This window comes from Salmo trutta, chromosome 12 (genome assembly GCF_901001165.1).
Source record: "Salmo trutta chromosome 12, fSalTru1.1, whole genome shotgun sequence".
Classification (NCBI taxonomy): Eukaryota; Metazoa; Chordata; class Actinopteri; order Salmoniformes; family Salmonidae; genus Salmo; species Salmo trutta.
The window spans coordinates 88,164,815-88,221,607 of record NC_042968.1 but is presented as its reverse complement, the minus strand read 5'-3'; the positions used below and the strand labels follow the sequence as shown (position 1 = coordinate 88,221,607).

At 44.2% G+C, this 56,793-nt stretch overlaps 3 protein-coding genes, 2 long non-coding RNA genes and 2 other non-coding genes across 11 annotated transcripts; 3 read left to right on the top strand and 4 right to left on the bottom strand.

Moving 5' to 3' along the window:
* Positions 1-17,657: 17,657 nt before the first annotated feature.
* LOC115204610 (mesenteric estrogen-dependent adipogenesis protein-like) lies at positions 17,658-20,955 on the top strand. Its single transcript, XM_029770278.1, has 5 exons — positions 17,658-17,958; positions 18,071-18,207; positions 18,783-18,898; positions 19,028-19,198; positions 19,955-20,955. The coding sequence occupies exons 1-5, from the start codon at positions 17,792-17,794 to the stop codon at positions 19,973-19,975; spliced, it is 612 nt and encodes a 203-aa protein (XP_029626138.1). The 5' UTR covers positions 17,658-17,791; the 3' UTR covers positions 19,976-20,955.
* Positions 20,956-23,053: 2,098 nt separating this feature from the next.
* Positions 23,054-29,080, bottom strand: LOC115204605 (arachidonate 5-lipoxygenase-activating protein). Its single transcript, XM_029770274.1, has 5 exons — positions 28,903-29,080; positions 27,988-28,066; positions 23,697-23,767; positions 23,523-23,604; positions 23,054-23,422 (listed from the first exon to the last, which is right to left on the bottom strand). The coding sequence occupies exons 1-5, from the start codon at positions 28,970-28,972 to the stop codon at positions 23,260-23,262; spliced, it is 465 nt and encodes a 154-aa protein (XP_029626134.1). The 5' UTR covers positions 28,973-29,080; the 3' UTR covers positions 23,054-23,259.
* LOC115204606 (uncharacterized) lies at positions 25,310-26,107 on the bottom strand. Its single transcript, XR_003880405.1, has 2 exons — positions 25,575-26,107; positions 25,310-25,526 (listed from the first exon to the last, which is right to left on the bottom strand). It is a non-coding gene; the product is annotated as an uncharacterized LOC115204606 (long non-coding RNA).
* A 206-nt stretch (positions 29,081-29,286) lies between the features above and the next one.
* On the top strand, positions 29,287-29,358 carry trnae-uuc (transfer RNA glutamic acid (anticodon UUC)). Its single transcript has one exon. It is a non-coding gene; the product is annotated as a tRNA-Glu (tRNA).
* A 4,075-nt stretch (positions 29,359-33,433) lies between these two features.
* Positions 33,434-56,515, bottom strand: LOC115204603 (SUMO-specific isopeptidase USPL1). Of its 5 annotated transcripts, XM_029770272.1 has the most exons (10): positions 56,372-56,515; positions 55,195-55,373; positions 54,320-54,442; positions 52,764-53,786; positions 51,881-52,721; positions 49,473-49,583; positions 47,516-47,651; positions 45,517-45,642; positions 38,380-38,540; positions 33,434-35,703 (listed from the first exon to the last, which is right to left on the bottom strand). In XM_029770272.1, exons 2-10 carry the CDS (start codon positions 55,252-55,254, stop codon positions 33,479-33,481), a joined length of 4,806 nt encoding a protein of 1,601 aa, XP_029626132.1. In that variant the 5' UTR covers positions 55,255-55,373; positions 56,372-56,515; the 3' UTR covers positions 33,434-33,478. The 5 variants fall into 5 exon arrangements, with proteins under 5 accessions (XP_029626132.1, XP_029626128.1, XP_029626133.1 ...); XM_029770268.1 differs by having other exon boundaries at positions 51,881-53,786; XM_029770273.1 differs by having other exon boundaries at positions 51,881-53,786; positions 55,330-55,373.
* Positions 36,169-37,791, bottom strand: LOC115204604 (uncharacterized). Its single transcript, XR_003880404.1, has 3 exons — positions 37,570-37,791; positions 37,126-37,128; positions 36,169-36,927 (listed from the first exon to the last, which is right to left on the bottom strand). It is a non-coding gene; the product is annotated as an uncharacterized LOC115204604 (long non-coding RNA).
* On the top strand, positions 45,838-45,909 carry trnae-uuc (transfer RNA glutamic acid (anticodon UUC)). The gene has a single exon. It is a non-coding gene; the product is annotated as a tRNA-Glu (tRNA).
* Positions 56,516-56,793: the final 278 nt, after the last annotated feature.

Genomic DNA, 56,793 nt, shown 5'->3' with positions numbered 1-56,793 from the left:
TATATCAAAAACCAGCTTTTTACATTAGCATGTGACGTTCAGAACTAGTATACCCCCCGCAAACTTCCGGCGAATTTACTAACAATTTACTAAATTACTCACGATAAACGTTCACAAAAAGCATAACAATTATTTTAAGAATTATAGATACAGAACACTTTTTGGTGAAAGCACATTTTGCAATATTCTAAGTAGATAGCCCGGCATCACAGGGCTAGCTATTTAGACACCCAGCAAGTTTAGCCTTCACCAAACTCCGATTTACTATTAGAAAAGTTTGATTACCTTTCCTGTTCTTCGTCAGAATGCACTCCCAGGACTTCTACTTCAATAACAAATGTTGGTTTGGTCCAAAATAATCCATAGTTATGTTCCAACAGCGGCGTTTTGTTCGTGCGTTCAAGACACTATCCGAAAGGTAAATAAGGGTCACGCTCACGGCGCATTTCGTGACAAAAGATTTCTAAATATTTCATTACCGTACTTCGAAGCATGTCAACCGCTGTTTAAAATCAATTTTTATGCCATTATTCTTGTAAAAAAGCGATAATATTCCGACCGGGAATTTGCAATTAGGTAAACAGACGAAAGAAAATACAGCATGGGGTCGACGCGGGCACGCGCCTAAGCCCTTTGTCCTCTGATCGGCCACTTGGCAAAGGCGATAATGTGTTTCAGCCAGGGGCTGCCTCGATATCGTTCAGCTTTTTCCCGGGCTCTGAGAGCCTATGGGAGCCGTAGGAAGTGTCACGTTACAGCTAAGATCCTGAGTCTTCAATAAACAGAGACAAGAAGAACGACACCTTGTCAGACAGGCCACTTCCTGCATGAAATCTTCTCAGGTTTTTGCCTGCCATATGAGTTCTGTTATACTCACAGACACCATTCAAACAGTTTTAGAAACTTTAGGGTGTTTTCTATCCAAAGATAATAATTATATGCATATTCTAGTTACTGGGCAGGAGTAGTAACCAGATTAAATCGGGTACGTTTTTTATCCGGCCGTGTAAATACTGCCCCCTAGCCCTAACAGGTTAAATAAGATAGACTATGTCATGACGTTGGCCTGTGGGTAAGGTTTATGACCCCCCCATAAATACCTTCTCCTTTCCCCTCTCTCTCTGACCCTACTGAAGGACTGGAATAGCCTGTGTTAAATATAGAGAGTCTGGGAACGTCAAACAAATGGGGAAAGGAACCATCTTTTGTTAATAAAACCAGTTGGAAATATGCTTGATAACGTAATGAGTATGTATGTCAGTTCATTGTTATCTGAGACATTATGATTGATGGCAGGACAACATAAACTGTACCGGAGAAAGTATACACCCTCTAGTTATCAGAGTCACATGGAATTGTTATGCAATTGAAATGTTTGATATTGAAATTGTTTGTTAGGAGATTAAATGTAATTTTAGCTTCCAAATGAGAGAATTGGGTTTTCATAGGGAAAGTGCCCTGCCGATCAGTGGCCAACCCTGTGAAGAGACATGGGGTTATAAACGATGAAACCCCTCCTTTCCCCTCTCCACTATATAAGTCTTTGACGAAAAGACATTCCGGGTTCCAGTACGGGAGGACTGCAGCCTCTACGTTATAAGGACAGACACATATCAAGAACAGAACTAAGCCAACCTCGGCGTGAGCTATGGTATGAACTGGTATGAACTTTGAGCTTATTCACTACAGAAGTGATACTTCCTAGCCGTTGAGTTAGCCGCTGCTAACGTGGGCTAGGAAAGGACGGACGACGGATCCAGTCTAACAACCAGACGAAGATGCCACCACCATTGACATTCTTCCACTACACAACAGGAAGATCTGTTGGCCAACCACGGCCAGCATCTACGACCAATCTACCGAAGCGCAGCTCAGAGTAAATATTTATTGCATTTTCCTTTTCCAAATGGGCGGTAATTTAGAATGCATAAGATAATTTATTTACGATAGCATAGCTGCTGTTTCTGTGTTCCTAAATCTTCCCGCTCTTTCATTCAAGCCCAACCCCCTTTTCCTTTGTGTAACCAGCCATGATACAGGCTCAGTCCACTAGGACGTGTTCTGTATGACATCATATGAATTCTGTGTATTTGTAATTCTGTGTGATTAGTTAGGTATTTAGTAAATAAATAATTAAACCCAATTTTGTATTGCTGATTCAACTTGTTAGCCAGGGTTCGTGAAGATAACCAAGAATTTATAACTTTCATGATGAGATTGAAAATAAGATAAGATTGACTGCTATCGATGTAAAATATTACTAAGTATTTTAAGAGTTTATTCAGAAGATAACAGCTCTATAAACGTTCTTCTGTGGTGCCCCGACTTTCTGGTTAATTACATTTACATGATTAGCTTAATCAGGTAATATTAATTACGGAGAAATAATTTTATAAATTAGCATGTCATATCACTTAATCCGGCATAGCCAAAGACACGACATAATGGTGCCCCCGTGTGAGGACTCAAACTAAAATGCACGTTGGCTCATTTTGATAATACATAATGGAGCCCCCGTGCGAGGAATCTAAAATAGGATGAAGCTTTCATTTTGATTCAGCCTATATAAAATTGAAAAGCAGATTACATAATATACCAAGTTGATTATATACATTATGGGAATTGTAGATCGGAATTATTGGTGCGTGTGTGTTCTGGAGAATCGCCTCAGTGTTGTGCTCTGAGGTAGTCAGTGGGTAGCATACCCTATACAGTTCTGTATGAGGGCTGATAAAGCTATCTGATAAATAGCGCGTTTGGCCAAACGCTGGGCTATTTCTGCCTCGCGCGTTTCAGACGCGTGTTGGCTAGGTCATTATTAATTTCTCGAGCGAGGACAAAGACCCAGCCGATTGAAATTTAGGAGAGATTAGCTTGACCAGTTTATAAGTATCTCTCTGTCTGTCTCTCGCGTTTCGATGCGAGGAGACCACGGTGCATTTTGTTGTTTACCGCGAGTTCCGGTTAAAACATCGTCAAATATCGCCGAAAAGGGTTTGAACATAATACGTTATAAGTAAAACCTTTCCCTTGCCAAGGGAATCCTATGTGAGCATTTTTCAGGCATCAAGTAGCATTAGCTTGCTCGAGATGCTAAGCTAACAAAACGGAAAACAGCCATTTTGTTTGTGCCACATGGTAATTCATCCGACTTGCGGAACGAAAGTCCTGCCCTGGGTACTTCCGTTGATTTCAACGTGTGCCAGCAGACTCCCCTGTGAGAGTCACCAGTACTTTTTTCAAATAATTAGTCAGGTGACACTCAAGTCGTTACTCATGATATCCAGACGGATATCGATGTCTTATTCAATTGAACTAATAAGTGAAATTGCCAGATTTACGTTCTCAAGTGGATCTTTTTTCTTTTTTTTTTTAAATATCCAAATTGATGAGTTTTCTAAATGAGACATTGTAATCTTTTTTCCACATTAACCTAGATGAATAAACCTCTAAGGTTAATTCAAGTTTAAATCCCAAATAGCCTATACAGGTTTGATTTATCATTAAAATTGATCAATCAGTAAAATTTGGTTTTTGCAAAACCCATTCAGTAATCCAGTACTGACAGAAGTCCCGCCCCAGCGGGAATCCCATGTGGCTTCGGCCCAAGGAAGAAGTGTACCATAGTGGGAAGTGTGCCAACATTGGATCTACTGTTTACACTTATGATATCCAATCAATGGAGATTGTAGGGATTATCATCTCATTCAATTTAATAAGTTAAATTGTTGAACATACCTTAATGTTCTTCCAATCAAATGAGACACTTTTAAAACTTCTCATATTAACCTGGATGAAGCAACCTCTAAGGTTAATTCAAGTTTAATACCCAGATAGCCTACCCAGGTAGGATTAATCATTGGCATTGATTAATTAATTCAATTTGCTTTTGCAAATTCATTCACATCCAACTTCCACATTACTGGTACAGTCCTGATGGTTCGTCAACATCTATAAATAGATTAAACTTGTCTTTGCAGCTTCCAATGAATTCCAAACCCAAACATTGAAAAAAAAATAGGAAAATTTTTCCTCTAAATTTTTCTAATAATGTGCAAGCTACCAAAGGAGGTGGTCACCACTCCTCCACTAATTAGTGAACCTCCACCCATAAAAGGATTGATCTCTGACCTCAGCAGCGATACCAACCCTAATTATGCCATTAGTGAAAAATCAGCCGAAATTGCGAACGCTGTCCGAAATCAACCATCAAACACAGGCTTTGTGACGGTTCTCTCCACTTTAGCACTTATGTATCGCCATCAAAGGTTGGCATCGATCCAATACCACAGTGCACAGCTGAAGCACGTGCAAGACATGGCTAACATGAGGGCACAGGTGGAGAGAACTGAGCAACTATTGACAAAAGCAGGAAATGAAAACATTCTGCTAGTCAAGGAACTGCGTTTGAAATCGGAACAATTAAAAGTAATTGCAAATACTTATGACGATGAATGAGCACAAGCTCTTCAACAGAATCATATGCTACAGGAACAACTCGATTTAGCCAAAACTAAATACGATGATGTCCACGCCAAACTAGATAAATCTGAAGAGTTATCTACAAACAGGAGCGCTCAACTTGACAACATGCACGCTGTTTTGTTGAATGTTACTCAAAATAACACGGTGCTCCTCAAAGCGCTGCAGAACAAAGACGATCAGTTAATGGACACAGTGACAAAGTTGGATGATAAATCAGCAGAACTTATTGAAGTTGCTGACCAATTGAATGATGAGAGAACTCAGGTGATGAGGATGGAAATATTGATTTCTAAGCAAGCAGAGGAAATCTCATCACTGAATCTCTCGCTCCGTACTCGAGACCTCTATCTGCATAGCATGACAGATAAGTTTGAGACCGAAAGGAGCAGGTGTGACACTCACGTGTCCAAAATTGGTACTCTAAGCGCTCAAGTGGACTCTGCAATGCAGCATAAGACCACCCTTAGGTACCAGCTGGAGGAAGTCCAGAATGGGCACGCTCTACAGCATGACTACCCATCCAAGCAACCGGAGTCCGGTACTCAAAGGAGTGAAGACGATAGGTTTCAGACATTGCATCCATCATGTGTCCCTCAGTCTTCTCCTCTTGGCCATTCGGCACTGAGTAATATGGAGCCTCTTGGCCAACAAAGCCAAAGCTTGGCTTCTCCTCTTGGCCTTTCGGCCCCAATTTCTCCACAGGATGAAGCCAACCCTCTCCGCCCGCTTGGCGCGGAATACCTTGACAAACTCGTCAAGAATTTCCCCACCTTTGACCCCGTTCCAGGTCAGCCAAACGATACTGAGACGTTCCTAGCTGACATAGAGGACGCGTTGGATGGCTACCCGAACGCTACGGGTTCTGACAGGGTTTACCTGTTGAAGCGAACGTCGAATAGACACGTGACGAGGTTCATTCGCCTACAACAGCAACACGTGCTAAATGACTACGCTAAACTTGCCACAGCTTTGAAATTAGAATTCAGTGGTTCTGCGACTCGCAAACACGATAGCTCACTGGCTAACACGGTCAAACAAGCTCGAAACGAACACCCACAAGCTTTCTATCATAGGCTTCGTTCAGCTTACTTTGGCCTACTCACGGAAACAGGAATGGAAGAGCTGTTACCATTCAAACAAATGTTTCTGTCGAACATGTATCCCACCTTCATTACCTACTTGGGCCCTGCAGCCCACGTTGGCTTGCCTATCTTACAACTCAGAGAGCTTGCAAGCACAGCTTTTGAGGCATCAAAAGCTCGCAACGCTAAGAGCCCTGACCACTCGGTTTTGAAGTTTGACCAGGAGCACTCACTCCAGTTAGAGGGTGCATTATCAGGTATTGGAGCGTCGAGAGCTGACGCACAACAACAGTTTCTACCACGAAACCATGATTCCAATAACCGCCGCGGTCGAAATAACTGTAAAGTACGTCGCCTTCAAAACGACTACCGCTACAATCGACCTGTTCGCTACGTTCCTGTACCCAACCCACACAAAGTGTCAGAACACAAGGGTAACAAAGGGTTGAAGGACGATCAAAACGTAGACCAATGTTCTCCAGAAGTCCCACTACGGGAAGAACTAAAGCGAGAACAATTTGAGAAAAGGGTAAAAGATAAGTCACAAGGACTAGACGGGGAATTACCGGACACCAGGTCCGCAGGAATTAACACCCATAGCAAGGACGTTAAAGTTCAAATTTCTCCCGCTCTCATTCAAGACCCTATCCAGGGCCCGCTTGATCAAGAAACAAGCCCCCGGGCTCGGTCTATAGACTCCGATACAAAAGTTGCGAAGGTAAAGGTCAAACGCTTAGTTAAAGCCAAGCCCACTCAAAATCGGAAAAGTCAATCTGCTTCCATCTTGAACAGACATGGCACATCACGTCGTTGCGAACGACCACTCCACTTTGTGGGGAATATGTCCACTAACCACGAATCTAAACGGCCATACCTGGAAACAGTCCTGGAGGACTGCTTAGCTCGTCAGGCGCTAATTGATTCGGGTGCGACAATATCACTCATCTCTCAAACATTGTTTGATGAGCTCAAAAGGGCTTTGAAGCCAACTAAACGTTGGTTAAAAGTGGAACGATGCGACACTACACTTCGAGGGGTCACTCAGACTACCTCGCCTCTCACATTGAGAGTCATGCTGAAACTACACTTCCAGGACGTATCGCTCGTTCATCCTGTGTATGTTACCAGCCTCGAAACTGTAACCCTGCTACTTGGAGCAGACTTGATGGATCGGTTACTCCCATTGATGGATTGGAAAACCAACCAGGTATGGTCACAGGCCACAGTGCCTTCTCCACTGACCACACTGTCTTCCCCTAACGCTAGCTGCAACGCAGTCCTTCACGAGGGGTATCTGTCAAAAGCACCCCTTGGGAAAAAGACGTGTAGAAACCTCTTGGTGCAGAATCCGATCCAAGGAGATATTACGATATCTCGACACATTCCATCAGCCAATCTGATTGACCCTTCTTTTCATGATTTCGAGCCAGCTGTCTCTGTGAATGAGCAACTTCCCTCCTTCTTGCAGTCGTGCAATACGGTAGTTGAGATGAACTTCTCTGGCCCTTCGGACACTTCCGCAAGCCCTGCGGCCGTCTCAGCAAGAAAAACATTGATGCGCAGAGTACACTCTGCTTCCGATGATACACCTTCTGCTTTGTTGGGGACTGTCACCCCTTACAATGACACTAATGGCGTCAGTCCAGCAACTGACCCGATGACTCCCACTGGTGAAACACTTTGCGATATCACAGACCGATACCCTCGTCTCAGTTTGCAGGTACTGGAGAGGTTGCCACACGCGGACGCGGTGGTGACTGACAGACCTCGACAGCCACTGAGGGTGTTGAAGCACAAACACCAGGAGATTTGGTTGAAAGGTTACAGCCATTCTCATAATAACGCGGCCACTGACAACTCGTACATAGGGTCCGACCTTTTCGTTTGCGCCTCGGACACCAACACCACCCGCTGGTGGGGGGGTCCCGAGACACAAAGGGGGGGAATAGTAGCCCAGACCCATGATGAGCCTCATCGAGGCCGGTGGGGGGGTCGAGGCAACGGACAACACCGTACGAGGCCGCCAGAGCATAAATCAAATCTAGTTGTAAACTCCCCTATGAGAACAGTGAGGAGCAGACAGGCCCCTAGACGGGGATTATCTTAGAACACATCTAAGATAGTACTGAGGTGTACCACACTGGTCGTAAAGGAAGTCCAGTGGACTTGTCCACCTCCAAAACAAATGGCAACAATAATCATTCCTTGCCATGTGTAGGTTCAACTACAATACAACTAGTAATATGCTCCAATCATGTGTTCCGGTAGATAATATTTCAGAATAAATCGGTAGGACAACTGGACCCCTTGAATACCAGTACCAATACCACAGTCAGTCCAGCAACACTCAGTAAGAGGATTAGTAACCTCACAAGTTAAATTGCTATTGATAATAGCGACATAGGAGTCACTCAGAGTGCAACACGGGGAAGGGAATCTCCATTGCACTCCTCCAATGGTTAACACATGCCACTGATAAATAGAACCCTCCGTTCAGGAGAAAAGTTATTAGAAGTCATGAACCATGATCACACCACGTACGACTGGTCTAATACTTAGAGTACTTCCGTCGTGAGGTTAGCTCCTCCGTGGATAACATAGCTATGAAATAGACTTCATACCTACCGCCACTACAATAGTGGAAGACACCGTGACTTGTAGAAAACTACTACAGACTCCCTTGACACCAATTCTGACTGACCTCCAGGCATTGACCTGAAAATTACCTGACTACGTCAGACTCATTCTGAACAAGTTGTAATCTGCCAGGATACTTGGTTATCTTCCCTTGACATGCGCGATTGTGTAAGCATAAACGCACATGCACAACGGAACATCCAATTAGGATTTATGCTAGGATCACTTAAGGGTCCAAACAAAATACCAGCCTTAGTAAAGTTGAACATTTACTTCTAGGCCTTTGACTCTACAGCACTCACCAGTTTTCTAACCAGAAGTCCATAGGTCATCCTGTAGACTGCCCAAAACTAGTGCCTCACAGCTGTAGACTTATCATATAGTTGTCAACTTAGGATAGTACCCTAAGCGCCACCCCGCAAATTAGGAAAGCCCTAGATATGACATTAGACAATGCCATGATAGGGTCATTTTGCCAAGACCATGGACGTAGATAGAATACAGTCCAATTAGATGATTAAGGTGGCATAACTATTTTGTTTTGTTTATGCTTTCATTAATTTTGTTTCATTTTCTTTGGCACATAGAAAGTGATAGAGCCATAAACAACTCCCCCATACAACCATCAGTTAGTGCCACAACGCCGCTCATTTGGGAGGAAATGTAATGATATATTTCATGAGTGTGTGTGCGTTGTTAACCTCTGCCTAAGTTACTGCCTAGATATTCCAGTCTGGACGACCAGACGACGGGTCCGGAACGGCGATCCCAACCCGGACATCAGCTGCCGAGTCATGGAACGGACATCTTCATTTGCAGAGACCCTACCCGGGTCGACCACCAGAGGGGGGACTGCAATAGCAACCACCAACTGGACATCTGCTGCACAGCCTTGGAGCGGACTTCTTCATTTGCAGACACCCTACCCGGGTCGACCGCCAGATGGGGACCACAACGATGATCCACAACCAGGACAACCCACGTTCATTTTTATGTTGGTTTACAACATGCAGGTTAATCGCAAGATTGAACCCAACATGGGGGGACTGTCATGACGTTGGCCTGTGGGTAAGGTTTATGACCCCCCCATAAATACCTTCTCCTTTCCCCTCTCTCTCTGACCCTACTGAAGGACTGGAATAGCCTGTGTTAAATATAGAGAGTCTGGGAACATCAAACAAATGGGGAAAGGAACCATCTTTTGTTAATAAAACCAGTTGGAAATATGCTTGATAACGTAATGAGTATGTATGTCAGTTCATTGTTATCTGAGACATTATGATTGATGGCAGGACAACATAAACTGTACCGGAGAAAGTATACACCCTCTAGTTATCAGAGTCACATGGAATTGTTATGCAATTGAAATGTTTGATATTGAAATTGTTTGTTAGGAGATTAAATGTAATTTTAGCTTCCAAATGAGAGAATTGGGTTTTCATAGGGAAAGTGCCCTGCCGATCAGTGGCCAACCCTGTGAAGAGACATGGGGTTATAAACGATGAAACCCCTCCTTTCCCCTCTCCACTATATAAGTCTTTGACGAAAAGACATTCCGGGTTCCAGTACGGGAGGACTGCAGCCTCTACGTTATAAGGACAGACACATATCAAGAACAGAACTAAGCCAACCTCGGCGTGAGCTATGGTATGAACTGGTATGAACTTTGAGCTTATTCACTACAGAAGTGATACTTCCTAGCCGTTGAGTTAGCCGCTGCTAACGTGGGCTAGGAAAGGACGGACGACGGATCCAGTCTAACAACCAGACGAAGATGCCACCACCATTGACATTCTTCCACTACACAACAGGAAGATCTGTTGGCCAACCACGGCCAGCATCTACGACCAATCTACCGAAGCGCAGCTCAGAGTAAATATTTATTGCATTTTCCTTTTCCAAATGGGCGGTAATTTAGAATGCATAAGATAATTTATTTACGATAGCATAGCTGCTGTTTCTGTGTTCCTAAATCTTCCCGCTCTTTCATTCAAGCCCAACCCCCTTTTCCTTTGTGTAACCAGCCATGATACAGGCTCAGTCCACTAGGACGTGTTCTGTATGACATCATATGAATTCTGTGTATTTGTAATTCTGTGTGATTAGTTAGGTATTTAGTAAATAAATAATTAAACCCAATTTTGTATTGCTGATTCAACTTGTTAGCCAGGGTTCGTGAAGATAACCAAGAATTTATAACTTTCATGATGAGATTGAAAATAAGATAAGATTGACTGCTATCGATGTAAAATATTACTAAGTATTTTAAGAGTTTATTCAGAAGATAACAGCTCTATAAACGTTCTTCTGTGGTGCCCCGACTTTCTGGTTAATTACATTTACATGATTAGCTTAATCAGGTAATATTAATTACGGAGAAATAATTTTATAAATTAGCATGTCATATCACTTAATCCGGCATAGCCAAAGACACGACAACTACATCTGTTCGTTTTTTTATGACCCCAAAAAAAGATAAAGGATTTTTTTTTAAGGGTAAACAGCAAAAATGTCCCATCCAAATGATCTTCAAGTCACCACTATTGAATGCGTCAATCCGTGTCATTCATTTGTGATGTTGTGAAGAAAATACTTTCTGATTGAGACATTCTATTCCAAAGACAGTTCATCTTAGTGATGGGTCGTTCACACTTCCTCTCTCTCCAGCCGAGGAGAGAGAGGAAGGACAGCTGTGAAAACAACAGCTGGAAAATGAGTCGGAAGCACAGTAACATTTGGATGCATTTTAATAATGTAGACAATGTTAGAGCACAGTGTAGAATTTGCCAAAACAAAATCTCATATAAAGCCGGTTCTACGCACAACCTACACCGACATATGCGAACTGTGCACCCAACTGTGAAGCTAGCTGTAGCAGAGCTTCCAGAAACTAGCGGGCCTGCTAGTGATGGTGGTGGAGCCGGTATCCACTCAGTCAAGTAGGCCTACTCCGCAACCCACAGCAACACAGTCTTCTATGGACCAGTTTATGCCAAAGTCTATGTCTGTAGCAAAACAAGGCCAAATTGATATCGCATTGGCTAAAATGATTGCCACCGATTTCCAGCCATTTTCGATCTTGGAGGACAGAGGTTTTAGAAATTATAGTAATAGTCTAAATCCAATGTACACAATTCCAAGCAGGAAAACCCTTTCAAAATCACTTATTCCACAACTGTACGAGAGCACACAGGCTTCAGTGCGGGAAAGAGTCCAAAAAGCTACTCCAGTTTGACTTACCACTGACTGCTGGACATGAAGGGTAACCACTTGTTACATGTCGGTTACATGTCACTTCATTGAAGATTTTTCGATGTCTAGCTGTCTTCTGGACTGCTTTGAGTTCAGCGACAGACACACCTCAGAGAACTTGGCAGAGGAACTGTTGAGAGTGGCCAGAGAATGGCAAGTAGATGGAAAAGTGTTCTGTTGTGTTGGCGACAATGCAGCTAACATAACCAAAGCCATGAAGATTTTAAAATGGACTCATCATCCATGTCTTGCCCACACAATCAACCTGATTGTAAGATATGCTCTGAAGGTGATGAAGCCCACTGTGGACAAAGTGAAAGCAGCTGTGGAATACTTCCATAGGAGCACAGTAGGTGCTGAAAAACTAAAGTCTACACAACGCCAGATGGGGATGCCATCATCTCTACCCTGGCCATTGTCAATGCACCTGTTGATGCTCTGACCCAAGAGAAATGGGAGGAGGTGTGCAGAGTCCTGGAACCCTTTGAGCAGGTCACTGTGGAGATCAGTGGAGAGAGGTACAGTAAGCAGTTTTTACTTCATCATTATTTAACACAGTTTTATACACTGCTCAAAAAAATAAAGGGAACACTTAAACAACACAATGTAACTCCAAGTCAATCACACTTCTGTGAAATCAAACTGTCCACTTAGGAAGCAACACTGATTGAGAATAAAATTCACATGCTGTTGTGCAAATGGAATAGACAACAGGTGGAAATTATAGGCAATTAGCAAGACACCCCAATAAAGGAGCGGTTCTGCAGGTGGGGACCACAGACCACTTCTAAGTTCCTATGCTTCCTGGCTGATGTTTTGGTCACTTTTGAATGCTGGCGGTGCATTCACTCTAGTGGTAGCATGAGACGGAGTCTACACCCCACACAAGTGGCTCAGGTAGTGCAGCTCATCCAGGATGGCACATCAATGCGAGCTGTGGCAAGAAGGTTTGCTGTGTCTGTCAGTGTAACAGTGTAGGTTCCGTCCCTCTCTTCGCCCCAACCTGGGCTCGAACCAGGGACCCTTGCACACATCAACAACTGACACCCCACGAAGCATCGTTACCCATCGCGCTACAAAAGCCACGGCCCTTGCAACGCAAGGGGAAACCCTACTTCAAATCTCAGAGCGAGTGACGTCACTGATTGAAACGCTATTAGCGCGCACCACTGCTAACTAACTAGCCATTTCACATCGGTTAGATCAGCGTAGTGTCCAGAGCATGGAGGCGCTACCAGGAGACAGGCCAGTACATCAGGAGATGTGGAGGAGGCCGTAAGAGGGCAACAACCCAGCAGCAGGACCGCTACCTCCGCCTTTGTGCAAGGAGGAGCAGTAGAAGCACTGCCAGAGCCCTGCAAAATGACCTCCAGCAGGCCACAAATGTGCATGTGTCTGCTCAAACGGTCAGAAACAGACTCCATGAGGGTGGTATGAGGGCCCGACGTCCACAGGTGGGGGTTGTGCTGACAGCCCAACACCGTGCAGGACGTATGGCATTTGCCAGAGAACACCAAGATTGGCAAATTCGCCACTGGCGCCCTGTGCTCTTCACAGATTAAAGCAGGTTCACACTGAGCACGTGACAGACGTGACAGAGTCTGGAGACGCCGTGGAGAACGTTCTGCTGCCTGCAACATCCTCCAGCATGACCGGTTTGGCGGTGGGTAAGTCATGATGTGGGGTGGCATTTCTTTGGGGGGCCGCACAGCCCTCCATGTGGTCGCCAGAGGTAGCCTGACTGCCATTAGGTAGGAGATGAGATCCTCAGACCCCTTGTGAGACCATATGCTGGTGCGGTTGGCCCTGGGTTCCTCCTAATGCAAGACAATGCTAGACCTCATGTGGCTGGAGTGTGTCAGCAGTTCCTGCAAGAGGAAGGCATTGATGCTATGGACTGGCCCGCCCGTTCCCCAGACCTGAATCCAATTGAGCACATCTGGGACATCATGTCTCGCTCCATCCACCAATGCCACGTTGCACCACAGACTGTCCAGGAGTTGGCGGATGCTTTAGTCCAGGTCTGGGAGGAGATCCCTCAGGAGACCATCCGCCACCTAATCAGGAGCATGCCCAGGCATTGTAGGGAGGTCATACAGGCACGTGGAGGCCACACACACTACTGAGCCTCATTTTGACTTGTTTTAAGGACATTACATCAAAGTTGGATCAGCCTGTAGTGTGGTTTTCCACTTTAATGTTGAGTGTGACTCCAAATCCAGACCTCCATGGGTTGATAAATTGGATTTCCATTGATTATTTTTGTGTGATTTTGTTGTCAGCACATTCAACTATGTAAAGAAAAAAGTATTTAATAAGATTATTTCTTTCATTCAGATCTAGGATGTGTTGTTTAAGTGTTCCCTTTATTTTTTTGAGCAGTATATATGTATATGAGCAGTTGATGAGAATGAAGTATCAGAAGACAAAACATGAACCTGAACTAATATTTTACTGTTCTTGTCACGTCCTGACCAGCAGAGGGAGGTATGGTATCAGTTTTGGGTCAGGATGTGGCAGGTTTTTTGTATGTTAAGGGGTTTGTGTTGGTGATTAGACTCCCAATTGAAGGCAGGTGTGTTGAGTTGCCTTTGATTGGGAGTTCTATATAGTGGTGTGTGTTTTTCTTTGGGGTTGTGGGTAGTTGTTTTTGCACTGTGTTTGTATAGCCTGTAAACCTGTTGCTGTCGTCTTTATTGTTTTGTCCAGTGGATACTTTACTCCTGTTTTTGAAATTAAAAATATGAGTATCCAAATACCTGCTGCGCCTTGGTCTTCTCTCCAGTACGACATTGTTTGTGACAGAACTACCCACCACCAAAGGACCAAGCAGCGGAGAAGAGGACAGAGGCAAGTGAGGGAGGAATGTTGGAAGCAGCGCGCTCGGGAGGTGATGGATTCCTGGTCACTGGAAGTATTGACGGAAAGGATTGACTGGACATGGGAGCAGTTGCGGGTCCACTGTGACAACCTGCCTGGGAGGCAGGTAGAACCCGAGAGGCAGCCCCAATAATTTTTTAGGGGGGGGCAAAAGGGCTATTTGGCGGGGCGAGATTGGAGCCCCAGGCCAGCTCCCCGTACCCTTGTAGGGCAGACTGGACAGGTCCCGTGCTTTGGGGTTGGGGCTGTGGTGAGGCCTGGGATTTTCAGGCTGGTAGGCACAGTACCAGCGCCCCGCATGTGCCAGGGCGAAGTAGGCATCGAGCCGGAAGGGGTGATGCCAACCCTGCGCTCAAGACCGCCAGTGCGCCTCTACGGTCCGGTGTTTCCCGCTAAACGCACTAGCATGGAGGTGCGTGTCTCCAGGCTGGCACGTCCAGTACCAGCCCCACGCATTAGGAGACTAGTGCGTCAGCCCAGCCTCGCCAGTCAACAGTCACCAGAGCTGCCCGCCAGTCAACAGTCACCAGAGCTGCCCGCCAGTCAAGAGTCACCAGAGCTGCCCGCCAGTCGAAAGTCACCAGAGCTGCCCGCCAGTCGAAAGTCACCAGAGCTGCCCGCCAGTCGAAAGTCACCAGAGCTGCCTGCCAGTCAGGAGCCGCCAGAGCCGCCCGCTAGTCAGGAGCCGCCAGAGCCGCCCGCTAGTCAGGAGATGCCAGAGTGGCCAGTCTGCCCGGAGCTGCCAGAGTGGCCCTCTGCCCGGAGATGCCAGAGTGGCCAGACTGCCCGAAGCTGCCAGAGTGGCCAGATTGCCCGGAGCTGCCAGAGTGGCCAGATTGCCCGGAGCTGCCAGAGTGGCCCTCTGCCCGGAGATGCCAGAGTGGCCAGACTGCCCGGAGCTGCCAGAGTGGCCAGACTGCCCGGAGCTGCCAGAGTGGCCAGATTGCCCGGAGCTGCCAGAGTGGCCAGACTGCCCGGAGCTGCCAGAGTGGCCCTCCTGTCCTCCGGCCCAGCCAGAGTGGCCCTCCTGTCCTCCGGCCCAGCCCGAGTGGCCCTCCTGTCCTCCGGCCCAGCCCGAGTGGCCCTCCTGTCCTCCGGCCCAGCCCGAGTGGCCCTCCTGTCCTCCTGCCCAGCCCGAGTGGCCCTCCTGTCCTCCGGCCCAGGCCGAGTGGCCCTCCTGTCCTCCGGCCCAGCCCGAGTGGCCCTCCTGTCCTCCGGCCCAGCCCGAGGGGCCCTCCTGTCCTCCGGCCCAGCCAGAGGGGCCCTCCTGTCCTCCGGCCCAGCCCGAGGGGCCCTCCTGTCCTCCGGCCCAGCCCGAGGGGCCCTCCTGTCCTCCGGCCCAGCCCGAGGGGCCCTCCTGTCCTCCGGCCCAGCCCGAGGGGCCCTCCTGTCCTCCGGCCCAGGCCGAGTGGCCCTCCTGTCCTCCGGCCCAGCCCGAGTGGCCCTCCTGTCCTCCGGCCCAGCCCGAGGGGCCCTCCTGTCCTCCGGCCCAGCCAGAGGGGCCCTCCTGTCCTCCGGCCCAGCCCGAGGGGCCCTCCTGTCCTCCGGCCCAGCCCGAGGGGCCCTCCTGTCCTCCGGCCCAGCCCGAGGGGCCCTCCTGTCCTCCGGCCCAGCCCGAGGGGCCCTCCTGTCCTCCGGCCCAGCCCGAGTGGCCCGTCTGCCCGGCGCAGCTAGCGGCGCCACCGAAGTGGGCGACGCCGAAGGTGGAGCGAGTTCCACGTCCTGCACCTGAGCCACCTCCAGGATAGGTGGGTTGGGGAGGGAGGGTGTAGCACAGTGCCGTCGTTGACGGCAGCCACCCTCCCTTCCCTCCCTTATTGTTTAGGGGTTATTGTTTATTGGTTTTGTTGGGGTTACATTTTTTATTTTTTTATTTTCTGTTGTTAGGTGCATTCCTGGGTCTGCACCTTGAAGGGGGGTACTGTCACGTCCTGACCAGCAGACGGAGGTATGGTATCAGTTTTGGGTCAGGATGTGGCAAGTTTTTTGTATGTTAAGGGGTTTGTGTTGGTGATTAGACTCCTAATTGAAGGCAGGTGTGTTGAGTTGCCTTTGATTGGGAGTTCTATATAGTGGTGTGTGTTTTTCATTGGGGTTGTGGGTAGTTGTTTTTGCACTGGGTTTGTATAGCCTGTAAACCTGTTGCTGTCGTCTTTATTGTTTTGTCCAGTGGATACTTTACTCCTTTTTTTTAAATTAAAAATATGAGTATCCACATACCTGCTGCGCCTTGGTCTTCTCTCCAGTACGACATTGTTTGTGACAGTTCTCTCTTTTCAGCCATGTGACAGCCTCAAAAATGATACTCCCGTGTAAGGGTCTGCAGCGAATCACAGCCAGCCGCCAGAGAGAAGCAAATGTAACCACAGGACATGTGACAGAGTTGATGGACACCCTATGTTCATCAATGGACAGAAAGTTCCACAGAATGGAATATAATCACGTGCTATCAGAAACCGCTGCACTTGACCCCATGTTTAAGAAGTTAGCCTTCAGTGATGCCAGAGCGATTGATGAGGCTCTTCAAAGAATAACCTCAGCAGCAGGGAGGGACAGCCCCAGCAGTCAGCAGGCTCAGGCACCAGGGCAACAGGAAGAAGAGGGAGCAGATGGAGCAGAAGCACCAGCAGTAGTGCCACAAACGTCTGCTGTTTGACGAGAGAGGAACTGGGGATGCAGCACGAAGGAATCCCTCAGCAGATGCCATAATGGAAGTCCAATCCTATTTGGAGGAGCCCCTCCTCCAAAGATCTGCAGATCCTCTGAGCTGGTGGAAGCACAAGGCCTCTGTCTGCCCCCGGCTTACTAAAGTCATGACAGGGAGACTGCATAGTGGCCACATCCGTTCCCTGCAAATCTCTCATAAAAGCAAAATATGGTCAGCATTTCTGTGTGCTGCTGGTTATAGCATGGCAATAAAGAAGAGAGAGAAAAGAGGGACAAGTTTAATGTTTTAAGTGGGATGCTGCAGTTTTGCACATTGTTATTTATTTTTCTTTGATATGGTGCAATATTCTATTATTATGTTGTTCACATTGTATTCGTTTTGAATGGTCAGATTTATATGCACTTTGTTTATATACATTAAAAAGTTATACTTTAAATGCAAATGTTTAACAGCATTCTTTTTCATAACAAACCAATGCATTATTAAATACATTGTAGTTAAGGTAGAGTATGATTTCATTTAATAATTTAATTAGAATTATTTTAACACCAATCATAGTCAAAACTATCGCAAACTGTTTGACTTGAAAAAATACAAAACATAATTTTTTTTAAAGAGCTGTTTGGGAGCCAAAAGAGCCGGAATTCCCGTCACTTGTTTATCTGGGGTTACAATAAGTTTATTTCCTCATCACGTCATCTGGAGCAGCAGAAAAACACATTGCTCAAGACAGAAAACTCCACATATCTCCAAAGACAAGAAGATCACAGACGTCTCTCGCTGTACGATGGAAGTTATAGAAGTTGAGGAATTCTTGCGGAACCCTCCGCCCGGTTTCACGGTAGAAGCTGGCTACCGATTCGTGAAAAGCGATCCTGAAAACTGCTGCGTGTTCATCGATGACTTCGAGTTATCCAGAGGAGGAAAAGTAGTCTTCCAGCACTCGCAGGGAAAGTAAGGAATATGTTCATTTAAAAAGTTTGATACATTAGTCAGCCTTGAAAATAGAATTAATTCAGCATCAACTTCTTAATTAACTAGCAATCGAAAATGTATTTTCTTTCAGGAAAATCACAGTGCGCAATTTGGGAGATTACACTCGCTTCAGGAAGAGCCTAACCTCAAAAAAGATATATATACTGGTGTCTGCATGTGAAAGTAAACCTTCATCGACAGATGGGAAAGCTCCCAAAAACATAAAAGGTAAAACTTTTCGCTGTTCTATCTATAATGGACCTGCTGCAGCAGACAAGGCGTGTTCTGCACTGTAGTCCATGGTTTCCCTAAATGACTTTTCATAACGTTACTCTTTACTGCATCAAATAGCAGATTTCATATGTACAGGAGTAAATGTTAGCCTGATACAGTATGTATGTATTGGTGGATATCAGCAGCACATCATTCTTAACCATGCAGTGAAACAGCATGTTATTTATGTATTTTTAACCTGGGCTGGCCCTTCCATATGGAGGTTATAATGAATCACTCCCTGCTTCCCAAATTGTACCTTATTCCCTATATAGTACACTACTGTTGGCCAGGGCTTTGGTCAATATATTGCACTATATAGGGAATATGGTGCTATTTGGGATGTAACTGTGGTTTTTGACCGGTTGCAGGCGGTGCAGAGTGACCTTTAAGTATGACTCACAGCTTAACTACAGAGACTCATGGCTTATTACTAACTAACACAGTGGCCTTCACAGGACTGACTGACTCTTTCTGACGCTCTCTCTCTCTCTCTGACTCTCTCTCTCCTTTTCTCCCTCCCTCCCCAGTGCTCCAGCAGTATGTGGTGTCCATTGATGGCCGTAACCCTCTGATCAAGTGGGAGATTGAGAGAGGCCTGGACAGGACTATCTCCTCTGTGGCTGGGGAGAGCTACAGGGTCAACGTGAGTTTGTCATTTTTCTGTTAGAAAGATAACATTTAATAAGAGTGATTCTTAGAAAACAAGCTTATTTTCTTTACGCAGCCACCTCTCAAAAAAACTACATTTTTCCCTCTGCTTTTTTGTTTTCAGATTGACCTGTGTGATGCATTGCGTGGCTGGGCAGGGGAGAGTTTCTGTCTCCTAGGCAACAGAGAGAAGGTCACGCCCGTGTGGAAGGATACCTGCTTCACCCTGAAATATTACTCTGATGCCCTCTTCGACTTCCCACACTGGCTCGGCTTCAGCAAACGCCATTTTAAGGTCAAATACAGTGATTGAATAAGGCCTATTTATTTATTAATGTATCTGGAACTTTCCTCTTAGCTTATTGATGTATATTCTCTACTGCGGACAGTTTACTGCTGAATAGTCTGTGTTTCTCTGAATCTTACTTGTGGCCATCAAAGGGTGGGTCACTATAATATCCCTGTCCTCCTGAAGTGTGAACTCATTCACTACTTCCCACAAATCTAAAAGCATTGAAATATGGTGGAGATTCCCACCAGCCCGTTGCTCCGCCAAATTTCTTACACCAGTAATTTCCTTTCAAATCAGTGAAGGAAAGGGAATAGATCCACTCTGGGAGGAAGGAGATGATTGGGTCATTGCTAGGGTGCCCACTATGAGAGGAAGGAGATGATTGGGCCATAGCTAGGGTGTCCACTCTGTGAGGAAGGAGATGATTGGGTCATTGCTAGGGTGCCCACTATGAGAGGAAGGAGATGATTGGGCAATTGCTAGGGTGCCCACTTGAGAGGAAGGAGATGATTGGGCCATCGCTATGGTGTCCACTATGAGAGGAAGGAGATGATTGGGCCATTGCTAGGGTGCCCACTTGAGAGGAAGGAGATGATTGGGCCATTGCTAGGGTGCCCACTATGAGAGGAAGGAGATGATTGGGTCATTGCTAGGGTGTCCACTCTGTGAGGAAGGAGATGATTGGGTCATTGCTAGGGTGCCCACTATGAGAGGAAGGAAACCAACACGTTTATTTACTTTGTGATTTCTTCCCTGTAGATCTCCAACCATGGAAGATGAGACCTTAGCAAGAATCAATAATAACTATTTGATGGGCAAGAAGACTGGACATAGGCCAAAGATGATCTATTATATTGACAAGGTAGCCGAGTGACCGCTCTAACAATGGAAATGCATGTCCTCAATGCTTGAAGGCAAGTGAAGTCAGGTGGGACCATACTAGCCAATGAGAGGGCAGATATGCGTGTGAACAACAGGCACAACCAAGTCATATTTCGCAAAGCTGCCGGAATGCCACCTGCATCCACTTATATCAGTACATTTGAAACAGTCTAAAAATTACAAAACTTCTATTCAAATCAAGTTAGCCTATGTAATTCAACACTCTCTCATAGACCTCCATACAAAAAAGGTCATATCTCACACGGACATATTATGGAGTAAATCCTCTCTTCGCCTCTTCCAAGGCCCATATTTCAGTGGACAGCGACACCTGTCAGTTGAAGTGAGAAGCTGGGATACCTGCTACCTGCTATGCAGGATTCCACCACTTGGAGGAGCTGTTTATCAGTAGACTGGATCATCTCGTTGAGTGTAGGACATGGATGGTCAGTTCAATGCTGCTGCTTTGGTTTGAGAATTTAACCCTCTGCTACACTGTTATGTTAATGGGAAGATGGAGTAAGCCAGTCGGCACGAAACTATTGAAAGAATAGCTCAAAAGACTTTACAATAAGTTGTTTTATCATGTTCATATATACAGTGCCTTCAGAAAGTATTCACTCCCCTTGACTTTTTCTACATTTTGTTGTGTTACAGCTTGAATTTACAATGAATTAAATTGAGTTTTAGTTTTTGTTACTGACCTACACACAATACCCCATAATGACAAAGTGGAATGATGTTTTTAGTTCAATTTTAATAAAAAATGAGTCTTAAGTATTCAACCTCTTATGACAAGCCTAACTAAGTTCAGAAGTATACAAGTCACATAATACGTTTACATGGACTCACTCTGTGAGCAATAATAGTGTTTAACATGATTTTTGAATGACTACCTCATCTCTGTACCCTACACATACAATTATCTGTAAGGTCCCTCAAACAGATTCAACCACAAAGACCAGGGAGGTTTTCCAATGCCTCGCAAAGAAGGGCACCGATTGGCGGCTGGTGGTACCATAATTGGGAGGACGGACTCTTAGTAATGGCTGGAACGGAATTTATGGAATGGTATTGAACACATCAAACACATGGTTTTCATGTGTTTGATACCATTCCAACCATTATTATGAGCCGTCCTCCCCTCAGCAGCCTCCTGTGGTAGATGCGTAAAAATAAAAGCAGACATTGAATATTCCCTTTGAGCATGGTGACGTTATTAATTACACTTTGGATGGTGTGTCAATACACCTAGTCACCACAAAGATACAGGCGTCCTTCCTAATTCAGTTGCCCGAGCGGAAGGAAACCGCTCAGGAATGGTGACTTTAAAACAGTTAGAGATGAATGGTTGTGATGGGAGAACTGAGGATGGATTAACAACATTGTAGTTACTCTACAATACTAACCTAATTGACAGAGTGAAAATAAGGAAGCCTTTACAGAATAAAAATATTCCAAAACATGCATCCTGTTTACAAAAAGGCACTAATAGTAATACTGCAAAATATGTGGCAAAGCAATTCATGTTTTGTCCTGAATACAACGTGTTATGTTTTGGGCAAATCCAATGCAACATAGTACAGAGTACCACTCCATATTTTCAAGCATAGTGGTGGCTGCATCATGTTATAGGTATGCTTGTAATCGTTATGGAATTGGGAGTTTTTCAGGATAAAAAAGAAATGGCATGGAGCTAAGCACAGGCAAAATCCTAGAGGAAAACCTGGTTCAGTCTGCTTTCCACAAGACAGATTAATTCAGCTTTCAGCAGGACAACCTTAAACACAAGGTCAAATCTACACTGGAGTTGCTTACCAAGAAGACAATGAATGTTCCTGGGTGGCCGAGTTACAGTTTTGACTTACATCTGCTTGAAAATCTATGGCAAGACCTGAAAATGTCTGTCTAGCAATGACAAACAACCATTTTTTGTTCAAGCTTGTAGAATTTTGAAAAGAATATTGGGCAAATGTTGCACAATCCAGGTGTAGAAAGCGCTTAGAGGCTTACCCAGAAAGACTCACAGTTGTAATCCCTGCCAAAGGTGCTTCTACAAAGTCTTGACTCGGGAGTATTTCTGTATTTAATTTTCAATAAATTTGCAAACATTTGTAAAAACAGGTTTTCACTTCATCATTATGGGGTATTGTGTGTAGAAGGGTGAGAGGAGAAAAAAAATCTAATCCATTTTGAATTTAGGCTGTAACACAAAATGTGGAATAAGTTGAGAGGTATGAATACTTTCTGAAGGCTATGTACGTTGTTAGAAAACATTGTAAAAGTGTGTATGGCGACATGACTTCTAGAACATGGCGAAATGACTTCTAGAACATGGCGACATGACTTCTAGAACATGGCGACATGACTTCTAGAACATGGCGACATGACTTCTAGAACATGGTGACATGACTTCTAGAACATGGCGACATGACTTCTAGAACATGGCGACATGACTTCTAGAACATGGCGACATGACTTCTAGAACATGGCGACATGACTTCTAGAACATGGCGACATGACTTCTAGAACATGGCGACATGACTTCTAGAACATGGCGACATGACTTCTAGAACATGGCGACATGACTTCTAGAACATGGCGACATGACTTCTAGAACATGGCGACATGACTTCTAGAACATGCGACATGACTTCTAGAACATGCGACATGACTTCTAGAACATGCGACATGATTTCTAGAACATGGCGACATGACTTCTAGAACATGGCGACATGACTTCTAGAACATGGCGACATGATTTCTAGAACATTTGAATGTAGATGTTTAGATGTTGTATGCTCTTTAGATGAAGGGTCATCTTGGACTGACTTTAGAAAAACTGTTCACATGTCATTTAGATGGATTACTGTGGCTGCTGTGGCATATCAACATATTTTATAAATTTTCAATGGAATTCAATACTATGTAGCTTTTGTGTTTTTATTTCCCATACTCAAATAAAAAATAAAAAAATTTAAGAAAATAAAACATGAAATGATTGTGCACAGAAGCGGATAATTGCACCACATTGAATCACTCATCACATCACCACACTTGCTACCCTTGCACTGTGCAAATACACACATGCACACACAGACACAAAACATAGACTTTATAGTCACTTTCCGTAATACCTCAACACAGACACAAAACATAGACTTTATAGTCACTGTCGTAGTTCAGGGAATGAGGAGTAGAGCGGAGGCTGCGTTGGTGATCATTTCCATGGTGTCTTTATAGTCGCTGCCGAAGTAACGCACCAGCAGGTAGTTGAAGATACCCACAATGCACATCAGGATGAGGAAGGCCAGGACGCGTTTCCCAAACAGGTACCCTGGAGTGCTGTCAGACAGAAACACAGTTGATTAGTCACACACACACACATACAAAACAGCAGTCAATCAGTTACAAATACATACTTTACACACACACACACTCTCACCTTTGAGATGTCTGACCCATGTACCCGACAAAGTACTTCTGCCTGGCCACCAGGTAGATGATCCCTGCGAAGGCAGCAGGAGCTGAACACACCAAGATCACAGACGGTGTTAGCTAGATGAAAAGAGAGACTGGGGAATGTTACGTGACGTACAGTATCTGTGTGATGATTTACCTTGGTTGAGGCACAGCCCAGCACACCACATCACTGCTAGGAAGGTTGGGTAGGAATCCATACAGTTACGACTGTGGAGACAGACAAGAGAAACACATGATGAAAACCCCAGTTAGGCCTAGATTCAATCAGATCAAGGGTTAACCGGCGCTAGAAGACACACGCATAACAGATGTTTTGGCGATGTCGGAGGTGTCACTACAGTCCCTGGTTCAAATCCAGGTTGTATCACATCCGGCCATGGTTGGGAGTACCATAGGGCGGCGCACAATTGGCCGAACGTTGACTGGGTTTGGTCGGGGTAGGCCGTCATTGTAAATAAGAATTTGTTCTTAACTGAGTTGCCTAGTTAAATAAAGGTTCAATAAAACATAATCCACACCTGCCCCACTCGTGTTAGAAGTTCAGAGTGAGAAAGTGTAGGCTGTACAGAAATAATTACGCTCCAACTGAAAAATCATTCAATTAAATAATGATTTCTAGCATCTTAATGGAGGTGTAGATTACAGTTCACGAAGCTGCATGTGATTTATGTTAATGTGACTCAGCATAGCCAATGACCGCTTTAGGTATAATTTACATTTTAGTCCTTTAGCAGAGGCTCTTATCCTGAGCAACTTACAGTAGTGAGTGCATACATTTTCCTTACTGGTCCCCTGTGAGAATCGAACCCACATCCCTGGCGTTGCAAGAACCACACTCTACCCAACTGAGTCACACACGGGAGCCTCTTGTGGCTTCGACAGCTCTAACGAAGTTCCACCGCTATGTGGATGTTGGCTAATGCCGATCTGATTGAAATAGAGCCCTTAGGCTTAGACAGTTTGATGCTGAAATTACAGTGAATACAAACACACACTGAGACTCGACTCGTATGAAGTGTTAGGGTTCTAATTCAATCCATACCTGCGGAAACTCAGCATTACAGAGTGATTGACATGGCAATATTCTCGCTTTAGCGGAGACTGCGTTCATGGTAAAAGCTGCATATGTCGGCTCAATCGGACATGGCTATTGAAGTTCTATAGCGGAATCTGTAACGCTTCAGAATGAATAGAGCCCTGAGTCAAGAGAGCTATTGCAAATATTATGTGCTCAGTAAAAGACTCTGTAGTAACAATGATGAAACGGGTTGACAACATCCTCAGCCCTGCTCTCTCACTAGGAAGGAGGAGTGGAGGGAGGGAGGGAGGGGTGTTGCAATAAAAACACTGCCTCTTCCTGAAAATACAAAAATATAGTTCCTGTGTGACAGCGCAGCCACACAGCAACTTCCTGAACTTTGGTTTTTCTTGCAAAATGTTTTACTGTGTGTGTGTGTGTGTGTGTGTTTCTTCACACGTGATGTCAACCTAACCACCTTAACTTAGTCCTCTCTACAGAGAAGTTGTATTAGTCATATGTACGGGATATGCATGATAGACATCGTCCAATGAAATGCTTACAGGCAGGTTCTTTCTGGACAATGCAATAAAGTGAGGAGCAGAGAAAGGATGTGGGTCCACTGCTTCCTTTTTTAATACAGGAAGTACATCAGCGCAACAATGATGGCCTCCAATGAAACAACAGTCCTGCTCCTCTGTTCCTTCATGTGTCTTTATCTACGTTATTCCTTTTTTTTTTTACCAGAATATTTGAAGGAAAGGAGACAAGGAGAGGAAGCCACTTCATACTATTGAGGTGCACCCTGTGGGCCGATTTCCTGGTCTGAGATTAAGCCAAGTCCTGGAATACAAAACACTTACAATTGGGCTGTTTCCATTGAGTATGCTTTTTAGTCCAGGACTAGGTTTAACATCTGTACAGGAAACCATTAGAGTCTAACCTCCCCTACAGCCCCAGGGCAGATCCACACAGTAAGCAGAGTCTAACCTCCACCTACAGCCCCAGGGCAGATCCACACAGTAAGCAGAGTCTAACCTCCACCTACAGCCCCAGGGCAGATCCACACAGTAAGCAGAGTCTAACTTCCACCTACAGCCCCAGGGCAGATCCACACAGTAAGCAGAGTCTAACCTCCACCTACAGCCCCAGGGCAGATCCGCACAGTAAGCAGAGACTAACCTCCACCTACAGCCCCAGGGCAGATCCACACAGCAGAGTCTAACCTCCACCTACAGCCCCAGGGCAGATCCACACAGTAAGCAGAGACTAACCTCCACCTACAGCCCCAGGGCAGATCCACACAGCAGAGTCTAACCTCCCCTACAGCCCCAGGGCAGATCCACACAGCAGAGTCTAACCTCCACCTACAGCCCCAGGGCAGATCCACACAGCAGAGTCTAACCTCCCCTACAGCCCCAGGGCAGATCCACACAGTAAGCAGAGTCTAACCTCCCCTACAGCCCCAGGGCAGATCCACACAGTAAGCAGAGTCTAACTTCCACCTACAGCCCCAGGGCAGATCCACACAGTAAGCAGAGTCTAACCTCCCCTACAGCCCCAGAGCAGATCCACACAGTAAGCAGAGTCTAACCTCCACCTACAGCCCCAGGGCAGATCCACACAGCAGAGTCTAACTTCCACCTACATCCCCAGGGCAGATCCACACAGTAAGCAGAGACTAACCTCTACCTACAGCCCCAGGGCAGATCCACACAGTAAGCAGAGTCTAACCTCTACCTACAGCCCCAGGGCAGATCCACACAGTAAGCAGAGTCTACAACCTATTCCCTATATATTACACTACTGTATGGGCCCTGGTCAACTGTTACACACTATAAATAGAAAATAGGGTGCTATAACCTGGTCTGGTTGGAGTTTGAGGAAACTCCATGTGATGGTTTGTAATGTTAGGAGAGATGGAAATCACATGTAAAAGGTGACCAGATGGAAGAGAGAGGAGACGTGCGATATGCAAAACTCTTCTACCACAGGCAACACAACCTATGTGTAAAGAAACACACACAGTCTTGTGTGGGTTACAGCATGGCTATTATTAGGTTATGGCTTGATACACTGGGATAGTAGCATTTATGGAAATGCGATAAGCAGTAAAGAACAGGGTAAATGATACATAGTTAAAATGGTACATCCTTGTTTGGGTTATGGGCTTAGTTTATATTCTGAATACACAGCGAAATAATATAATTGTACATTGTGTGTGTGTGTGTATTTTTTTTAAATGGTTTTATTTCACCTTTATTTAACCAGGTAGGCCAGTTGAGAACAAGTTCTCATTTACAACTGCGACCTGGCCAAGATAAAGCAAAGCAGTGCGACAAAAACAACAACACAGAGTTACACATAAACAAACGTTCAGTCAATAACATAAAAGAAAAGAAAAATCGAAAAATCTATGTACAGTGTGTGCAAATGTAGAAGAATAGGGAGGTAGACAGACAATAAATAGGCCCTAGAGGCGAAAATAATTACAATTTAGAATTAATACAGAAGTGATAGATATGCAGATGATGATGTGCAAGTAGAGATACTGGGGTGCAAAAGAGCAAGAGGATAAGTAATAATATGGGTATGAGGTAGTTGGGTGTGCTATTTACAGATTGGCTGTGCACAGGTACAGTGATCGGTAAGCTGCTCAGACAGCTGATGCTTAAAGTTAGAGAGGGAGATATAAGACTCCAGCTTCAGTGATTTTTGCAATTCGTTCCAGTCATTGGCAGCAGAGAACTGTAAGGAAAGGCGACCAAAGGGAGTGTTGGCTTTGGGGGTGACCAGTGCAATATACATGCTGGAGGCGTGCTACGGGTGGGTGTTGCTATGGTGACCAGTGAGCTGAGATAAGGCGGGGCTTTACCTAGCAAAGACTTATAGATGACCTGGAGCCAGTGGGTTTGGCGACGGATATGTAGTGAGAGCCAGCCAACGAGAGCATACAGGTCGCAGTGGTGGGTAGTATATGGGGCTTTGGTGATAAAACGGATGGCACTGTGATAGACTACATCCAGTTTGCTGAGTAGAGTGTTGGGGGCTATTTTGTAAATGACATCGCCGAAGTCAAGGATCGGTAGGATAGTCAGTTTTACCAGGGTATGTTTGGCGGCATGAGTGAACTAGGCTTTGTTGCGAAATAGGAAGCCGATTCTAGATTTAATTTTGTATTGGAGATGCTTAATGTGAGTCTGGAAGGAGAGTTTACAGTCTAACCAGACACCTAGGTATTTGTAGGTGTCCACATATTCTAGGTCAGAACCGTCCAGAGTAGTGATGCTAGTCGGGCGGGAGGGTGCGGGCAGCAATCGGTTAGTTTTGCTAGCATTTAAAAGCAGTATTTTTATTGCAGGACTAGGTTTAATATGTGTGTGTGTGTGTATGTGTGAAAGTTACTTACTTGGCGCAGGACACTCTCTCAAAAGCAGTTTTGTTGTTGTGCTCTTTACCCTCCCTCTCTACCTTTGTTGCAAAGAAAGCTGGAAATAACACGACAGATAAAACACCAACAGTTCAGAAATGTATTTCATCGTCGATCAGAGAAGTGAAGAAAAAGACTTGGCTATCAGGTGATATACAGTCATTTAAAAGTAAGGCATAGTATTCAATTCAAAGCATCAACCGAAAGGTTCAATGATAAATACATTTTACAGTATGAAAAACAAAGAACACTACACCACTACTAATATAGAGCATGGTGTTTGCAACGCCAGGGTTGTGGGTTCGATTCCCACGCGGGCCAGCACAGATTTGTAATTTTTTTTAAATTATGAAATTAAACGCATGCATTCACTACAGTAAATCGCTCTGGATAAGAGCGTCTGCTAAATGACTAAAATGTAAAAAATGTAAAAATGTAATAAACCACATAGTAAGCTACTTTACAATGTGAGTAAATCCTCCACAGGTCTCCATTTATAAAGATATTATTTATCTCAATGGGACTTCCTGGTTCAAATAAAAAAATATATTACGTTTATAGTCTCCTACATGAGATAGGGCAGGTTTCCCAAACGCAGATTAAGCCTAGTCCTGGACTAAAACATCGCCATTGAAAGTGATTTTTATACCAGGATTAGGTTTAATGTGTGTCTGGGAAAAAGACCCATAAAGTTACATTATTCTCTCGCTGACAATGACAATAAAAGTAACTTCGCCACAGTTGTCTTTTTGGCCAGGCCTCCTTTCTATACATATATTATTCATGTGAATGGGACATCCTTGTTGAAATAAAATAACAAATGTAGTCAAACGTAATTTTTGTTATAATAACAATAACCAAAATAATGTATATAAAGTGTATTAATTGTCTTACCATTCTGCAGGACGCTAATGAGAGTGACGATGACCAAGAGAAAGATGTGTTCCACCACTACGGACAACATGACTATTCAGAACGGAGGGAAAGATGGAGAGAGAACAGGCTTATTGAATATAAGGATAGAGGAGGGACAACAGTTATAACTCTCTCTGTGTCTGTCTCTCACGCACACAGTCTCTCTCTCGCTCTCTTGCACTTCCTGTTAGACTGTCCGTTTTTTCCTCTATTTGTTTTATGCAAACTATTTCTCAGACATTATTTCCTTACTGATGTGTGTATTGGCAACGGGGCTCCCTCACCTTTCCGTCATGGTTACTTCATTGTTGTTGTCATTGCGTAGTACATTCAAAACCCCATTGAGGACAAACAAAATTATAGTCCCATATGGTCTAGCGGTTAGGATTCCTGGTTTTCACCCAGGCGGCCCGGGTTCGACTCCCGGTATGGGAACGAGTATTTTTCTTACGAGTCTTCTCACCAATAAATCATTTTATAGGTGATTCAATTTACTTACATATTTTTACAATTATGTTTTTATGCTTGTATGACGTTCCAATTGGCGAGGAGTAATCTGCGTTAGTAACCATAAGATAGTCAAGAGAACTTCCAATACATCAGCCTAGCTAGTACTGACTGTTACACATGTGTCATTTATGTCAATAAATTTAACAAAACATTGATTCCTCCAACTGATAAAATACCGTCATTGATAATAATTGACATACTGTAGCTAGGTAGAACCAGAGATGGTAGAGAAAGCGAGACACAACACTCCGTAACTGTTTCGTGGCGGGGCTACTCTGGTCTACTTATTTCCCTCGCCGGGCGGAGCAGGTGCCCCAGGGCGAGATATGTCACTGGATCATTTTTTATGGTCGGGGCGGATGGGGCGAGCGGGAGGGGACAATAAGTAGACCAGAGCCAGCTATCAATTCAATTCAAGGGCTTTATTGGTATGGGAAACATACGTTAACATTGCCAAAGCAAGTGAGGTAGATAATAAACAAAAGTGAAATAAACAATACAAATTTACAGTAAACATTACACTCACAGAAGTTCCAAAAGAATAAAGACATTTCAAATGTCATATTACGTCTTTATACAGTGTTGTAACGATGTGCAAATAGGTAAAGTACAAAAGGGAAAATATATAAACATAAATATGGGTTGTATTTACAATGGGGTTTGGTTTTCACTGGTTTCCCTTTTCTTGTGGCAACAATCTTGCTGCTGTGATGGCACACTGTGGTATTTCACACAGTAGATATGGGAGTTTATCAAAATTGGGTTTAGTTTTGAATTCTTTGTGGATCTGTGTAATCTGAAGGAAATATGTCTCTAAAATGGTCATACATTTGGCAGGTTAGGAAGTGCAGCTCAGTTTCCACCTCATTTTTGTGGGCAGTGTGCACTCTTGAGAGCCAGGTCTGCCTATGGCAGCCTTTCTCAATAACAAGACTATGCTCACTAAGTCTGTACATAGTCAAAGCTTTCCTTAAGTTTGGGTCAGTTACAGTGGTCAGGTATTCTGCCACTGTGTACTCTCTGTTCAGGGCCAAATAACATTCCAGTTTGCTCTGTTTTTTTTGTAAATTCTTTTCAATGTGTCAAGTAATTATCTTTTTGTTTTCTCATGATTTGGTTGTCTAATTGTGTTGCTGTCCTGGGGCTCTGTGGGGTCTGTTTGTGTTTGTGAACAGAGCCTCAGGACCAGCTTGCTTAGGGGACTATTTTCCAGGTTCATCTCTCTGTAGGTGATGGCTTTGTTGTGGAAGTTTTGGGAATCCCTTCCTTTTAGGTGGTTGTAGAATTTAACGGCTCTTTTCTGGATTTTGATCATTAGCGGACATCGGCCTAATTCTGCTCTGCATGCATTATTTGTTGTTTTACGTTGTACACGGAGGATATTTTTGCAGAATTCTGCATGCAGAATCTCAATTTGGTGTTTATCCCATTTTGTGAATTCTTGGTTGGTATGTATATATTTTTGTGAGCTCCAGGGCAACGGTGTCTAGATGTAATTTGTATTTGTGGTCCTGGCGACTGGACATTTTTTGGAACACCATTATTTTTGTCTTACTGAGATGTACTGTCAGGGCCCAGGTCTGACAGAATCTGTGCAGAAGATCTAGGTGCTGCTGTAGGCCCTCCTTGGTTGGTAACAGAAGCACCAGATCATCAGCAAACAGTAGACATTTGACTTCAGATTGTAGTAGGGTGAGGCCGGATGCTGCAGACTATTCTAGTGCCTTCGACAATTCGTTGATAGATATATATTATATATATATATATCTATATATGTTGAAGAGGGTGGGGCTTAAGCTGAATTCCTCTTTTGCATGAGTATGCCAGATATAATGGAGGAACAGTGAGCTCACGGGGAAAAGCATGCTCACGCAAAAGAGGTAACGCCAACTTACACATACAGGAACCTTGAGAGAAAAAAAAAAGTCAGGATAAATTCTTATTCATCTACCATCTTTGGTAGAATATTGAAAAACCGAGGTTGGGTAAATGGACATGCTCTTTCAAACATTCTCCACTAGGGGGCGCTTTAGCACTATCGAAGAGCCTGCTATGGCGAAGTAAAGTATGCTATTTGTATCGTCACTACTAGTGAAATTGTATTACAAGTAAATAGGTGTTGGTGGAACTACTTACCAAACGATGTATATTCAGTACAATTTATCACCCTGTAATGAGACCACAACTACAAAGCTACATCACCACATTTTCAAATCGTTCCCTTCATTTTAGTTTAGTAAATGATGTATACTTTCCCTGCAGGTCGCTGATGATTCTCAGCCTGGGTATCACTACCTGTCTGTTGTGCCATCATGCCACAGGAGTTAGCATGATAGCACATACATATCTGGGACCAGTCTAGTTCATTCTCACAACTATCCTCAAAAACTATTTCTTCTAGATTCTAAAAATTGTCAATATGGAGCATTTTGCCTCATGATTGATTTGCTACAAGGAGTCACAGTGTTTTCCACTGCCTACACCATACACAAATAAATAAGGGGATTATTTGGGGGGGGGGTAAGACCGACAAGCGTTCTGTCCAAGAGGTACATCACGCGGACTCACGCTAACACAAAAACAATTATTAGATTCTGGCTCAGACAAGGCTTACTTATATACCCACCAAAACATGTGTATCCATGTAAATAAGATTTTATTAGAATTACATACAGTATCTGATTCAGTACAACATTTTAGAACTCTGTCACACTTTTTATTACAAAAAATACATTCAAAAGATAAGAGTTCGAACCACCCTTTAAAACACAAACATATTTTTATCCTAGACGTCAGGCTTTTTATCCTAGTTTCCAAGTAATTCAGACAAACGAAAATAAAAAAAGGCAAACAAAAACAGCATGTCATTTTCAGGAGTTTTTCCCTCCTCCACAGAGCAGGATCAAATAATTGGGTCTATTAACTTCCCAGAATACTCTGAAACAACCTCCATTTTCAATCTCCCTTAAAGCCTCAGAACCTGTAAGCACTATGTTTCCATCACAAATGGCACCCTATTACCATTAAAAAGTACATTACTTTTGACCAGATCCCTATAGACCCTAGTCAAAAGTAGGGCACTATGTAGGGAATAGGGTGCCATTTAGGACAAAGCCTCAGTGAGTATTAACATTACTCCATGTTCAACTTCAACATTCTTGGTAAACCCCAAAAAATACATGAGCGATATCCAAGTGCTTACCAGAGTTACAGGAATAGTTCACCCAAATTACAAAATGGCGCATTGGTTTCCTTACCCTGTAAGCAATCTATGGATGACAGCAATCCATGCTTTGGTTAAGTTTCACTGGCATTGTTTCCATATGCTAACATTTTAGCATTTGTATAAGAAATCCCATTCATGAGACCGATATTAGCATTTTTCATGCATCCTGTCCTAACCATTCAAAATAAGCTAAAATTGATTGTGAATCTTAACAAAGTCACTTAAATATGATTTGAACAGGATGCGTAGAAAATAATAAATCGGTCCCATGACTTGAATGGGATTTGTACCACAAATGATAAAACGTTAGCATGTGGAAACAGTGCCAGGGAAACTAAACCAAAGCATGGATTGCTATCATACATTGTCCATAGACTGCTTCCAGGGTAAGAAAACCAATATGTCACTTTGTAATTTAGGTGAACTCTCCCTTTAAAATGGCCGTTTGATTCCGCTTCATGTAACACATGCTATCCAGAACAGAACAACCCATTGATGCCAAGCACACACACACACACATTCTCCCGACTGAAAGGAATAGTAGCATGTAGTTTCTCCTAGAAACTGCCTGCATGCATCCAAAATGGCACCCTACTCCCAATATAGTGCACTACTCATATAATTAAGAATTAGAATAGTTTAATTTAATAGGATGTCCATGGTAGTACTTTTGACCAGAGGCTCTATATAGGGATTAGCATGCCATTTCAGACGTAGCCTTAGCCACTGATCTGAGGTAAGCTTTGCATTTCCCCTAACGTTTAAGCTTAGGGGTTGGGTAAGAGTTGTTAGCAGATCCTAGACCTGTAGTTAACGAGCCTAAAAGAACAGGTCGAGAGCACTGAGGGTATCAGTCTCCATCTCCGTCTGCTGATTGGCCGACCCTGATATGAACTCTTCCAGGAAGTTCTCACCAGAGGTCGTGATTGGCTCGGCTAGAACAGGTTGTGGCACTACTACAACGTGATTGGCCGGATGCAAGATCACAGGTGTCACCACCTGTGAGGCTCCACTAATACCATCCCCTCCACACGCCAAGTCCCCGACCCCTTCTTGTCCATTGGTGGTCAGCATCTCCAGGAAGCCCGTGCTGTCCGGCGATAAGTTGCTGGCGGTCGTCGCCGGCGACAGAAGGTCGGCAAAGAACTGGTCGTATGCGGGGCTGTCGTAGACAGAGGTACTAGAGCTCACGGTGTGGGAGGGACTCCGATCAGTGATGTCTGGTGTGCAGGTTACTTCCCCCCGTCCTCCCGCACCCCCCTGGTAACCCAGCATCTGATTCAGCTTCTCTAGTTTCTTCTTCTTGGCTTTCAGCTTCTTCAGCAGCTTGTACCTGAGGGCATCGGTCTCACTGACCTGACCACCGGGGCTGTGTTTCCTGGAGGAAGAGATTTTAGGGATCTCCGTGACTCCTGGAGAGGGAGGAGGTGAGGTCACAATAGGCACTGCTGAAGTGGTGTGGTTGATAAGGGGTTTTCGCGAGACGAAGGCAGCAGGTTGACTTGGTATCTTCCAGGCGTCATTTTGCGGGTCAGTTCTTTGAGAAATAAGCTGGGTGGGAGGTGAAGTCTTGGAGGGGCTGTTTATGTTTATATTTACGATCCTGCTTCTGGATTGGAACCCTCCGTACATCTCGGCAGCCTTCACCGGCAGGGCCTCGATGTCCCCCTTACTTAGTTTGGGTTTGGGTAGAGGTGGAGGCTTCTTCAGCCTGGCGTCTGGGTTGGGGGGAGCCATCCTTGGGTCCTGCCAGCTCTGTGAAAGCTGCTGGAACCGGTTGGGCGTTGAGTGGTTGAAATGACTGGTTGGTCTCTGGGTTCTTGGGGGATTGGGGATGGAGGTGGGATGGAGGCTAAGCAGGTAGGACCAGCGAGAGTTGGGGTCCGGGGGTGGAGGAAGGCCAGGTTTGCTCTGCAGAGAGGTGGAGGTAGCAGCGGGTTTGGAGTGGGGCGGGGGAGGAGTAGAGGCCTCTGGTGCTAGGGTGCTGGGTTCCATATATGATGGTGACATCATAGATACAACTGAGGGCAGGATTATTCCACCCCAGTTTCCAGGAAGTGCCATTGGTGTAGCTGTTCTTGGTGGTGTTGTTGTGACCACCTTAGCTGCTGCTGCTGCAACTGGATTGTTGGATGCCATAATTTTGGCTTTATTGCTGGTTCTTCTGCCCCTTCTGAGCTTGGGAGGACTAGGAGGAGTGGGCTTTTCAGAGTTGGGCTCAGAAGGACCGTCACTGCTGTCAAGGAGAAACCCACTGGCAGTATCAGGGGACGATGGCCTTTTGATGACGACAACATCTGTTTCAGGGGGCATTTCATGGGCAGGTGCGGGGTTCTCAGTCTCAGGTGTAGGAGCAGGTAGAGGACTGAGGTCTCCATTTTGCCTGGGAGCCAGGGAGACATTGTTGTCGTCCAACGGCCTCCCATCAGAGTCAACTTTGACCTCTACGAGTGTCAGGGTGACAATGTCGTCATCGTGGGAGAGGCCCTCGAAGGTGTCGAGCAGTGTGGTGCTACTGATAGACGAGTTACCAGCGTTACCGGTGGTTACCGTGGTGTCCATGATGTCGTTGTCGGTATCGTCAGACACCGTCAGTGCCTCGACAATGGCTGTGTCGTTGTGAAGGAGGGGGAGAGAGAGGTTGTGGTAACAGGACTGAACCGGTACGCCATGAAGCACGCTGGTGGAACCGATGGCGATGGGAGAGTTAACGTTATTTGTTAATGTTGTGTCCATATCGTTATCAATATAGCCAGCAGTTATGGTGGTGTCCATGTCAGTGTCCGCATCATCAGAGACCGTCTGAGAGATGTCTTGAGATTCATTGTTGACAAAGAGTTTGGCTAAGGGAGGTTTCTGCAGTTCTTTGTGTATCAGTAAAGTGCTTGTCAGGGATACAGGAGGAGAGCAGGGTGTCTGTGGGTTGTCCGGTCTGTCGGTCTTCAACTCCCAGAAGACAACATGGATTTCTCTAGGAGGGACCACCAGCTGGGTGTGGGAGACACAGTTAGGGTGCTTCAGATCGTCAAACTCCAACCACGATCCTGTGGGGAGAAACAGCGAGAGAGAAGAGTGAGGAATGGGTTCTGTACACTGGTGGTGGACGGGGAGAGTTACTACAGTCACAGAGGAATGGGCTCTATAGACTGGTGGTGGACGGGGAGAGTTACTACAGTCACAGAGGAATGGGCTCTATAGACTGGTGGACGGGGAGAGTTACTACAGTCACAGAGGAATGGGCTCTATAGACTGGTGGTGGACGGGGAGAGTTACTACAGTCACAGAGGAATGGGTTCTATAGACTGGTGGTGGACGGGGAGAGTTACTACAGTCACAGAGGAATGGGCTCTATAGACTGGTGGTGGATGGGGAGAGTTACTACAGTCACAGAGGAATGGGCTCTATAGACTGGTGGTGGACGGGGAGAGTTACTACAGTCACAGAGGAATGGGCTCTATAGACTGGTGGTGGATGGGGAGAGTTACTACAGTCACAGAGGAATGGGCTCTATAGACTGGTGGACGGGGAGAGTTACTACAGTCACAGAGGAATGGGTTCTATAGACTGGTGGTGGACGGGGAGAGTTACTACAGTCACAGAGGAATGGGTTCTATAGACTGGTGGTGGACGGGGAGAGTTACTACAGTCACAGAGGAATGGGCTCTATAGACTGGTGGTGGACGGGGAGAGTTACTACAGTCACAGAGGAATGGGCTCTATAGACTGGTGGACGGGGAGAGTTACTACAGTCACAGAGGAATGGGCTCTATAGACTGGTGGTGGACGGGGAGAGTTACTACAGTCACAGAGGAATGGGTTCTATAGACTGGTGGTGGACGGGGAGAGTTACTACAGTCACAGAGGAATGGGCTCTATAGACTGGTGGTAAATGGGGAGAGTTACTACAGTCACAGAGGAATGGGCTCTATACACTGGTGGTGGACGGGGAGAGTTACTACAGTCACAGAGGAATGGGCTCTATAGACTGGTGGTAAATGGGGAGAGTTACTACAGTCACAGAGGAATGGGCTCTATACACTGGTGGTGGACGGGGAGAGTTACTACAGTCACAGAGGAATGGGTTCTATAGACTGGTGGTGGACGGGGAGAGTTACTACAGTCACAGAGGAATGGGCTCTATAGACTGGTGGTGGACGGGGAGAGTTACTACAGTCACAGAGGAATGGGTTCTATAGACTGGTGGTGGACGGGAAGAGTTACTACAGTCACAGAGGAATGGGCTCTATAGACTGGTGGACGGGGAGAGTCTTCTGATCCCTCCTGTCTCAGCCTCCAGTATTTATGCTGCAGTAGTTTATGTGTCGGGGGGCTAGGGTCAGTCTGTTACATCTGGAGTATTCTCTTGTCTTATCCGGTGTCCTGTGTGAATGTAAATATGCTCTCTCTAATTCTCTCTTTCTTTCTTTCTCTCGGAGGACCTGAGCCCTAGGACCATGCCTCAGGACTACCTGGCATGATGACTCCTTGCTGTCCCCAGTCCACCTGGCCATGCTGCTGCTCCAGTTTCAACTGTTCTGCCTGCGGCTACGGAACCCTGACCTGTTCACCGGACGTGCTTGTTGCACCCTCGACAATTACTATGATTATTATTATTTGACCATGCTGGTCATTTACGAACATTTTAACATCTTGACCATGTTCTGTTATAATATCCACCCGGCACAGCCAGAAGAGGACTGGCCACCCCTCATAGCCTGGTTCCTCTCTAGGTTTCTTCCTAGGTTTTTGGCCTTTCTCAGGAGTTTTTCCTAGGGAGTTTTTCCCAGCCACCGTGCTTCTTTCACATGCATTGCTTGCTGTTTGGGGTTTTAGGCTGGGTTTCTGTACAGCACTTTGAGATTTCAGCTGATGTACGAAGGGCTATATAAATAAATTTGATTTGATTTGACTACAGTCACAGAGGAATGGGCTCTATAGACTGGTGGTGGACGGGGAGAGTTACTACAGTCACAGAGGAATGGGCTCTATAGACTGGTGGACAGGGAGAGTTACTATAGTCACAGAGGAATGGATAACATGCTCACTCTGATCATTCCTCAATAGTAGGAAGGTGCTGAATCCTTGTGATAAGTAAATGGATTATTGAAGGTATTTTTGGTGTGCTGTCCATCTCTTTTAAAGAGTTACCCCCAACACAATGTAAAGAGACCTACTGACTGGCACTTTATAAATGCTAGACATGATTAGACAGAGACTGACATCACTTTTCAGTTATGAAATATAATTGTTTCTATCCATTGATAATGGAGGTATGAATAAGCTATATATATAGCATTCTTAAAAGGGATACTTTGAGATTTTGGCAATTAAGCCCTTTATCTACTTACAGAGTCAGATGAACTCATGGATACCATTTTATGTCCTTGCATCCAGTACGAAGGAAGTTAAGACGTAGTTTCGCGAGCCAATGCTAACTAGCAATCTACAAGTATGCTAGTAGTTACCATAGACTTTCAGTCATTGCGCTAACACTAGTTAGCAATTTACTTCAAACTGTCCGCAGAGACATAAAAATGGTATCCACGAGTTCATCTGACTCTGGGGAAGTTGATAATCCTGACGTATATATTTAAAAATAACAACTGAACTTGTTGACCAGTAAACAACAACAACAAAAACTTTACTAATGAAATGACAGTCAACTGCCCCTGAAGGGACAAATAAAGTTATACTGAACTAAATGACAAAGTCACACTGACCGTCAGCTCTGCGTATCCAGGTGACAAAGTGCTTGAGTTGCTGGTCATACTGTATGACTGTGGTGACGGAGTATTTCTGCTGCTGGAAGGTGAAGGAGTACACACAGAGGTCGTTGTCAGGAAGACCTTCTACAAAGTGCAGCACAAACACAGGAGACACCCTGGAGGAAACAGAGGTAGAGAAAGCAAGACATTATCTACAACATGGTGTCTCGATCGTTGGAAGATAAATCCTCTACTCATTTCCTGTCCTCCATCTGCAATGACTGGTAACAATCTGCAACAGAAAACAGAAAAAAGGAAAACCAAGAAAATATAACACTTGCAGTTGCTTCACAAATCACCTAGCAACCGCACCAGGCGCCATGTTGGAAGACCAGCAAGTCTGGTGGAAGTCCTCCAATCGTCCACATGACTGGCTGCGTTTTGCCATCACCGTAAACGTCGGGAAGATTGCCCATTATTTCGTTTTTCTAAGGACCCAGAAAACGGAGGCAGTGGGAGAACCTATTCAAGTAAGTAAATATATTTTGAAAATGATAGCTGCAGGCTAACTCAAATGAGCTAACGTAATGTTCACTAGCTGATTTTACATACTGTATAGCTAATCAAGTAAATATCACCAGCAAGCTAACTTCATATTAGCTAGTTAGCTACCTATCTTGATATATTTATTTTTGTAACTGAAAATGCATTTGTAGCTAGCTAACAGCCATGGAAAAGGGTGAAAGGATTAGCTAGCAGTTCCAGCTGTCAGAGAAGGGGGAGTAGGCTACTCTGGATAGGGCAGGTACCTTTGTGGGTGGACATTATGAAAAGATTCCCCAGTTCCAGTCCCTAGCGAGAAAAACTATGAGATATAGCAACATAATATTTAGTGCTGTCTAATTTGAGTAGAATGTAGCCTGATTCTATGTGATGTATTCTGTCCTCCGATACAGAGAGCTGTAAAACCCTGTCTGCAGATGAAGAGGTCCTAAATAATGTCCCAAGAGAATAAGGGTACATCCTTGTATACCATGGATTATATGTGTACTTATGTTGGCATATTTAGTGAAGAAAAATACATTTTAAAAAAGTCACACACACAATGTAGAAACCTACTACAACTGGAGCAGGCCAACCCTGCTGGGCGTGCAGGCTTCTGTTCCAGCCCAGCACTAAAACACATGATTCAATTGACCAAAATTAAGTGTGCTATTGCTGGGCTGGAATAGAAGTCCTCTCAGACAGTAGATCAGGGATCAGTGGAGCAATGTTGGCCCCTTCTGGTATTTACATGTTTTTTTGTTCACCTGAAGTTATGCTTTAGTAATAATAGCTTACTTGTTACCAACACGTCTAACTTTTACATATGAGTTAGCTTACGTTAACACTTTGAAATTATATTAAATAGTGTTGATTCTTTGAAGTGAAGTGTAAACTTTTTTTAAATGTTAACTTAAAACTTTTATTCAAGATGAACTAGTGTCAATGTTGATTCATCACAGCTCACAATCCTGCAAAAGGGAATCTGTCTAATTTGTGTATTATATTCTCAAATTAACATAACCTTTTGTTCAGTTGTAAGCTTTACAATTAGTATTATTTAAGGATTTTTCAGGATATCAGCCACGTGAACCCATTTTGCAGCTGATAATGGCAACGCCAATGCAACCATAGGCCTACAGCAGTGGTTACCAGCCATTTTTGTTGCAGCCTGATGATTAGTTGACAAGTTGAATCAGGTGTGCTTGTCCGGGGCTACAACAACACTGTGTACTATTGGGGGTTCTCGAGGACCGGAGTGGGAACCACTGGCCTACAGTGTGATGGCATTAGCCTTATGGCAGGGTTTCCCAAACTCGGTCCTCTGTACGCGCATTTAGTTTTTTTGCCCAAGCACTACACAGCTGATTTAAATTATCAAGTAATCATCAAGATTTGAATCAGCTGTGTAGTGTTACGACAAAAAACGAAATGTGCATCGCTTTGAGTCCCAAGGACCGAATTTGGGAAACGCTGCCTTGTTGGCATTTGCAATGCACCCCCTTGACATTGTCCATCTGAAGCATTATTAATTAACATTATTTACATATTGTTGAGCTATATGTCCTCAAGAAAACAATTATACCAGTCAACAATGTACAGTACATTCAGAAAGTATTCAGACCCCTTGACTTTTTCCACATTTTACGTTACAGCGTTCTTCAAAAATGGATAAACTGAAATATCACATTTACATAAGTATTCAGACCTTTTACTCAGTACTTTGTTGAAGCACCTTTGGCAGCGATTACATCCTTGAGTATGACGCTACAAGCTTGGTACACCTGTAGTTTCTCCCATTCTTCTCCGCAGATCCTCTCAAGCTCTGTCAGGTTGGATGGGGAGTGTCGCTGCACAGTTATTTTCAGGTCTCTCCAGAGATGTTCGATCAGGTTCAAGTCCGGGCTCTGGCTGGGCCACTCAAGGACATTCAGAGACTTATCCCGAAACCACTCCTGCGTTGTCTTGGCTGTGTGCTTAGGGTCATTGTCCTGTTGGAAGGTGAACCTTCGCCCCAGTCTGAGGTCCTGAGTGCTCTGGGGCAGGTTTTCATCAAGGATCACTGTACTTTGCTCCGTTCATCTTTCCCTCGATCCTGACTAGTCTTCCAGTCTCTGCCATTGAAAAACATCCCCACAGCATGATGCTGCCACCACCATGCTTCACCATTGGGATGGTGCCAGGTTTCATCCAGACTTCACGCTTGGCATTCAGGCCAAAGAATTCAATCTTGGTTTCATCAGACCAGAGAATCTTGTTTCTCATGGTCTGAGAGTCCTTTAGGTGCCTTTTGGCAAACTCCAAGTGGGCTGTCATGTACCTTTTACTGAGGAGTGGCTTCCTTCTGGCCACTCTACCATAAAGGTCTGATTGGTGGAGTGCTGCAGAGAGGGTTGTCCTTCTGGAAGATTCTCCCATCTCCACAGAGGAACTCTGGAGCTCTGTCAGAGTGACCATCAGGTTCTTGGTCACCTCCCTGACCAAGGCCCTTCTCCCCTGATTGTTCAGTTTGCCCGGGTGGCCAGCTCTAGGAAGAGTCTTGGTGGTTCCAAACTTCTTCCATTTAAGAATGATTGAGGCCATTGTGTTCTTGGGGACCTTCAATGCTGCAGAAATGTTTTGGTACCCGTCTCCAGATCTGTTCCTCGACACAATCCTGTCTCAGAGCTCTACGGACAATTCCTTTGACCTCATGGCCTGGTTTTTACTCTGACATGCAGTGTCAACTTTTGGACCTTATATAGACAGGTGTGTGCCTTTCCAAATCATGTCCAATCAATTGAATTTACCCCAGGTGGACTTCAATCAAGTTGTAGAAACATCTCAAGGATGATCAATGGAAACAGGATGCACCTGATCTCAATTTGTAGTCTCATAGCAAAAGGGTCTGAACACTTATGTAAATAAGGTGTTTTTGTTTTTTTATAAATGTGCAAACATTTCTAAAAAGCTGTTTTCACTTTGTCATTATGGGGTATTGTGATGTCATTATGCGGTATTGTGATGTCATTATGGGGTATTGTGATGTCATTATGCGGTATTGTGTGTAGATTGATGAGGAAAACATCCAATTTAAGCCATTTTAGAATAAGGCTGTAACGTGACAAAATGTGGATAAAGTCAAGAAGTCTGAATCCTTTCCAAATACATTGAGGCTAATACACCACCAGATGTTGTACATGCCTTGTGCTGACATGACATTGTTTAGTGCAAATCCAACCCTTGTAATCTAGGTGGTGAAATGTCTGGTAGAAGGAGATGGGATCCTTACCTTCAAACACACTACCTCTACCACCAAGTTTAATGCCAGATACTTGTCTCCCGGAAGGTCTGAGAGGCACTTGGAGGTGCCACTGTGATAATGAAGATGGTTTGCCTAAGACTACCACAACAATTACATTGTCTATGCTAAATGTGTTTAAATTGTAAAAAGAAAGACAATAGTTGGGCTATAAGAAATACATTTTATTCAAATGGGGTGGAAGCAGAGATGACACACAATATACTTCTAATATCACCTATACAACTATATATTAAAATACAGTATGTAAACAATATCATAAACATTAGTATTTAACATGTTGTTTCAAATGACGTTATATATATTCATATGGTTTATTTTGTCACGACAAGGTGCTCTCTACTCAAATGGCACAACATAATCATTCAGATTGACCAAAGTAGAGCATTTGACAACCAATGTGTCTAACTGAAGGATGTCTCCTTTCATATCTGGAAAAGGACAAAGAAGAGCAATGCTGCAGCATTTATACATCTTCACAGGGGGAAACTGATGCTGCTGCAGCATTGCTCATCTTCACAAGGGGAAACCGAGGCTGCTGCAGCATTGCTCATCTTCACAGGGGGAAACTGATGCTGCTGCAGCATTGCTCATCTTCACGGGGGGGAACTGATGCTGCTGCAGCATTGCTCATCTTCACAGGGGGAAACTGATGCTGCTGCAGCATTGCTCATCTTCACGGGGGGGAACTGAGGCTGCTGCAGCATTGCTCATCTTCACGGGGGGGAAACTGATGCTGATGCTGCATTGCTCATCTTCACAGGGGGAAACCGAGGCTGCTGCAGCATTGCTCATCTTCACAGGGGGAAACCGAGGCTGCTGCAGCATTGCTCATTTTCACAGGCGGGAACTGATGCTGCTGCATAATTGCTCATCTTCACAGGGGGGAAACTGATGCTGCTGCATAATTGCTCATCTTCACAGGGGGAAACCGAGGCTGCTGCAGCATTGCTCATCTTCACAGGGGGAAACCGAGGCTGCTGCAGCATTGCTCATCTTCACAGGGGGAAACCGAGGCTGCTGCAGCATTGCTCATCTTCACAGGGGGAATCCAGTCGACATCGGTGTCTTGACAGAGGTCAGCTGGTGAACCTACAGTACATAAACAAATGAGAATATTACTTAGAATTAGAATATCACTTCTTTAAGTCACCAATACCATCAGGGCTCATAATTGTTTGGTTGTGTTTAATTCGTTCAGGTGTTTTAGTGTCATATAAATATTCAATATATTGTTGGGCTAGAACATTAGTCAACACAACAGGTTGTCATATCCCAGTGGGGCATGTGTCCTATGCTGTAATGTCCATACATTTTACCTCTACTTATGAATCAAGTTCTCTACAAATGATCACTGGGTCATTGGACAATAAATGTCCTCCTCCAGGCTATAAGGGCCTTATATTGTACAATTTGTTTCCTCTTTTCATGGTCATCGCTAGAAGGGATCTGACTTCTGTCAAATTAACGTCATTTGACTTTTCGTAGCAAATTAGGAGAATTTACGCTGCAGGCTAGGATAATTAACATAGCAGGTTAGGATAATTATTAGGGTAAGGTAAGCTAAAATGCAAGATTTTCTTTTACTTGACATTCATTTGCCAATAGCTGGATCCCTTCTAGCCATGACCCCTTTTCATAGGCCTAGATTATATGGTTACATTCTAGACAAGGTCGTTTTCATTCATCTGCTGTCCGTGTCAGCAGATTAGGCCAAGACTACCATCGTATTAAAAAAAAGATTCTGCTAATGTCTCCAGTCATTTTAGAAGTCTATAAAATGTTTGTCAAAGGCCACATTTCTCCCCATGCAAAAGGACAAAAAGGTCTCTAGAATAGCCTATAGGCCTATGACACTACCCACTTATTAATAGTCTAATTATGATCATCCAATCTACTCATCACATTAAGAATACTAGACTTACATTAGTCTGCAAATGCGATGATAAATGCATATGTTACGTAAAGGTGCATTTTTTTATGGTGCAAAAATTGCTTCCCTAAAACGTTAAACTCACGCAACACATGCTAATAGCTAGACTACAAGCTATCTTGCTAGCTAACTTTGTCTAACAGTGTTGTTGTTAACACCTGGTTAGCATAAGGGCTAAACTAAACTCGAAATTGATCAGACTTGACTTACCAGTGATGAAATGATCGTAGCAGACCCTGTACTGACAGTTGTCTGGGTTCAGGTCTTGACAGACAAAAGGTTTCTTCGCTTTTCTGACAGTTCTGGAGTCTTATCTCCTTGGTGTCAGCAATGGTGTTTCATGATTGCGTGGGAATCCATAAACACGTTTTTTTCCCCGTTGTCTTTCCTGCCATGTTAGAGCAGCCAAATACTGATGAATCAAATAGTTTTAGGCACTGTTGTCATGTTCTTTCCGGTAGCCAGTCAGCTGTTGTCGGAAGAATTAATGCGGTGGTCTTCCAACATGGCCACCAGGTGGTGTCATACATCAACTACACGGCCCCATCTCAATCGTCTACAATATTAACTACACGGCCCCATCTCAATCGTCTACAATATTAACTACACGGCCCCATCTCAATCGTCTACAATATTAACTACACGGCCCCACCTCAATAGTCTACAATATTAACTACACGGCCCCATCTCAATAGTCTACAATATTAACTACACGGCCCCATCTCAATAGTCTACAATATTAACTACACGGCCCCATCTCAATAGTCTACAATATTAACTACACGGCCCCATCTCAATCGTCTACAATATTAACTACACGGCCCCATCTCAATCGTCTACAATATTAACTACACGGCCCCATCTCAATCGTCTACAATATTAACTACACGGCCCCACCTCAATAGTCTACAATATTAACTACACGGCCCCATCTCAATAGTCTACAATATTAACTACACGGCCCCATCTCAATAGTCTACAATATTAACTACACGGCCCCATCTCAATAGTCTACAATATTAACTACACGGCCCCATCTCAATCGTCTACAATATCAACTACACGGCCCCATCTCAATAGTCTACAGTGGCTTCCACTACTCATCTCCTTTCCTCCATCTGCCAGGAATGAGTAGGTAAAGAGACAAGGTCCTGGAAAATCTCCGGAGCGGAATCCACTTAAGATCAGGGTTGGGGTCAATTCAGTTCAACTCCTCCACTGAATAGGAAGTTGCCCATTGTTTTCTATGAGGACTTCTCAACTCGTAAACAGAATTTCAATTTCATTCACTTCCTGAATTAAAAAAAACTGAATTGACCCCAACCCTGTTTGAGAGCCACCCCAGGTATGAAAGGTTAAGAGGTTGAGCCCTCACCTCTCCAGCACCAACATCCTGGTCTGCTTCCTCTTATTACACTTGCTGCAACGTGAATGGTGGGCTGCGTTGAGAGGGTGCCAATCAGAAAGCACATTGGTGAAAGTGGTGAGGGTCTTCTTACATCTGAAAGAAAAATACATTTGATAGTAAATAAAAGACACACAGACCTTTTGGTCCAGTTGAGTGAGTCAGTTTTCCCCTTTATTTGTTTTATACAAATTATTTTCCGAAATGTCCTTGTACACTCCCTTTCTGTCAACATTACGTCATTGTTCTTGTTACCATTCAAAAGCCCAATTAAAATACAGACAGACAGCTTCCCATATGGTCTAGCGGTTAGGATTCCTGGTTTTCACCCAGGCGGCCCGGGTTCGACTCCCGGTATGGGAACGAGTATTTTTGTCTATAGTTTTCATCTCACTTAAAAATGATTATAAGCCATCTAAACCAATTACATTTTAATTCACACAGGAATATAGGAGATGAAGGTTTCAACAAATAATATCTACTCGTTTCATCATCTGGTAAACTTGTACTGAGCCAAGCTCTTCAAAAGAAACTAACCAAAAACTACAGGAAATATTAAATGAGATTTACATTTCAGTCATTTAGTAGACGCTCTGATCCAGAACAACTTACAGGAGCAATTAGGTTTAAGTGCCTTGCTCAACGGAACAGAACATTTTTACCTAGTCGGCTCTGGGATTCAAACCAGCAAATTTTCAGTTACTGGCCCAACGCTCTTAACCGCTAGGCTACCAGCCGCTCCAGTAAATAACGGATTCGTTTCAACAGACTAAATCGCTACCCTTTTCACCATCTGTATTGTAGCTACTGGGCCAAGTTCTTTGAAGAGTCTTAATTAGACCAATAGGTTCACAGTATTGTTGGCTCTTTGCACTGCTAAAATGTTGCCCAATACCTGCTTCACTGTCTATATTGGTAAACTTGTACTGGTCCAAGATTCTCAATGAGCCATAATATGACTAATCCCCAAACTAGAGGAAGGAATTAGATGAGTAAACGTTTGTTTTCATTCATGACTCATTTTCCTATTCTTTCCTCTTTAGAGACATCCTCAGGGCAGAAGACTGGACGTTCCTCCAGCACTACAGTACAATCACCATGTTGATTATATTCATTTCACTTCTCTCATTCCCTCTTTCTTCCCATTTCCATGCCTATCCCAGCAGCACGTTGTGCTGTTACAAGCCAGGTCTACTGAAGGTAGGTAGGTGAGAGAGCGAGCGAGCGAGGACAAGACACTTATAAATATGCTCTCTCACCTGACTGACCACTAGGTTAATATGACCGATTCTACAGTACTGACCACTAGGTTAATATGACCGATTCTACAGTACTGACCACTAGGTTAATATTACAGTCTACAGTACTGACCACTAGGTTAATATTAGTCTACAGTACTGACCACTAGGTTAATATTACAGTCTACAGTACTGACCACTAGGTTAATATTACACAGTCTACAGTACTGACCACTAGGTTAATATGACCGATTCTACAGTACTGACCATTAGGTTACTATTACAGTCTACAGTACTGACCATTAGGTTAATATTACAGTCTACAGTACTGACCACTAGGTTAATATTACAGTGTACAGTACTGACCACTAGGTTAATATTACAGTCTACAGTACTGACCACTAGGTTAATATTACAGTACTGACCACTAGGTTAATATTACAGTCTACAGTACTGACCACTAGGTTAATATTACAGTACTGACCACTAGGTTAATATTACAGTCTACAGTATTGTAGTGGAACTACAAGGCTTCTTATGAAAACTAAAGAACGTTGTTAACAGTTGTCAAACACAGATCTTCTAGGATAATGATTAATAATGACATTGATCACTAAATCACAGAGAGAGAGAGAGATGAAGATTCACCATTGAAAGTGCTTCTTAGTCCAAGACTAGGTTATATATTTATGTCTAGAAAACTGGCCCTAAAAGTTCAAGATGGCTCTTACTTGGTGTTGGTGGCATGTTGACAAGTTGTTGAGGTACACTCAAACTGCCACTCATATGTTTGCTGGAAGAGAGGTTCTGCCCAGGAGTCAGCCCTGAGGAGGAGGGGCAGGGCAAACACTGGTGTCTCATTCTGACCTGCAGGAGAGGAGAGAGCAGGGGTCAGGGTGAGGTCAATAATCAACAAAAAATAACAAAATCGGGGTCAGCTCACAAAGTAAAATCAGGTCAATTTTGAATCAATCGTGGAATGTTTGTGTTAGTTCTGAAGGTAAGAGATGGTTGAGAAGGTGGAATGTTTGTGTTAGTTCTGAAGGTAAGAGATGGTTGAGAAGGTGGAATGTTTGTGTTAGTTCTGAAGGTAAGAGATGGTTGAGAAGGAGGAATGTTTGTGTTAGTTCTGAAGGTAAGAGATGGTTGAGAAGGAGGAATGTTTGTGTTAGTTCTGAAGGTAAGAGATGGTTGAGAAGGAGGAATGTTTGTGTTAGTTCTGAAGGTAAGAGATGGTTGAGAAGGTGGAATGTTTGTGTTAGTTCTGAAGGTAAGAGATGGTTGAGAAGGAGGAATGATTGTGTTAGTTCTGAAGGTAAGAGATGGTTGAGAAGGTGGAATGTTTGTGTTAGTTCTGAAGGTAAGAGATGGTTGAGAAGGAGGAATGATTGTGTTATGGGTATGCTTGTAATCATTATGAACTGGGGAGTTTTACAAGATTAAAAAATAAAAGAAACAGAAGAGCTAAGCACAGGCATAACCCTAGATGAAACCCTGTTTCAGTCTGCTTTCCAACAGACACTGGGAGAGGATTTCACCTTTCAGCAGGACAATAAACTAAAACACAAGGTCAAATCTACACTGGAGTTGCTTACCAAGAGGACAGTGAATGTTCCTGAGTGGCCAAGTTCCAGTTTTGACTTAAATCTATTTGAAAATCTATGGCAAGAACTGAAACTGGTTGTCTTACATTGATCAACAACCTATTTGACAGAGCTCAAATCATGTTTTAAAGAATAATGGGTAAATGTTGCACAATCCAGGTGTGGAAAGCTCTTAGAGACTCACCCAGACAGACTTACAGTTGTAATCGCTGCCAAATGTGCTTCAATATAGTATTAATTCAGGGGTGTGAATACTTATGTAAATGAGATATTTCTCCATTTAATGTAATACATTTGCACCATTTTTTTTTTAATAAACTTGATTCATTTTGAATTCAGGCTGTAACAACAAAATGTGGAATAAGTCAAGGGCTATGAATACTTTCTGATGGCACTGTATATTACTTTAGACAACTTTAGACTAAGTAGGTAAGAGCAGGGTCACATGCAGAAACAGCCTATTACACATTTGAGTCATTTTGCAGATGCTCTTATCCAAAACAACTAGCTTTCACACATGTTGGTTGATCTATGAACTGCTGAGAGTCATCACCAACCACCTCTATGATTCCCAGCCAGGTTCCTGTTTTTAAAAAATATATATTTTATTTGTTTTATTGTACCCCTTTTCGTGGTATCCAATTGGTAGTTACAGTCTTGTCTCATCGCTGCAACTCCCGGACGGACTAGGGATAGACGAATGTTGAGAGTCGTGCGTCCTCCGAAACATAACCCAACCAACCCGCACTGCTTCTTGACACAATGCCCACTTAACCAGGAAGCCAGCCACACCAATGTGTCAGAGGAAACACCGTACACCTGGCGACGGTGTCAGCATGCACTGTGCCCAGCCAGCCACAGGAGTCGCTAGTGCGCGATGGGACAAGGACATCCCTGTCTGCCAAACCCTCCCCTAACCCAGACGACGCTGGGCCAATTGTGCGCCATCCCATGGGTCTCCCGGTCGCGGCCGGCTACGACAGGGCCTGGACTCAAACCCAGAATCTCTAGTGGCACAGCTAGCACTGCGATGCAGTGCCTTAGACCACCGTGCCACTCAGGAGGCACCCAGCCAGGTTCTTACCCAGTTTACATTTCAGTAGAGGCTCCAGCAGTTTAAAGATGGACATCCTGATGGCCTGCATCTCAGTTTGGACCCTCTGTAACACCGCAGAGGGCACTCTGACAACACTGTCTGGAGAGAGATGAGGGAGACAAACACAAACAGGTGTAAGTAAACATGTATTTAGGATTAGGTAATAGATTAATACACAAGACGCCCTGCTGAAGGCAGCTTGCTGACGAAACGTTGCTCATGTCCACACCCCCGTGGAAATTTAACTAGAATTTTTTTTATCCCCCACAAAAATCAGTCCGTTTAAGCTGGAGATGTGTTTTTTTGCATTGGATGCATCTCAATCCACCGCATCCACCGATGTCGCACTTCCGTATCTGTGAGGAAAGGAGACATAGCTAGAGCGGTGACTGTCAGACCATGAGACAATCCCGTAAAAAAAAAAATACAATTTTAAAAGTCGGTCTTCTTACAAAATGAGAGACTAACGAAGATGATGGTGTTATCCATTTTGATCTACGAAATCAAGGGTTTCTTTATTTTGTACTATTTTCTACATTGTAGAATAGAAGGCTTCAAAACTATGAAATAATGCATATGGAATAATGTATTAATAAAAAAAAAGTGTTAAACAAATCAAAATATTTCACATTTGAGATTCTTCAAAGTAGCGACCCTTTACCTCGATGACAGCTTTGCACACTCCTGGCATTCTCTCAACCAGCTTCATGAGGTAGTCACCTGGACTGCATTTCAATTAACAGGTGTGCCTTGTTAAAAGTGAATTTGTGGAATTTCTTTCCTCCTTAATGTGTTTGAGCCAATCAGTTGTGTTATGACAAGGTAGGGGTGGTATACAGAAGACAGCCCTATTTGGTAAAAGACCAAGTCCATATTATGGCAAGAACAGCTCAAATAAGCAAAGAGAAATGATAGTGCATAACTAGTTTGAGACATGGTCATTCAATATGGAAAATGTCAAGAACTTTGAAGATTTATTCAAGTGCAATCGCAAAAACCATCAAGCGCTATGATGAAACTGGCTCTCATGAGGACCGCCACAGGAAAGGAAGACCCAGTATTACCTCTGCTGCAGAGGATACGTTCATTAGAGAGTTACCAGCCTCAGAAATTGCAGCCCAAATAAATGCTTCACAGAATTCAAATAAAAGACATCTCAACATCAACTCTTCAGAGGAAACGGCGTGAATCAGGCCTTCATGGTCGAATTGCTGCAAAGAAACCACTACTAAAGGACACCAATAAGAAGAAGAGACGTGCTTGGGCCATGAAACACGAGCAATGGACATTAGACCGGTGTAAATCTGTCCTTTGGTCTGATGAGTCCAAATGTGAGATTAATGGTTCCAACCACCGTGTCTTTGTGAGACGCAGGGTAGGTGAACGGATGATCTCCGCATGTGTGGTTCCCAACATGAAGCATGCAGGAGGAGGTGTTATGGTGCTTTGCTGGTGATACTGTCTGTGATTTATTTAAAATTCAAGGCACACTTAACCAGCATGGCTACCACAGCATTCTGCAGGGATATGCCATCCCATCTGGTATGCGCTTAGTGGGACTATCATTTGTTTTTCAACAGGACAATGACCCAAAACACACCTCCAGGCTGTGTAAGGGCTATTTGACCAAGACGGAGAGTGATGGACTGCTGTATCAGATGACCTGGCCTCCACAATCGCATGACCTCAACCCAATTGAGATGGTTTGGGAGGAGTTGGACAGCAGAGTGAAGGAAAAGCAGCCAACAAGTGCTCAGCACAAGACTGTTGGAAAAGCATTCCTCATGAAGCTGGTTGAGAGAATGCCAAGAGTGTGCAAAGCTGTCATCAAGGCAAACGGTGGCTACTTTGAATGATCTCAAATATATTTTAATTTGTTTAACACTTTTGTGGTTCCTCATGATTCCATGTGTTATTTCATAATTTTGATGGCTAAATAGATGTAAAAAAAAAAAAGACACATTTTTCCTGTTCTTTTTTTATATCTCTCAAATATAGGACAGACACGTACTTTTGATTATTTGGGGGACTATCTGTTTATCCATGTAGTGAATATTTTATGCAATTACTTTGTATGGGCTAATAGCAGAAAGGCGAAAAATATATTAATTTAAAAAGATTATACTTCAAGGGGTCTTAATTTATCTATTTGATTTAGAAATGTATCTTTGGTATGACCTTGTTAAAACAATTCCATATAGCTTAGTCCAACCCCGCCGCGACCAGGCTTAGACAGGGCTAAGTCTGTAGAGGGTTAATTCAATCAATACATGTATTGTATCAAAGGGATAGTGTGCAGATGCATTCTTCCCCTTTCAAAAGAAATATTCAGCTCTTAGCTGCCAATGTTGTACATCAATTCAAATAAACCTTACTAAATAGATAAGTCCACCCACCTGCGCCAGTGTGTTGGTAGGCTGTGATGAGACCACAGGCCCGGTTGTACCTCTCACACAGGTCCCAGACAGGTTGACCTACAGTGGGCCTCTTGGTGGGTCGTCTGTCCCTCAGGGTGCGAAGGTGGACCAGCGCTACCAGCAAGGTGTCCAGCCAACACAGACTATTCTCATTCCTCCAGAATAAGTGAGGCCCGGGAACCGGAACAAACTCCTCAGTCGAGATCACTTCCGGGTCAAAGTTGGGCACCACTTCCTGCGTGTATTTAATAATAGGAGTCTTTCTCGGTCGGCCCATTTTCTTTTTTGGCGGTGATGGCACGACTTCCACTTCCCCAGTGACGCTTCCTTCCCGTTCTGTTTCCATGGTTGCGCCGGTCATCTCATCCTCGCTACTGATTAGTTGCCGGGTGTTCTGAGCTCTTCTTCTAACTTTGATAGGACCATCATCATCATCATGAACTTCAACAGGCACTTTGCTCTGACTGAGGTCCACACTACAGGGCCTACACATCACCTCTGGGGGGCACTCTTCCTCCTCTTCCTTGTCAAAAACAGGCAGATCCTCCTCTCCGTACTCATTATCCATCAAGGCAGGTGTAGCCACCTCCTCTTTCTCTAAAACAGGGACAGCCTCCACCAAGGCAGGCAGAGCCTTCTCAACCTCTTCTGAGGCAGGGACATCCTCCAAAGCCACTTCTTCCTCCTTGATTAAACACTCCTCTTCCTCATCTTTCTTTAAGCCAGAGAGACCCTCCTTCATGCCAGGTGAAGCCTCCTCTAAGACGGTCAGAGCCTCCTGCAACACCAGGACAGCTTCCATGGCAGGTGTCCCCACAACCTTCTCTGGCACAGACACAACCTTCTCTGGCGCAGACACAACCTTCTCTGGCACAGACACAACCTTCTCTGGCACAGACACAACCTTCTCTGGCACAGACACAACCTTCTCTGGCACAGACACAACCTTCTCTGGCACAGACACAACCTTCTCTGGCACAGACACAACCTTCTCTGGCACAGACACAACCTTCTCTGGCACAGACACAACCTTCTCTGGCACAGACACAACCTTCACAGTCCTTTGTAAGGGAGGGTGAACCTTCTGACGTGATGGTGTAACTTCCCCTGGGGCAGTCAGAGCCTCTAAGAGAGAGACTGTGTCCTCTAAGATAGGGATAACCTCCACTAAGGCAGCCTTGGCCAAGAGTTTCTCTGGGGCAGACGTTGAGGCAGAAATGGCCACATGTAAGGGACGTGAAATCTTCTCTGGGACAGAAATGGATACTTGCGGGGCAGATAAAGTATTGTCTAGGGCAAATACAGCCTCCTGTAAAGTAGAGAGAACCTCCTTTGGTGCACCTTCAGACTCTACAGTAGGCTCTACAACAGAAACGGCCACCTGTAAGACTGGTACCATCTTCTTTTGGAGAGGAAAACCCTTGTCTAAAGTAGGTGTACCCTCCTCTGGGAGAAAGACACCATCTTGTTCCTCTTCTAGGAGTTCCTGGTCCATTTCTTCTGGCATCGACCAACCAGAATCCTTGTGGTATCCGTTGGCCCCTCCCCTCTCAGTCTCAGGAAGTGCGTGTTTGAGGGTTTTATCCACCACATCCATGTTGGTGTGTTCTGATTGGCTGATTCTCTCCTTCTTCCCATTAAAGCACTCTTCTTCCCCATTGAGTTTGTTGGTGATGTCGCTGACTGATAGAGCTCCACTCGGTGATACGGCGTCCTCGGCCACTTCTGACTCCACCGATTGTGCACGTTTGGGGGAAGGTACAGGGTCTCCATTCTCCAACCCGCAGGGACTCTTCCTCTTGCTCCCTGTCTGAGTTTGGGGTAGAGGAGGTACGAGGCTGGCCAGGACATCCTCCAAAGGACGAGAGACCAAGGGAAACAGGCACTGTAGGGGAGAAGTTAATTTGATTAATTTGTTTATTTAAAACAGGTAAGTCAATTCTTATTTACAATGGACTGGCAAGAGGCGAGGCTGAATGAAGAAATTATGAGTAACTGTCTGGGGAAGTTCAAACTTCACATTGGCTTCATATTGTTTCTTGACACTACGACTTGTTTTCCCTCTTGCATTGAAGGATGGGGACCAGGAAACCACTAGAGGACAACACTCACACTATAAAGTAGCAGGGTGAAAGGATACTTTAGCACAGTTTGACTGCATTTACTACTGACAGTAACACATAATTCATCCATAACTTGACTCTCTCAAAATACTGCCACTATGGCGAACAAAGCAAACCCAGTTTCTCTAGGAAACTACTAAAACTGGTGTCTTGTTCAGACAGTTTAGGATTCCCCCATTGATCCTGCTTTGTGAAACACCCGTTTTTTTGTTGACGTTGTGCTGATTGTGTGCGCGTGTATACGTGCACATCTGTGTAAGTGAGTGCATGTGTGTGTGTGTTAACATTACCCTACCTGTGGGTCAGTGCAGAGAGTGATGAACTCCTGGAAGTTGATCCTGTAGGAGCGCAGGGCCAGAGACTGTCCTTTAGCGGCACACCATGGACAGGTCTCCAACAAAGCTGAGCGTTCCTGGATCTGCAGGGACCAATCACAAAACATGTTAATACCCCTGATAGATATCAGTAGGGGTGGGTAACCTGGTCAATGGAGAGACCACATACAGTAATTACACAGTACAGTATCATTGAGTACAGAGTATGACCAGTATCATGATACTCGTTAGTATCTTAGCCAGAAGACAAAAAACTAAGCAGATTTTACTTCTTTATGAAGACAGGCATAATGTTGTAAACAGATATGTTGTCATCCAGAGACACATTTATTTTCAAGATACAGCACACAATTTCTTACATACAGCAGGTTTTTAAAGGACCAAAGAGTATAGCCTGCTTTGTGTTTTCATTTAATGCATCGGGGGGGGGAAAAAATACCCCGATAATGGTATCGTCAAAATATAATTGAGTGCCATCAGAGTATCGTACACAGTATAATTTAGAGAGTGTCAGAGTGTCTCAGAGTGTCTCAATGTCATATAGTACAGTGGAGTATCAATCCAGTCGATATGAGAATCATATTTAAGTTTTGCATTGTACCAGGCAGCATGTCAATCAATCTAACTCACAAAAACACCCACACAACAGATCAAAACCTTTCGCCTTTTCAAACCAAAGTTTCCGTTTCGTTGTTTTGTTGAGTTTCTCTATTTTGAATTTTGATTTGGGATATAAGAGGATTCAGCCTTCCCAATCAGACAGCATCTCTCAGACCCAAAATAGCTTTGCACAAGTGACAGTAAGTGAGAGGAAGACAATACGAGTTCAACTGACTTTTTCCCAATACCCTGCTAGCGGGCCAGGGGCCCCCAAACCAGTGCCGTCGCCACTCATCACAGGCAAAACACTGCTGTTTCTTGTTGTTGTGGCCAGTACTGTCAGAGTCCTGCGTCATTCACTTTACATTACCATATCACTGTGACCACCCAGTCTCACCACCTCAGCATGGTAGGCTATGGGGGAGGGACAACAACAAAGCAGAAGATGTTAGGTACAGTGAGTAGTATCATGTTACCAACAGATGTGTGTATCTAAAGAAGAAGAGTCTGAGAATGAACCCATGTCAGCCAATGGAACACCGGCCTACTGACAAGACACCTGCAATTGACTACCATATTTATTCAGATGTGCACACTATTGACTACACAGCCCTATTCTAGCCAGCAGAACTGAAGATTAGTGTAGCTAAACACTGTCTTTCAGGGGTAGAATATATGGTTACATGAGTAGTTACCTAGTTCAACCAGTATCTTTGCGTTAGGGACCTCTAAAGTCCAGAATGCTCCGATTCATAGGCGTTATAATAATAATAATAAACGAAGTTATTTTGGTTCTTCGAGTTTTATAGTTGTACTGTTGATCATGCTTAATCAGGACCAATTGATTTGAAAATATATTTTAGTAACAGGATATACTGAAAAGGTATATGAGCTAATAATTTTATTGGACCGATTTACTTACACCTTTTGTGGAAGTATATACCGGCCATAACTGGAGTAAATGAAGGTAGTTTCTCAGCGAAATTCAATGAACGCATTTTGACATTATAACGCTTGCAGAGCTAGTGAATAGGAGTTTGAATCGGAGCTTTCTGGGAGTCAGAGGGGCCTTACGCAGATACTGGTCAATTAGTTAGTCAAAGATAACAATAGTCACGCTGACAATACAGTACATTGGCAAAGTACACGCAGCAAAACGTTGGCATTACGTTTGGATATCTAGCGAAGTTAGCTAAATTAATTGCTAAACGTTATACACCCATAATCGTTCATACTAATGTCCGTAACACAGTTGATATGACAATGCAGAGAATGGGATTTAATGTTGCTGTGAAAAAAATAGTAACGTTAGCTATAACGTGGTGCGATTTTTGCTAGTTGTTAGCAATGCCATGCTAACTAGCAGTTTGAAAAAAACCTAGACCTCAAATCCTGCTAATATTTTAACCTACCTCAGTAAAGAGCGTATTCTATCCAATTTAGAGATGAATATGATTACAATAATCCATCTGAACTTAATTCATTCATCAACTCGGGTCCCCAGTGTGTTTCCATGTGCGCCGCTCTTTCGGGGTCGAAACGTTGTGCTTCCGGTTGGGGGCTTGTCATAACTTCCCACTAGATAGCACACACACAAAGTCAAAATTGTCTGTATTGTAAAAATTCATGAAAAACTACAAATTTGGTCTTAATTTATTTATTTTTAGGCATACGGTTAAAAGTGAGGTGGAGGTTAGGTTGGAAATCAGATTTTAAGAAGAGAAATTGTAGAAAATGGGCGGGGTTTATGACTTTGTGGCTGTGGTAGCTAATGACAATCGCTTGGCGCTGGTTGTGTAGCAACTTCCTTTCGAACGGGGAAAAAGCCAGACTG

Bases quoted from the DNA above. Each gene is read 5' to 3' on its own strand.
- LOC115204605 (XM_029770274.1), bottom strand. From the start codon at position 28,972: ATGTTGTCCGTAGTGGTGGAACACATCTTTCTCTTGGTCATCGTCACT. The intron at 23,768-27,987 runs GTAAGTAACTTT...CTGTCTCCACAG, and splicing joins GAGAGAGTGTCCTGCGCCAA to TCGTAACTGTATGGATTCCT. The intron at 23,423-23,522 runs GTGAGAGTGTGT...TCTGTCTGACAG, and splicing joins ATGGGTCAGACATCTCAAAG to CACTCCAGGGTACCTGTTTG.
- LOC115204603 (XM_029770269.1), bottom strand. From the start codon at position 55,254: ATGAGTGGCGACGGCACTGGTTTGGGGGCCCCTGGCCCGCTAGCAGGG. The intron at 45,643-47,515 runs GTAAGAGCCATC...TTTTTCTTTCAG, and splicing joins CAACATGCCACCAACACCAA to ATGTAAGAAGACCCTCACCA. The intron at 38,541-45,516 runs GTGAGGGCTCAA...TGTTTCCTCCAG, and splicing joins AGGATGTTGGTGCTGGAGAG to GGTGTCTCCTGTGTTTGTGC.
- LOC115204610 (XM_029770278.1), top strand. From the start codon at position 17,792: ATGGAAGTTATAGAAGTTGAGGAATTCTTGCGGAACCCTCCGCCCGGT. The intron at 18,899-19,027 runs GTGAGTTTGTCA...TTTTGTTTTCAG, and splicing joins GGGAGAGCTACAGGGTCAAC to ATTGACCTGTGTGATGCATT. The intron at 19,199-19,954 runs GTCAAATACAGT...TCTTCCCTGTAG, and splicing joins TCAGCAAACGCCATTTTAAG to ATCTCCAACCATGGAAGATG.